The sequence below is a fragment of the Castanea sativa genome, chromosome 2, assembly GCF_040712315.1.
Source record: "Castanea sativa cultivar Marrone di Chiusa Pesio chromosome 2, ASM4071231v1".
NCBI lineage: Eukaryota > Viridiplantae > Streptophyta > Magnoliopsida > Fagales > Fagaceae > Castanea > Castanea sativa.
The window spans coordinates 51,693,102-51,750,994 of NC_134014.1; the positions used below are offsets into that span (position 1 = coordinate 51,693,102).

General features: G+C 35.4%; 1 protein-coding gene and 1 pseudogene across 1 annotated transcript; both read left to right on the top strand.

Moving 5' to 3' along the window:
* The first annotated feature begins 25,080 nt into the window (after positions 1 to 25,080).
* LOC142625496 (putative glucan 1,3-beta-glucosidase A) lies at positions 25,081 to 29,771 on the top strand (annotated as a pseudogene).
* A 17,025-nt stretch (positions 29,772 to 46,796) lies between these two features.
* Positions 46,797 to 56,111, top strand: LOC142623550 (uncharacterized). The gene is made up of 4 exons (XM_075796986.1): positions 46,797 to 47,239; positions 47,352 to 47,412; positions 47,502 to 47,646; positions 55,615 to 56,111. Exons 1-4 carry the CDS (start codon positions 47,038 to 47,040, stop codon positions 55,864 to 55,866), a joined length of 660 nt encoding a protein of 219 aa, XP_075653101.1. The 5' UTR covers positions 46,797 to 47,037; the 3' UTR covers positions 55,867 to 56,111.
* Positions 56,112 to 57,893: the final 1,782 nt, after the last annotated feature.

Here is a 57,893-nt window from a genome sequence, read left to right on the forward strand (position 1 = left end):
AAATCCGGAGGCTAGGTTATGGAATGGGAAGGTGTTAGGCACCCATTCCACCCAGACAGAGTTTGGTCTTCTAGACTCTTATGACCAATGTACCATTTTTATACATGTTATGAATGATATGTTGAACATGTGAAATAAACTAATCCACACAAAACCATTTATGGATGTATCCTCTTTTTGTTTAAAAATTCAGATCTGTTTTAACGATTAGAAAAAATTGATTTTGAAAAATCAGATTTATTTTTGCATGTGTAAAAAGTTGGTTTTTGAAGAGAAAATTCAGATATGTTTTGTGATGATAAAAAAAAGTGGTTTTTTTATAACAAAAAAATCAAATCTGTTTTTATTTTTGAAAAAGATTTTCTATGGAGAGGATCTCACTCATAAAATAATTTCATGCTACATGACTCAAACAAAATACATGATCTCTTTCTTTATTTCAAAAATCTGTATGCATAAAAAAAAAAAATTAGATTTGCATTCAGAGAAGATACAAAATTCGTTTTTGTTTTAAGAAAAATTCAGATCTATATCTAAGGAAGATGTAGATCCATTTTATTTTGAAAAAAAATTCAGATCTACATCTAAGGAAGATGTAGATCCGTTTTGTTTTAGAGAAAAATTCAGATCTACATCTAAGGAAGATGTAGATCCGTTTTGTTTTGAAGAAAAATAGTTAAGTACATGCAGATCTTTAAAATTAAGAAATAGATTATAGTAACAATAAAAGAATCAAGAGCATATTTTGATAATCTAAATTAACAAATCAGAATATGAATATTTAAAACGAGAAATCATGAATCATCATGATAAGAGAAACATAAAACAAAAGGGTTAGAAAGCAACCTCTTGCATGAGCACTCTTCTACTTGAGAGGATGTTTTAGGATTCAAAGAAACTTATGCAGTTATCTTTGAAACCTAAAAACCCTAATTCTTGTAACAAATATCAGAAAGGATTAGCAAAGATCAGCAATTTAAGAGTCTCAAAATGTATGTCTCTTAGAGCGTAAGTCTTGAATTATAAGACCCAAACTCTATTTATAGAGGCCAGAAATCTCTAAAAAATAGGCACGGACGATTAGGATTTGAATTTGGACTTATCCTTTTGCGAAAAGGTCGAAAATGGTGTGCTTCATCGTCACCCGAAAGCCATTGAGCCCAACAAGGTGCAATTCGGCACTTTTAAAGTGCTGTTCGGCACTCCAAAAGTGCCGAATTGGCTCTTGGATGCCAAACGCACTTTCATGTTCAGGTGCCATTTGGACTCTCCTTCTAGGGTTTTTTGACCGGTCCTTGTATCTAGACGGGTTTTCATCCTCCGTCCATGATTTTTTTTATCTCTTTTCTAGATAATTCAGGCTTTTTAAGAACAATTATCTTGTGGATAAATCCCTTAAAATAAAGGGAAAATTACAGTAAACTCACCTGTGGTATGACCCATTTTCACTTTTCCTATTCGTGGTTTAAAACTCTACACTTTTCCCACCTAAACTTCAATCCGTTACCCATCCGTTACCCACCTCTATTAAAATCAGCGGTAAAAATGTATTTTATCTTCAATTTTATGTCTCTCTCTTCTAAAAACAAAAAAAAATAATAGAAAAAACTCAAACAAACAAGATCAAAGAGGGGGGTTTTGTAAAGAAACAAGATGTGTATCAAAACAAGATCAAATGGACAGGCCAACACATTTGGTTCATCATTTCTCTATCTCACTTGCATCTCTCTCTCAATCTCTGATTTCTCTCTCTGTCTCACTCATCCCTTCTTCCCACAACCCATTTCAGATTTTTATATCTCAACCATTCAATCAAACCCCTTTATCAAACCAAAACTTAATTCACAATCCAACACAGGATAAGGCAAAACAACAACGTCTTGAGGAGAAGGAAGATGAGTTTGATTAGAAGACAGCAATGTTGATGGTACGGTGGTTGTGGCGGTGAAGTTTCGGTGACAAAGCCAAGCATTATGATTATATAGTGTGAAATTCGTTGGGGGGGTGGCTTCCTTGTGTTTGTGTTTTTTGATTTTGTAAGACGACGGCATAGCCTACTTGACTTCTCTTAAGACCCATTTGATTCTATGACGCCTCTCACATTTCTAAATTATTCCCATTTCTTCCAAAACTCTCTGTTTGGTTGCTAAGAAAGAAAGTATGCAATTAAGACAAAAAATAAAATACCCATTTGGATAAACACAACAATAGCTAGCTTAACATTATCATCATATATAGGCGGTCGTACAATTATAAAGGTAGCTTTTGGTGAAGCTTTTAGGAAAATACAGAGAAACACCAGTAGTCTTGCTCTTGCACAAGCAAATAAAGCTTTAATCCCACAATCCCAATTCCCAAACCCATAACACAACAACAATAGCAAATAGCCAAATAGTACAGCTAGGAAGTAGGAAGAAAAAGAACACCAGTTACATTAGATTACACATGAGGTCTGAGGAGTGAGGAGAACAGCCCCCATAACCATTAACAAACCCCCAAAACCAAACCCTTGAACTTAACTCTTGAAACATGTGTTGTTGTCTTTGTCCTTGTTGGCTGTTGCCCTATCTTTCTTGCCTTCCTTCTTTCTTGATTTTTTTTCAAAGGAATTTCAGTAGAGGACCAGTTGTTTGCATAGAGACACAAAACCCCATAATCCAAGCTCTTTCAAAAAAAATTCAAACCCTAACTTTTTGATTCGTTTTATGTTATGTTTTGGTTGTAAAAGTTGTTTTCTAATGGAAAAGCCAAAGGTGGGTAACAGAGCCCTAACAGAAGTAACCTCAGGTGGGCAAAGTGTTAAGTTTTGAACCACAGGTAGGCAATGTGAAAATGGGCCAAACCACAGGTGGGTTTACTGTAATTATCCCTAAAATAAATCTTAATAAAGTTTAGATTATCCACAATTTTATTGTTATCCAATAATCCCTTTTATTACTATGCATGCAACCCTACTTTAAACACTAATTATCCACCAATCACAAAATTATTTAATTAATTTTAATTTTTTAACCAATTAGAATTAACTTAAATTAATCGTGTGTGGTCGACTTTTCCTAGACACAATGCATATGGACTGTGCAAACTTGATCATACGATATCTTTCGATTCGATGGTTTGATTTAGAAACCTGACACACCGTTGCGATCGTTAGAATCTCAAGATCATTTTTATGGTATGCAATGAATGAATTGATGCATGCAATGCAAGACCAAATTGATGCATGTGATGCAAAGACAAATGATGCATGTAATGCAAGAATGATTTTTTTGGTACATGGATGGTCACTCCAGTCATCTTCCTTGATTAGATCATGGGTGCAAAATCGAGTGTTTACATATATATCATTGCAATAACTTAGTATCAATTATTTCATAATCTATCGCAATGACAAAATGAAGTAATTATCTATTATAATGAAGATATCTTTGCAATAATTTAATCCGACTTATTTTGGTCAATTATTTGCAATCTATTGCAATAAGTTTTGTGAAGTAATAGCCTATACCTACAAGATATTCAAAATTTTTGTCTTTTTATTGAGTTCGAATTAATTTCTTTGTTTCCATTTTTTTACATTCTTCAGGTTAGTAGTATTCTATTCCAACCAGCAAGTGAATATCTTCCTATGATAGATGAGGTTTTTTTCCTTAGCAATTTTCACATGATTTTATTCATTGGATAAATACATCTAGATGATTTAAAAGTAAGTGCTTGATTTTTAAAGTTAACATGAAATTTCAATTTCAGGTTTTCAAACAATTGGTAGAGATCAAGAACCAAATCAACTACTAGGGCAAAAGTAGGGATGGCAATCCAAGCCTGATCCATAGGTACTCGGCCCGATAAAGAATAGGGTCGGGTATGGGTTTAAAAAAAAACCCAAATGATGTGGCATACTAAACTATTAGACTAGCGTGTGAAAGAAATTAAACTTTATGAGTATGATGTGAATACAGTGAATTTCTCATTTGGCCATTTTGGTCTAATTTTTTTTTTAATAAAAAACAAGTCAGCCCATATGATTTGCAGGTTGACCCAACTTGGAAATTAAATGGGTTGGGTTGACGTATTTTTACCCTGGGTAAAAAATCTCAGGTAAAGTCAAGTATTTTCCTTTACGCTTGAGTTGAGTTAACGTGTCCGGATCCAATAATATTAGGTCTAGTTTTGTTCACGAGGATTTGGGAGTGAATCAACTTTAGCAATAACAAATCAAGTGATCAAATTGAATAGAAATGGGTTCAAGCCGTTAGGTGCTTATATGTAATTTTTAATATAAAAAAGGTTATATCTTCATTACTTAGTTAGACACATAAAATTTTAAAAAATTAATCAAAGGAAAAAAAAAAAAAAAAAAACTGGACAAAACCCATGTACAAGTGCATATGAGCATTTTCGTCAGCTCACGCTACTCAGCTTTTTCCTCCCAGTTTAGGAGTAAACATTTTGGCAGGTGACAGTGACACTACTCAGATTTCTCCCCTCAATTTTCTCTCCAATTTGAGGAGAAAATATTTTGGTGGACCTGGGGAGAAAACTATATATTACACCTCATTACATAATATTTATATATTTTCATGTATCACGTGGATGTGCAACTAGTTTTTTCTTATTTATAAACAAATGAACATAAGCACAAGATTTTTTGGTTTTTTGTTTTCATTTTATCTAGTCAAGCCGGCCCTATGACCCGGAGTTTTGACAAATTACATAGAAGAGGTATAAATCTGAACCATAAGTTGGCATATAGACTCCTAACAAGTAAATAATGACTTTCTAGACTTCCTCTATATAACTTATACGAAGTCTTTAGATTTCTCAACGAGTAGAGCAAATGGCTCACCATTTTCACTTGACCATACATTTGGTTCTTTGTCTTTCCTGTGTTGTAACGCTTTCCCTTGCTCAGAGCTCCAATTTGCCATTTAAAGCTGTGAATTTAGGATGTTGGCTTGTTACAAAGGGATGGATGAAGCCTTCTCTCTTTCAAGGAATACCCAACAAAGATCTTCTGGTATTCAGTCTATTAGAATTACAGCCACCTATGCATTACCGAATCCCATTCTGCCACTTTTTAATCTATCTTTTACTAACAGTTGAAAAAGTTCATATATGTTATACATTATTCATCTTTCTTATTCATTGATGAATAATATAGCTCTTTGTTTGGTTTTTGGTAGGATGGAACTCAAGTTCAGTTGATGTCTACAATGCTGCAAACGTATTTATCAGCAGAAAGTGGGGGTGGAACTATTGTTGTTGCTAATCGAACAATTCCTTCTGGTTGGGAAACTTTCAGGGTTAGTACTTGAGGAAGATTACTTAGCATTTAAGTTTAGCATAAATGATCGCCTCTCTTAGCCATGCAGAAGTGGAAGTTTTGTACACTAGGTACGACATATACAAATTAGCATCTTTCATTACGTAAATACTTATTCCTTAACAACATTACTACTGTGCTTAAAGCTTAACATAATTGGGTATTTCTTCTCTTTCTATATATGCCCATGCATAATATGCTCAAAAGAAAAAAAAATATGCAAAGAAAATCAAAAGCAAAAAGAATCAAAATGCTTTTAAATATGGTTGCAAGCGTGTTTCTAGGAGATGTGGGAGTTATAGGATGTATCTCGAAAGTGATAGTCCCCATCAAGCAGTTATGATTGTGTGTGAGTGAAATTGATTTTCTCATATCTCAAATTGTTATAACATGAGACATTTATGTAATATTGCGATGTTTTCACACACAACATGCAAAATTCTTTGCTACTTTTGATACATGTGTAGGTACAATGTGATTTGGCCATCACAAGGAATACATGTGTTAATATATGCTCACTGTGGGGAGTAAAAATATCTTAATAGGGATATGGGCCATTGGGCCTTGCTAAGGAAGGCCGACCTACTCTTGGGTTTAGGGCTTGTTGATACTCTAGGTCGGCCCATACGCCGAGGATCCGAGGACCGAGCCGAGGATTCTTTTCCCCTCGGACTGACATCAAAGAACCTGAGACTTCATGGTAAAGGTTAGGGAATGACACGGTCAAGACCAATGGTTAAAGGGAGAAAACCCTTGAATGTCCTAGAAGCGCCGATGTTGGAAGAATATCAGAGGTAAAGGCTGCTACCTCCACATTAAAGACCCTGCACCTACCACCCTGGCCGCATTAATGAGGAAGTGACACTTAAACAGTGGAAGGGAAACTTCTAGGTACTGTTCAAAGGCACTAAGAAAAGAAATATCTAGGCTAAGGGAGGAATTGGGGCAACACGTGTATAAAGTATTAAAAAGAGGAGTATTTAAGGAGGGACCTGAAACAGAAACGGGGGAACTTTTGGTAACCTAAAAAGAAAAAAAGACAAAGGGTGAGATATAATATAAGAACAGCTCTCGGCTTACGTCCGAGGAGGCCCAGTTACAATATTCCTTGTTGTTTTCAATTACTTGCGATCTTTAGTTTGTCATTTAATCCTCATATACTTCTAACCTGGGTTTCAAGCCCACACTCTACAAATTCTTATTGTTTAAGGCTCATTGGGCCTGAGCCCATAACTGTTCTTGGGTCCAGGTGCAATTGTGCACTTACAATTGGCGCCGTCTGTGGGAAATCTAGTCTAGAAGTAGTAGGGATATTATGGCAGGCTTAGGCTCTCACCATGCAGAGTCACAAGGATCACAACCGGAAGATCATTTTGAACGTCTTGAACATCGTAGGGATCGTGAGGGAAGCGTCCATACAGAATATCCAGGGGCTAGCCATACTCATGGAGGGGGTAGCACTACCCACGATGAGGGCTCTAAATCCATGCAGAAGGAAATCAATCGTTTGAAGAGGAAGTTACGCCGTGCTAAACGTAAGGTTTCCCCGTCCTCATCTAGTTCTTCCTCAGAGAAGGATGGAGGACATGGCTACGGTTCAAGGTCATATTCCCCCACCAGTGCAACATCCTCTGGTGAGGAGAACGACCAGCCAATCCGCAGACGTAAGAAGCTTCGTCCTAGGGGTTTAGGCAACGATACCATGAGTAGGGCGTTGCACCAACTCTCTAAATCTCCGTTTTCACGTAGGATTGAGAGGGGGAGGCTCCCCAGGAGGTTCACCCAGCCCACGTTTACCATCTATAATGGCCGGACTGATCCGGTGGAGCACGTGAGTCACTTCAACCAAAGGATGGCAGTGCACTCACACAACGAGACTTTGATGTGTAAAGTCTTCCCCTCCAGTTTGGGACCTGTGGCTATGAGATGGTTCAACGGTCTCAAGTCGGGGTCTGTAGGCTCGTTTGGGGAACTAACTAGGGCATTTGCTTCTCGGTTCATTACTTGTAGCAGAGTCCCTCGGCCACTGGACTCATTGCTATCCATGGTCATGAAGGAAGGGGAGACACTGAAAGCATACTCCGACAGATATTGGGAGATGTTTAATGAAATAGACGGCGACTTTGATGAGGTGGCGCTAAATACCTTTAAGGTAGGCCTCCCTACTGATCACGACCTAAGAAAGTCTTTGACGAAAAAGCCCGTCCGCAGCGTACGTCGTCTTATGGATCGTATTGATGAATATAAAAGGGTAGAGGAAGACCAACAATGGGAAAAGGAAAGGAGAAGGTTATCCCGCAGGAGAGAAGGGATTTCAGGTCGGACAGATATCACAACAACAAGCCGAGGAGGGATTATTTCGGACAATCCGGCTCGGCAGCACCCCAAGCTGTAAATACTGTGTTCCGAGAACCAGTACATCAGTTATTAGAAAAAGTTCGTAAAGAGCCCTTCTTTAGATGGCCCGGCAAGATGGCAGGGGACCCTGCGAGAAGAAATCAAAACCTTTTCTGTCAGTACCATCAGGATGTGGGCCACACTACTGAGAACTGCCGGACCCTGTGGAACCATCTAGAGCAGCTCGTCGGAGAGGGAAAGTTGAAGCAGCATTTGTGTCAGCCCATTGGGCAGGTCAGTCAAGTTGGTTCAAACAACCAAAGGAACAGTTCATCTCGGCCAGCATTGGGAACAATTAATGTTATCTTCGCCGCACCTGGTAGGACCGGCTCAGGTCCCACTAGGGTCATGGCGGTTTCCCATCCGCAGGCCGAGGATGTGGGTGGTAGGCCGAAGAGATTAAAGAGCACTTTACCTGTCTTGGGTTTCTCCGAGGAGGATAAAATAGGAACTATCCAGCCCCATGACGATGCTCTTGTGGTTACCCTCAGAATAGGGAATTATGACGTGAAAAGGGTGATGATAGATCAGGGCAGCGGTGCAGATATCATGTACCCTGATCTATTTAAGGGGTTAAGGTTGGAGTTGGAAGATTTAACTCCTTATGACTCACCTCTTATTAGCTTTGAAGGGAGAGCCGTTGTGCCAAAAGGACAGATCCGTTTACCCGTTCAATCCGGCACAGAAACGGTTGAAGTAGATTTCATTGTGGTTGACGCGTACTCTCCATATACAGCCATCCTCGCCAGGCCATGGCTGCACGCCCTGGGAGCCGTCTCCTCTACCTTGCACGTTAAGGTTAAATTCCCCTTGGGGGAACATGTTGAGGAAATCCTCGGCAGTCAGGTAGTGGCCAGGCAGTGCATCTCCGCTGCAGTACTTCGTCAGTCAGAAGTCGAGTTATCAACCTTGCCCATCCAGGAGTCATAGCAATTAATAGCTCCGGAGGCACCTGGAGCGATGACAGAAGATGAGGCTGTTTGCGAGGAGTTAGAGAAGTTTGTAATAGCAGATGATCCAGAGAGGTTCTTCCAAGTTGGCATACTTTTGCCATACCAAGAGAAGATGGAGTTGTTGGAATTTCTGAAGGACAATATAGATGTCTTTGCGTGGGACCCTTATGAGGCTCCAGGCGTAGATCCGAGCTTTATTTGTCATCGTTTAAACGTCAATCCGGCCATCGTTCCGAGGAGGCAGCCACCTCGGCGATCTTCCCGAGAACATTCTGAGGCTGTGAAGGAAGAGGTTCTTAAACTCAAAAGGGCGGGGGCTATCAAAGAAGTTTTCTACCCTGAATGGTTGGCTCATACTGTTGTCGTTAAGAAGAAAAACGGCAGGTGGAGAGTATGTGTGGACTTTACTGATCTAAACAAGGCCTGTCCTAAAGATTCTTTCCCAATGCCACGGATTGATCAACTGGTAGATGCTACTGTCGGACATCCTCGGATGAGTTTCCTGGACGCCTTTCAGGGTTACCACCAAATCCCCTTGGCGTTAGAGGATCAGGAAAAGACTGCTTTCATTACTCCAACGGGGAACTATCATTATAAGGTCATGCCATTTGGGTTAAAAAATGCTGGGGCTACTTATCAAAGAATGATGACCCGAATGTTTGAACAGCAACTAGGGAAAACCATAGAAGTATACGTGGATGATATGGTGGTAAAGAGTAAGACGGTACCTTCGCACATGACAGATTTGGCCGACACCTTCCAAATGCTGAGGAAGTATAAGCTGCGCCTTAACGCCTCCAAGTGTTCTTTTGGCGTGGGATCTGGAAAGTTCTTAGGATATATGATCACTCATAGGGGCATAGAGGTGAACCCAGTGCAGGTTAGGGCTATTCAAAATTTGCAGCCGCCTCGGAACCCAAAGGAGATTCAGAAATTGACCGGAATGATTCTTTGCGTTGAACAGATTTATTTCTCGGTCAGCTGACCGGTGCCGCCCTTTCTTTCAGTTGTTGAACAAGTGGAAAGGGTTTCAGTGGACCGAGGATTGTGAGTCAGCTTTCCAACAGCTTAAGCAATATCTATCTCGGCCACCCATTTTATCTCGCCCTGAGGTGGACGAGGTTTTATTCGCTTATCTGGCCGTGGCTATTCATGCGGTGAGTCTAGTCCTTATAAGGAACGAAGATGGAGTGCAGAGGCCGATCTACTATGTTAGTAAGTCCTTGAATGAAGCCGAGGTGCGCTATTTGCCCTTGGAAAAAGCACTTCTGGCTGTAGTCCACGCCACGCGCAAACTTCCTCATTATTTCCAATCTCATACTGTGGTTGTTTTGACCCAGTTGCCGCTCAAGGCTGTATTGCGTAGTGCTGATTATTCTGGCAGAGTGGCAAAATGGGGAACCATTTTGGGAGCCTTTGATGTTAAGTACAAGCCTCGCACCTCGGTGAAAGGTCAGGTCCTCGCTGATTTGGTGGCAGAGTTTGCTGAACCATTGTTAGAAGAAACTTCAAAGGGAGCGCACATGGGTGAAAAATCAGTTGGTGTGATCACAGCCGTATCGCCCTCGGCTTGGAAAGTTTATGTGGATGGGGCTGCTAATCATAAAGGGTCTGGCGTTGGACTTGTTCTAATGTCCCCTGAAGGAATTGTCTTTGAAAAATCTTTGAGATTGGCTTTCTCGGCTACTAATAATGAGGCCGAGTATGAAGCAGTCTTGGTAGGCATGCGAATGGTACATAAGATGGGTGGCAAGGAAATCCATGTGTTCTCGGACTCTCAATTAGTGGTCGGCCAAGTCATGGGGACCATGGAGGCTAGAGACCCCAGAATGCAAGAATATTTGGCCCAGGTTAAACGTCAGCGAGCTGAATTCGACTCATTTGCCTTAGCTCATGTCTCTAGGAGTGGAAACACTCATGCAGATTCTTTGGCTACATTGGCCACATCCTCGGCTCAAGGTCTACCAAGGGTGATTCTCGTTGAGGATCTGGTAGAACCTTCTCTTATAGCTGCTGACGCACCTCGCATCCATCTAATAAGGCCTAGTCCTAGTTGGATGGATTCGATCATATCTTTTCTCAAAAATGACATCCTTCCCGAAGACAAAGTTGAAGCAGAAAAGGTACGTCGAAAGGCGCCGCGTTTCTGGTTGTCCGAGGACCAGAAGCTATACAAACGATCCTTTTCGGGACCGTATTTGTTGTGTGTACACCCTGAATCAACAGAATCATTACGGAGGAATTGCATGAGGGAATTTGTGGAAGCCACACTTGGAGGAAGGTCCTTAGCTCATAGAGCCACGACTCGGGTTATTGGTGGCCCAATATGCGAGAGGGAGGCTCGGGACTATGCCAGAAAATGTGATCAGTGTCAGAGGTTCGCCCCTAATATCCACCAACCTGGAGGGGTTCTTAATCCTCTCTCCAGCCCTTGGCCTTTCGCGCAATGGGGCTTGGACATTGTAGGGCCCTTTCCGAGAGCTGCTGGAAACAAAAGATGGTTGCTCGTGGGAACAGACTACTTTACTAAGTGGGTCGAGGCTGAGCCTTTGGCCAATATCCGAGATGTTGATTCCAAGAAATTTATCTGGAAAAATATTGTTACTAGATTCGGTATACCACATACACTCGTCTCGGACAATGGCGTTCAATTTGACAGCAAGGCCTTTAGGCAATACTGTGGTGAGATGGGTATTATAAATAGATACTCTACTCCAGCTTATCCTCGAGGAAATGGGCAGGCCGAGGCCGTTAACAAGGTCATAGTCAACGAGCTTAAGAAGAGGTTAGACGATGCGAAAGGCAGGTGGGTAGAAGAGCTCCCTCATGTCCTGTGGACGTATCGGACCACACCGCGTAGGTCCACTGGAGAAACTCCATTCTCTATGACTTATGGGGCCGAGGCGGTGATACCACTGGAATCCGGTTTTCCTACTCTAAAGACAAGTTCTTTTAGTCCAGAGAAAAACGAGGGACTTCTAGAGAAAGATCTTGATTTACTTGAGGAACGGCGTGAGGCAGCTATGGTCCAATTGGCGTATTATCAGCAGAAGCTAAAACGAGGGTATGATGCCCACGTGAAGCTAAGGCCACTTGCACCTGGTGATCTTGTATTAAGGAAAGTTGTAGGCACTTCTAAGAACCCAGTATGGGGTAAGCTAGGACCTAACTGGGAAGGCCCCTACCGCATTGTTTCAATAGCAGGCATAGGGTCATATAGGCTAGCTGACCTAGATGAACGAGTTGTACCACGTCCATGGAATGTAAATAATCTTAGAAGGTATTATTATTAATCAAATAAGCTTTTGTCAATTAATATTTCAAAGTTATGGCTAGCTCTCACGTTTGAAGTTACAATTCTTAAGAATCAAACAGAAACTTGGTTAAGTGTAGTCCTCGGACCACGAACCTTGTGGAAATTGATGTCTTATCATTTGTTAAACAGAACCTTAGTTATGCCGGGTCTTCGGACCTCCTACTTTGGGAAAATTAACATTTGAAGGTACAATTCTTAAGAATCAAACAGAAACTTGGTTAAGTGTAGTCTTCAGACCACAAACCTTGTGGAAATTGATGTCTTATCATTTGTTAAACAGAACCTTAGTTATGCCGGGTCTTCGGACCTCCTACTTTGGGAAAATTAACATTTGAAGTTACAATTTTTGAGAATCAAACAGAAACATGGTTAAGTGTAGTCCTCGGACCACAAACCTTGTGGAAATTGATGTCTTATCATTTGTTAAACAGAACCTTAGTTATGCCGGGTCTTCGGACCTCCTACTTTGGGAAAATTAACATTTGAAGGTACAATTCTTAAGAATCAAACAGAAACTTGGTTAAGTGTAGTCTTCAGACCACAAACCTTGTGGAAATTGATGTCTTATCATTTGTTAAACAGAACCTTAGTTATGCCGGGTCTTCGGACCTCCTACTTTGGGAAAATTAACATTTGAAGTTACAATTTTTGAGAATCAAACAGAAACTTGGTTAAGTGTAGTCCTCGGACCACAAACCTTGTGAAAATTGATGTCTTATCGTTTGTTAAACAGAACCTTAGTTATGTCGGGTCTTCGGACCTCCTACTTTGGGAAAATTAACATTTGAAGTTATTGTTTTAAAGAATCAAACAGAAACATGGTTAAGTGTAGTCCTCAGACCACAAACCTTGTGGAAATTGATGTCTTATCATTTACAGTTACAATTTTGAAGAATTAAACGAAAGATTGCTTAAGATTTATCTTCGGACTATGACTTTGATTGAACTTAACTTCTGATTGTGTCTGGATGTTAATACCTTACTGTTTATTAACTCGGATCTTAAGTTTTATATCTCTACGTATTGAGGAAATTTGTGTAAGGAATGGTCCTCGGATCTTACAACCTACTAAAAACAGTGTTATGCATTATAAGGGCTTAATTGTTATATGAAGTCCTCTTTCCTTTTTTAATCGAGGTATTATTCAAATGAATTAACCATGTCACCTTGTATTAAATCTTTAATAATATACGCATGATGATGTGAAAGTTATGACTATGCAATCCTTGGAGTTAGATTTTGATGCTCTGAGAAACTTCTGATATGACTTAATGGGAAAACTTTTGTAATAAGTACATAAAGAATAAAGAAAAAGCAGACACAATCCAAGTGAAAAGCAAACGAAATTGTTCTTCATTAATCAAGGTGAATATACATTACAATATATAATTCCAAAAAAAAAAAAAAAATGGAAAAAGAGAAGCCCTAAGCTAAGTCCTAAGCTGTCGGAGGAGGATCTTGCTAAGAGGTACTAGTGCCCTCGGTCTTTCTCAACTCCAGCTCAAAAGGAGTCATAACCTGCTTTCCTTTATCCGCTGTCTTTGTTGGAAGGACGTTGGGTTCCACTATCTGGTTCAAGTCCTTCTCTGCATCCACTCCTCCTTCCTTTTCTTTATTGGAACCAGAAGGTTCTGTAGGATCAGGAATTTGCTGTGGGACCATCGGAGGTAGGACAGGAAGAGTTGTCTCAGGGGTAGGAGTAGCAGCAGGAGCCTCTTCAATCTCCTGTATTTCTAGGGGAAGCCAAACGTTCTCGGACTTCCTCAAATCCGAAGACTGGGGAACTCCTGCTACGTTTAAAGCTTCCCCCCATACTTTTTGACAGTATTCGCGGCATAAAGCCGCGAATTCCTCTGTCAGCTGTTCCTCGGTGGTCGCTACCCCTTCGTCAAAACTTGCCTGCTTGGCAGCTTGAAGAGAGAGTTGGAAGGAGCTGGCTTCTTCCTTCATCAGAGCCAGTTGTTTCTTCAGATCCGAGCACTCCTTTTGAGCTTGGGAGAGCTCTTCATCTCTTGCATGAAGGAGCTTGCGCTGTCCTTCTATCTGGGTCTTCATGGTCTTTAAGTTTGACTCGACCCCATTCTTCTCTCTCCTTAGCTCTGCTACCTCCGAGGTCAGCTTCTCGTTCTCGGCAAGGGCTGTACCTAAGGTCTTCTCAGTCTCCACCCTAATTTCGAGCTCAGCCCTGGCTACTTTCCGAGCGTCTTCAATAAACTTTTCAGCTACAAAGACCTCCTGAATAGCCTGTAAAAAAGCATGATGGAGTTAGGAATAACAAAAACTCATTTACTTATAAATATTGTTAAAAGGAGAAACACTTACCAGTGCTAAGTCTCTTTTTAGAGAGAGGAATAGTTGTGGTTGGCCCATCTTTTCCAAGGTCTCCATGTCCTTGGGCAACAGAAGAGGGCGTTCTAGGACCTCGGCCAGGTGGTGGGCGTGGCCTTGTTGAACTGCCCTTATACTGGACTCGGCAGAGATAGGAGCGCCGTCCAGCCTTAGATCGGGGGACCAGGTGGCCGGTGCTCGGTGCACTACAGCCTCATCCCTGATTTCCCCAAGTTCAGCTGAACGTGCTCTACCCTTGCACTTGTCCAGCTTCTGCTGCTGGGCCGGTGGGAGTTGTTGGCGTGGTTTCTTGGGGTCTTTAGTGATCGCCCCGTCATTATCCCCCTTCCTCTTCTTCTTGGGATCCTCGGCTGGCAGTTTTGGCTCAGCTAGAGGAGGAGGAGGAGGTAAAGCTGGGGGAACTTGGGACGTCCCCGTTTTCTTCTTCTCTGCAACTTTGGCAGCCCTATTAGTGAGAAGACCCTCCATTCGTCCCATGTCTTCTACGGATTCGTCCTCGGGAAGGGCAGCTACAAACCCTGCAATTCCAGAGGCCTCGGTGGCTTCTTCCTCCTCGTCGGAAAGTACCACGAACTGGTTTCCGCGAGGTCTCTCGGTGTCTTCGAGATGGAATTGGTCTATCTCGTCGTCAAGAGTGTGTGAAGAAGACACCTCATCTTCTGGAACGACAGTTGTTTGTGAGTGTATGGCGAGGGGGACTGCTGCTATCGGCCGGTTGTACAAAATAGTGTCAGGAGCGTCCGGGAGGTCACGGTCGTCCAAAAAATGGGGCCGAGCTACGTTTATCCTCTTTCGTCTTCGGTCGCCGGCAATAATGGCGTCCTCTATCTCCTGGAAGTCTTTGGAAAGGGGGGTGTATCCTAGAATAAGATGGGCAGCCCGGAGTTGTAGGTCTGCACTAACGAATACCTCGGAGCGAAGTACTCGGTTTAGATCGGCAACGTTACAGTGACTCAGACGAGGACGCATGTGCTGCTTATCTGCAAAAAAGACGTCAAAACAAACAAACCTGGTCAGATTCACACAAATATTTAACGAATTTAAGTAAATACAAATACGCATTTCTGTGTGTGTGTTAGGAGAAGTTGTGTTGTGGGGAGATTAATCCTATGGTGTCGCACCTGGATCCCCCCACTGAACTGGGCAGTGGAGGCCGTCGTGCCAGTTCCCAGACACGATCAGGTAGTCGTCCTTCATGCCTTTGTTTGATTTGGGCAGACAGGAGATTAGCCTAACGGTGCTAGACCGAGATTTCATATAATAGCCTACCTTAGAGAGTTTGTGGGACTCATATAGGAACACGACATCGTGCCATGTGAGGTTTAAACTCATCTGCTCGTTTAGAGCATCTACACTACCTAAAACTCTAAAAACATTTGGAAGGCATTGGTCGGGGCACAACCGGTGGTTGCGAAGATACTCCCTCATTACGGGTTTCATTGGTAGGGTCATCCCACCCTCTATGAAGGCTATCATAGGGATGATAACCTCTCCCTCTTTCCTAGAACCAGCCACGGCTGTTGCCGGGCAGTATTCTAACCCTACGTCGCTGGGAATATGGTATTTGGCTCTAAAGCCTTCCATCCCAGCGGCGGTATCAACTAGACACTTGAATCTTCCCATTACAAAGAGACGATAGACTAAACTTTAAAAGGGAGAGTGATTGTATTGGTAGCCGAGGACTGTATTCGAGGAGAAAAGGTCAAGACTAGAGAGAGCAAGAACTTACAAAGTTGAAGGTACGGGTTTCCACGGTTTTCTGCTGGTGAAGAATGATTGTTGTTGTTTTGATGGGATTGATCCCTGATGACTTAAATGAAGGCGCAGGTTCCCGAAGCGTCACGACGTGCGAAAAGGCGGCCTCGAAAATTATGTCTGTCCCGCCTAAAATTTCGTGGAGTGAGGAGAACCGTTGGATGCCCATCTCACCGTTGAGCGTGGGAGACAAAGAGTAACTTACAGTAATAAATGCGCGCGTTTTCGAAAATGAAACCGCCAAGTGTCATCTTCTGGGACGCGAAACGATTTCCACACGTGCCGTCACTTATAAAGTGTGTAGAGCAGGTTCTCGTCGGATCAAAACCCTATTTTTCTCCTCGGATGTTGAAAATTAGAGTTTTGAGGGGCTATTGTGGGGAGTAAAAATATCTTAATAGGGATATGGGCCATTGGGCCTTGCTAAGGAAGGCCGACCTACTCTTGGGTTTAGGGCTTGTTGATACTCTAGGTCGGCCCATACGCCGAGGATCCGAGGACCGAGCCGAGGATTCTTTTCCCCTCGGACTGACATCAAAGAACCTGAGACTTCATGGTAAAGGTTAGGGAATGACACGGTCAAGACCAATGGTTAAAGGGAGAAAACCCTTGAATGTCCTAGAAGCGCCGATGTTGGAAGAATATCAGAGGTAAAGGCTGCTACCTCCACATTAAAGACCCTGCACCTACCACCCTGGCCGCATTAATGAGGAAGTGACACTTAAACAGTGGAAGGGAAACTTCTAGGTACTGTTCAAAGGCACTAAGAAAAGAAATATCTAGGCTAAGGGAGGAATTGGGGCAACACGTGTATAAAGTATTAAAAAGAGGAGTATTTAAGGAGGGACCTGAAACAGAAACGAAGAACTTTTTGTAACCTAAAAAGAAAAAAAGACAAAGGGTGAGATATAATATAAGAACAGCTCTCGACTTACGTCCGAGGAGGCCCAGTTACAATATTCCTTGTTGTTTTCAATTACTTGCGATCTTTAGTTTGTCATTTAATCCTCATATACTTCTAACCTGGGTTTCAAGCCCACACTCTACAAATTCTTATTGTTTAAGGCTCATTGGGCCTGAGCCCATAACTGTTCTTGGGTCCAGGTGCAATTGTGCAATTAGGGTTTTTAGGTTTCAAAGATAACTGAACAAGTTTCGTTGAACCCTAAAACAGTGTCTCAAGTAAAAGAGTGCTCATGCAAGAGGTTGCTTGTTAACCCTTTTGTTTTTATGTTTCTCTAATCATGATGATGCATGCTTTCTTGTTTTTAAATATTCATATTCACATTTTTTTTAATTTAGATTACCAAAACATGCTCTTGATTCTTTTATTGTTACTATAATTTGTTTCTTAGTTTTAGAAATCTGCATGTACTGAACTAATTTTTCTTCAAAATAAAACAGATCTACATTTTCTTAGATGTAGATCTGAATTTTTTTTCTTCTTCAAAATAAAACGAATCTACATCTTCCTTAGATGTAGATTTGAATTTTTCTTAAAATAAAGACGGATTTTGTATCTTTTTTAGATACAGATCTGATTTTTTATGCATGCAGATTTTTGAAATAAAGAAAGAGATCATGGATTGTTGTTTTGTTGTTTGTCTTGTTTGAGTCATGTAGCATGAAATTATTTTGTGAATGAGACCCTCTACATTAAAAAAACATATCTTTTTCAAATATACAAACAAATTTGATCTTTTACAAAACTTAAAACCATTTTTTTTATCTCTTAAAAAACAGATCTGAATTTTTTTCTTTAAAAACCTTCTTTTTACACATGCAAAAACAGATCTAATTTTTCAAAATCAATTTTTTCTAATTATTAAAACAAATCTGAATTTTTTTAAACAAAAAGAGGATACATTCATAATTGGTTTTGTGTTATTTAGTTTATTTTACATGTTCAGTTTATTTCACATGTTCAACATATCATTCATGACATGCATAAAATGGTACATTGGTCAAAAGAGTTTAGAAGACCGGACTCAATCTGGGCGGAATGGGTGTCTAATACCTTCCCATTCCGTAACCTAGCCTCCGAATTTAGATTTTTGGTTAAGTAGATCTAGCTTTATTTTTGTTTTTATTTTGGGTAGATTGTAACTAGGACAAAAAAGCCATGTATATTTGGTAATTTGTAACTAGGACCCAAAGCCATGTAAAGTTCAAGCTTTCAAATTTGTATTTTCCATTATTCAATCAATGAAACGAAGCAATTCAATCATGTATTTGTATATTAGTTTTTCTTATTTTTTGTACATAAAAAATAAGTAGCGACTCTACACCATTTACCAAAAAAGAGAGGTGCCCTAAAAAGCACACCACAAAAATCACTCTCTCTCTTTTTTGAGGGGCACTGCTCAGGCGAGGTCTCTTACAACAGAAACTATCTTTTCACTTCTCAAACTCTCTCTTTTCACTCTAAACTTCAAACCCTTTTGGATTTTGGCCGAATCCTTTCTTTTTCCCTCTGGTAAGCTTCTCTGATCTCTCATTCTTCATGCATTTCATGCATTTAGACCTAGGTTTTGGGTTTTTGTGAATTTTTTGGGGTTTTTGAAAATTGATGAGTTTTTCATAAAATTTTTGTGGTTTTTGCTTAAATGATGTTATATGCTCATGCATTGCATTACATTTGCATTTTCACAATGTTTCATGCATTATAGATGTGTGTTTCTATGTTGGAACCTTGTGTGTTGGTAGGATTGGATTGGGCTGAGCCCATAATACATTTTTGTTGCACATCACATGCTCATGCATTGTTCATGCATATGTACCTTTTCTTTTCCACTTTTTTGGTACTATATGTTGATGGTGCTTTTTTGCTTGTCTCCCTCTCTCTCTCTCTCTCTCTCTCTCTCTCTTTGATAGTCTGCGCATGGCATCCAATCGCAAAACTACTCCGTCCCGGAACCCTCTTCGTTCTGGGGCATCATCTTTTGATCCTACACCTTTACATGTCAGGTTCCATAATGAGAAGGCCCGTAAGGACTTCTTGGAGAACTTCTCCAAACGTGGCATTTATTCGGAATGCCACGTTATCCTATCGGACTTTCTCGATACTACTCTACCAATTGTCATTCACAAACGAGGTTGGGAATCTCTATGTGAGAAACAAGTGAGTTGTCCTTCCGTGATCATACAAGAGTTCTACTCCAATATGAACGGTTTTGATTAATTTGTACCTCAGTTTGTTACTTATGTATGAGGTACACATATAGTAGTTACTCTGGAGCTTATCTTCGAAGTGTTACATGTTCCGAGGGAATTGCATCTAGATTACCCTAGATGTCCACGCCTAAGGACTGTGTCCAAAGACGAACTTCTGTCTCTTTTTTGTGAGACACCTTCTTCATGGGGTGATCGTCAAAACAACTCATGCTCGAGCTTTACAAAAGGTCCAAGGTTCCTAAATATGGTGATGACATTTGTTCTCCATCCCTTGTCTCACTATAATTCTATTACTGAGCCTCGTGCTAATTTTTTGTTGTCCCTCCTTGAGGATCTTACTATTGACTTTCCCTCTCATTTCATTCTCTCCCTTATAGATGTCTATAAGGATATGACGATCCGTGATAAGCTTATCTTTTCTTCTGCTATCACGATGATCATTCGCCACTCCTCTGTCTCTTATCTTGAGTTTGATCACTCCTCCTTCATGGGTGCCTTGAGCACGGCGTCCGTTAGACAGAGTGAGGCCCATCTTCTACTGAAGCGGCCATGGACCGAGGCGGTGACTTCTCCAGCCTCCTTCATTCCATCGACCTCTACTCCTTCTTCTTCAACGGGTGGTGTGCCTCTTGAGGTGATCATGGCGCAGCTTCAGCACATGGATTCTCGCCTTGACACTCTCACTGATGAGATGAGTCAGGTGACCACCATTGTGGGTCATATTGCACGATGTCAGGCTCGCCTTGGTGGCTTCGTTGCTTCTCCCTTTCCATCTTCATAGGCTTCAGAGGATGAGGACGATGATTATGGCACCGGTGATGATGATGAATATGAGGATAAGGATGCTAGCTCTTCTGGTGATGAGGAGAAGACTGCTTCTCAGTGACTTACCCTTTGTCATTCGTGACAAAAAGGAGAAGTAGTTTTGGGTATGAGAGTAGTCATGTACTTAGAGGGAGAATTAGCATATGACTTTTTTGTTAGGGGGAGTGTTTATGTTTTTGAGGGATGTAGTGGGAACTTATGTATATTTTCTTTTCTTTCTCTTTTAGATACATTATCTTTTTGTATATCAGTCTTGTGACCACTTAGTGATAGCAAACATTGTACTTATCTTTGATATATATATAATGTTGTTATCATGTTCACCTATCTCTTCATGTGTTGTTTCTTTTATCTCTTTATACACATGTTTCTTATGTATGCAATTTTTTATTTTTGTTTCATACTAAGATGCCTTGATGAGTTTTGTTTAAAGTGTTTTAGAAAGATAGGTTGTTAAAATCTATCATGTCATGAACTCTCTTCTTGCAAAATTTTCAAGAGTTTATGTTAGGATTAGATTTTATTGTATTCAACAAATGATTATGAGTTTAGTGATTTATGACTTCTCTCATACTTCATTTGTTTGTTGTGGTTTTGTCACAGATTGCCAAAGGGAGAGATTGTTAGGACATATTTGGAACTTGTTATGAACATATGTAATTTAGAATTGGCTAATCCTTTGACAAAACGTACTTTACTTGTAATTGGGTAGATCTAAGATGGTTTAAATCTTCAAGCAACATATTGTTCAAGTCAAGAGTTAAAGCCATGCAAATCTGTTCAAGAAACAAGTAAAAAAGTGCTGTATTTTAAAGCTCGACAGATTGTATCTATTGAGGTTTAAAAGGGAATTTTAGCCTCGATGCTCGACTGCAGCTCAACAGATAACCTATCTATCGAGAATTACGAAATTCAGATTTTCAGATCCTTTTTTCATGCATATCCAAGCTATTTGTGTAGGGTTTCTTTTCTCACGACCCTAGACATATATAAAGATTATTTTAAGGGCCGTCTAAGGTGATGTAACTTGATGCAAAGTGATTATTCACTCAAATTGTGACCGGAGACAATTGGCCCTAGTTCATCTTTCTCTTGAAGAAGCTACTACGTTTGTACGCTGTAGAGTTTTGTAACTAAGGAGCTTCTTGATCTTCATCGTGTGGATGAACTGAAAAACTTTGCAACCAACATCCTTCTCAAGTTGGTGTGTTAGTCACGTACTGGGAGTGCAAATGAGTAAGCCATGTATTGGGATCCACGCATCGATTGGTTAGTCACGTACTAGGAGCTGTGCATTGAAAGGAGAGATTGTCACTACATTACAAGTCCAATTTTGTATTGGGGTAAGGGTTCAAGTGTAGGTTGGTATAAGGTATTGGGATTCTTTTACTTGTAACCGCTTGTTTTGGTAATAGTGATTTCTCGGGAATGGTGATCTTAAATTCACCCAGTGGGGTTTTGCTTCTATGGTTTTCCCCATCCGTAAACAAATTACTCGGGTCAAATTTATTTTCCCTGCATTTATTTTAGTTGGTGATTTGTTTGTACTACCACGCGTATTGCATGTTAAATTGACTTAATTAATTCACTTGGCTAATTTACCTAAGGGGTCAATACATTCTTGACCTATCAAATTCAAATTAGAACTAGTAAAAATTTACAACCTAGGTTTTGTAGTGAAAGTATTACAAAAATGTTGTGGACGTAGAACTTCTCAAAAATTTCTCAAACAAACAAATTAGCCTAAAAGAACAAATCAAAGTTTAATTATGATTTTTTAAATTCCCTATTTTTTATATAAAAATGGATAATTTTCAAATAGCTAGTTTGCTAGTGCTTGCTTTAGTCTTTAGCCGATTTTGTGAATCAATGTAATACATTTTTTTAAAAAAAGATAATGCATTTAGTTTATATTGTTACGTATTTAGGTAGTATGTTGGTAGTTGAATGAGAGATCAATAGCTTAATGATTGCTTGGTTGTGTGTACATTAAAAAAAATGTAGTTGATAACATTAATAGTGAAACTATCATATCACACAACGATTTAAAAATATGAAAACTTATAAAAGAAAATTTTAAAACTTTATATATTCGCATGTGTTTTTCTTTTGTGATGTTAATATATTCAAGTTTTATTTTTTTGTTTTAATTTAAGTTTTTTGATGAACTCCCCCAAAAAACTTCCTTGAGTTGTTGCTGGCAGTGGTGAACTTTTTAAGCTCCTAATTCTTCCTAAAATAAAAACTTTATATATCAAATTTAGTTGATGGCTCGCCACAATTTTTATTTTTTTTATAAAATTATATTGATATATAATCATCTCTCTCTCTCTCTCTCTCTCTCTCTCTATATATATATATATATAGCCAAAGTTAAGAGAAAATTTAATTAAATTCTAAATTGAAGTCTAATTCTGCGCTATGTGTCTCATCTAATTTTTAACTTTTTGTGTCAAATGAATTATTAGATTCTAAATTGACTTTTAATTGGAATTCAATTTTGTGCCATGTGTCCTATCTAATTTTTAATTTTTATGACAAGTAAATTATTGGATGCAAAAATTGAAGAATCTAGATCCAATTAAATTTTAATATATATATATATATATATATATATATATATATATATATATAATTGTGATAGTTTGTAAATGTATCCGTGTATATGCACAAGGTTACACACTAGTATATATATAAAAATATAGACCTCATGTGAGAAAGTATGAGGTTCTGCAAAGTGGAGCATTTTATGCAAAGAGAATTGAAATATTCTCAAGGTAAGAACAAATTAATTATTGACTTTTTGGTTCAATATTTCAAGACTTTTTATCCCTAACACATACACACAAACCTCTTTGCATTTTAATTCACTATTTTCACCTCTTGCACTTCTACCCTTTATATATACCTACCCATAGCCCTTTATGCCATTCCATGTCAAATACACACAGACAAAAAATGATGTTATTTACCTTCAATCTTTCGACGATACCTACCTAGTTCGGCAGCGATACTCCCTAAGACAATACCGGACCGCTGAGACCTTGTATCCTCGAGCAATCACACTCTCGACGAAGTTAGAGTTGATCGGCAGGGGATCGCTTTTGACGTTCAAGATATGATGGCCCCATTATGGTTTTTGGGGTTTAGACTAGGTTTTGAGGTGCGTTCGGATCGAGATCATAAGTCCAATGGAGATAGGGTCAAGTGTTGTATCTCAAGGCCAGGGCCCAAGGCCCAACAGGCCTAAAGCCCTACCCCGTACAATAATATTTATATATTCTTATCTATCGTGTGGGAATGCAACTAGTTTTTCCTTATTTTAAAACAAATGAACAAGATCACAAGTTTTTTTTGGTTTTTTTGTTTTCATTTTATCTAGTCAAGCCAGCCCTATGATCTAGAGTTTTGACAAATTAGATAGAAGAGGTATAAATTTGGCCCTATGGCCCTAGAAGAAAACTATATATTACACCTCATTACATAATATTTATATATTCTCATGTATTGCGTGAGTATGCAACTAGTTTTTCCTTATTTATAAACAAATGATCAAAATCACAAGTTTCTTTTTTTGGTTTTTTTTGTTTTCATTTTATCTAGTCAAGCCGGCCCTATGATCCGGAGTTTTGACACAAATTAGATAGAAGAGGTATAAATTTGGCCCTATGACCTTGAAAGAAAACAATTTATTACACCTCATTACATAATATTTATATATTCTCATGTATCGCGTGGGTATGCAACTAGTTTTTCCTTATTTAAAAACAAATGAACAAAATCACATGTTTTTTTGGGTTTTTTTTTTTTTTTTTTTTTTTTTTTCATTTTATCTAGTCAAGTCAGCCCCTTTGACCCGAAGTTTTGACAAATTAGGTAGAAGAGGTATAAATTTGGACCATAAGCTGGCATACAGACAGCGGCGGCTCCAAGAATTTTGTTCAAGGTGTTTCTTAGGAAGTATAAATTACACAATCTTATTTCTTATTAGCCTTTAGGTAATTAGGTTTGATTCAATGTTATTAATTTCATTCCGTTCTGGCCGTAACAGTCGGAAAATACCGTGCTGGTAAACAAATCGGAACAGAAACCCACCCTATTCCACTTCGAAAAAAATTTCGGGTCATTTCGGTTTATTTCGGGTGTTTCAGTAAATATTGGCCGAAATTCAAAATTTGGCTGGCATGAAGTTTGTGCTTAAAAAAAATTGTTCTTAAAACCAAAGAAGAAAAGAAAAGAAATGAACAAAGGTCCCTATACAGCTAAAAAAAATCATATTGAGGAATTTGAGATTCAAAACTTGAGAAGAGGCACTGCCGCACTGGTACTAGTAGAAGACACAGAAGTTACGAACAAGGAGAAAGGCAAAACATAGATGTAAAAGTGTAGATGAAGATGTTATAAAATTTAAAAGTATGAAATGTAAAAATCGAGCAGACAGAAGACGTGTGTGGTTAAGAATAAACAAGAAAAAATAATTAAAAATGAGAAGTAAGTAATATATATCTGGTGAGGAAAAGTAATACTGTAATAAAAAAATAATAAAATGTTGAAAATTGTGTTGTATTGGACAGTGTGCTTAGTCGAAGGAATCAAGCTAGTGCCCAGCTTGTAGTAGTTTTATTATAATTTTTTTTTTCCAAATTTTAGTTCAATTTTTTTTGAGTTTTCCTTTTTGCTTGAAAGACCCTAATATATTATTAAGTTGCTCAAATTATGGACCAAAATTTAATTTTATTGACATAAAAAAAAAATTCAAGGTGATCCCAAATTTTTTTTAAAGGTAAATAAATATAAAATTTTAAATTATTATTTTATATATATATATATATATATATATTTTTTTTTTTTCAGGTCTGGGTGATCCTGGGACCACCTTGGCCATAAGGTGGCCACTGCATACAGACCCTAACAAGTAAATAATGACTTGCTAGACTTCCTCTATATAACTTATACGAAGTCTTTAGATTTCTCAACGAGTGGAGCAAATGGCTCACCATTTTCACTTGGCCATACATTTGGTTCTTTGTCTTTCATGTGTTGTAACTCTTTCCCTTGTTCAGAGCTCCAATTTGCCATTTAAAGCTGTGAATTTAGGATGTTGGCTTGTTACAGAGGGATGGATGAAGCTTTCCCTCTTTCAAGGAATACCCAACAAAGATCTTCTGGTATTCAGTCTATTAGAATTACAGCCACCTATGCATTACCGAATCCCATTCTGCCACTTTTTAATCTATCTTTTACTAACAGTTGAAAAAGTTCAAATATGTTATACATTATTCATCTTTCTTATTCATTGATGAATAATATAGCTCTTTGTTTGGTTTTTGGTAGGATGGAACTCAAGTTCAGTTGATGTCTACAATGCTGCAAACGTATTTATCAGCAGAAAGTGGTGGTGGAACTATTGCTGTTGCTAACCGAACAATTCCCTCTGGTTGGGAAACTTTCAGGGTTAGTACTTGAGGAAGATTAATTAGCATATAAGTTTAGCATAAATGATCGCCTCTCTTAGCCCTGCAGAAGTGGAAGTTTTGTACACTTGTTATGACATATACAAATTAGCATCTTTCAGTACTTAAATACATATTCCTTGACAACATTATTATGCTTTCCATAAATATGATGCAGTTGTGGAGGGTTGATGAGACAACTTTCAATTTTAGAGTGTTCAACAAACAGTTTGTGGGGTCGGAAGGTTATCAAAATAGAATAGTAGCAGCTGCGACTGCACCTGGCAACTCAGAAGCATTTCAAATTATAAGGAAAGAGGGTGATCCAAACCGAATTCACATCAAAGCTTCAAACGGAAAATTCCTTCAGGTACCTTCCCTCTTAAAATAGTTGTAGGTTGACATGCATTTCCACACTTATTAAAGTCACGCTTTCTTATTAGGTTATGTTTTTGGGATAAGTGGTAGTTTATTGTGGTATCAAAGCAAATCATTAAATTCATGCTTTTTTTTTTTCATATTATTATTTTAAGATTTCGAGATAAGTGGTAGTGTATCATTAAAATCATTCTGATAGTCATTGCATCCAAGGAATCTGGGTGTTTTTTGATGGCTTGGTAAACCTTAAACCAAATGAAAATTGTAAATTGTTCAATTCATTTGATTGGCCAAGCAAACAATTAATTGATTGGATTAAATCAATCCACTTGCTCAATTCAACTATTTCAGTTAGGGGAACAAATGCTGAAAATGACTTGACTGACATGATTATTGTACTTTCTATGTTCTAATTAGGCACAATCAGATACATTGATTACTGCTGATTATGAAGGCTCAGGTTGGGAAGATAGTAATCCATCTGTCTTTTCGAAATGACCATTGTCAATACCCTACAAGGTGAATACCAAATCACAAATGGCTATGGCCCAGATAAAGCTCCTCAAGTCATGCAGGTGAGGTTTTAGCTTGTGGCACGGATTGGATTGATATTAAGATATTCAAGTTAGCGAGTTCGGCTTAATAACATGGACTTAATTTGTAAAATAAACCTGATCAAAGTAAGCAATCAAATGAATAAATGTATCTTTTCATCCCAGGATCATTGGAACACTTACATAACTGAAGAGGATTTCAGATTCATGTCATCAAATGGTCTGACTGCAGTGAGAATTCCAGTTGGGTGGTGGATTGCACTAGATCCAACACCACCAAAGCCTTTTGTTGGGGGCTCTTTGAAGGCCTTGGACAATGCTTTCACTTGGGCACAGTAAGTAGTAGTGAATCATGCCAGAGCCGTATATTATAATATGTTTATGGTTCTAGACCTTATTAAGAACAAAGTTCGTAACAAATCTCTCTCTCTCTCTCTCTCTCTCTCTCTCTCTCTCTCTCTCTCTCTCTATATATATATATATATATATATATATATATATAGCCAAAGTTGAGACAAAATTCAATTAAATTCTAAATTAAAGTCTAATTTTGCACCAGGTGTTCTATCTAATTTTTAAATTTGTGTGTCAATAATTGGAGTTCAATTTTGTGTTATGTGTCCTATCTAATTTTTTAATTTTTGTGGCAAGTAAATTATTCGATGTAAAAACTGAAGAGTCTAGATCTAATTAGATTCTAAATCATATGTGTGTGTAATTGTAATTGTTTTTAAATGTATCCGTGCATATTAATAGTCAAAACTGAAAGAAAATCCAATTAAATTCTAAATTGAAGTCTAATTTTCTGCCACTTGTCTCATCTAATTTTTAAATTTGTGTGTTAAGTGAATTATTAGGTGCAAAAGTTAAAGAGTCTAAATTCAATTATATTCTAAATTCAATTTTAATTGAAGTTCAATTTTTTGCCATGTATCCCATCAAATTTTTTAATTTTTGTGGCAAGTAAATTATTGGACGCAAAAACCGAAGAGTCTAGATCTAATTAGATTCTAATTATATATATATATATATATATATATATATATATATATATATATTATAAATAATTGTGATTATTTTTAAATATATGTGTGCATATGCATGGGGTTACACATTAGTTACTATAAAATGATGTTTTCTCTAAAAATTTTAGGAAATATGGGATGAAAGTAATTGTTGACCTGCATGCGATTCAAGGATCACAGAATGGAAATGATAACTATCCACTAACACATGTCTTTCAATTGTTAATGGGTTAGTCATTTTTTGCTGACATGTCTTACACTTATTGGATTTTGATACGGATGACATGGTATCATTGATACAAAATACTTTTTCATTTCTTAAATCTGTTAAGAATAATAATAAATGTCGTCATCTTCCAACAATTAACAACTAAGTTTTGATAAAAAAAAATTGTCACAATATTTAAATTTTCGCAATAAATGATGACATATGCTACAATTAAAACTCTACATCAAACTAAATACCTACAACCATTTGCAATGAATATTTTGTTATTTATACTTCCTTTTTTATCATTTTATTTTATGAGTCTAACTACGATACTCATCTTACTTAATTTTTAATGAACACTTTTTAAGAAAGAAAACAAATAAAAAAAGAACAAAATATTGTGAAATTTTTTGTGCCAATATAATATACAAGCACATATAAACATATTTTTTTAAAAGAGCACAAAGCGATGACTAAAAAGAAAAAAAAATACTTTGTCAATTTGTGTTTTATCCATCAAAAATACCTTGCCACATAAAATTTGTTGTGAAATTATTGTGAAAATATTGTGGACATATCATTACTCCTTAAACTTTAAAATCAAGTAATTTTTCCCTTAATATTTTAGAAAATAGCAAATATGTCATATTGTTATTCTCCCAGTTAAACCCTAATAAAAGCTTATGATTCTTAAAATAATTATTGTGTAATGTCTAAAATACTCCCACTAAATTTTAACATCCCATAAATTTTCTTCACTTATTTTGAGTTTTAGATGGTAGTAATTCTCAGTTTCTTATTTTATTTTGAACTTTAAAAAATTGACATCTCAATAATTGTGAAAATATTGTAAAAATGTGTTGTATTAGTGCAACTATGCATGCACATATAAATATTTAAAAGAAAAGACATAATTTGAAAAGAGCACAAGCAAAACCGGCGTACTATAAATTTTTTTTAAAAAGGCCAATGAATAGTGCAATTGTCAAATAATTGTGAAAATATTGTAAGAATTTGTTAAGTCAGTATAATTGTATATGCACATATAAATAATAAATATTTAAAAGAAGAAAACAAAAAAGCACAAACAAAATCGGCGAAGAAAAAAAAGGTCCGAGAAACAGTGTGGGTTGAACAAACCAAATGCACTATACAAAATGACTGTTTGCACATTCACGCTTTTTATATATAGGTAGATATGTTTGATTTACTGCTAATGTTTTTTGATAAAATGGTTTGAGAATGCTCTCTAAGAGTGACAGACCACATATGCAATATAGACCACTCCAATAAGAGCAGCTAATGAATTTTGAATGTTACCTAAATCCTAAATTAGACCTTGTTTTTCTGCAGGTATGCCAACAATCCAAGTCTTGCAGCACTTGAGTTAATGAATGAACCTCTTGCACCAGGAGTCACTCTAGACAACCTTAAAAACTATTACGAATCCGGTTATTATGCTGTGAGAAAGTACACACCAAGTGCTTATGTGATCCTCTCAAACCGGTTGGGGAATGCTGATCCAACGGAGCTACTCTCATTTGCTGGAAACTTCAATTATGTAGTCATTGACGTGCATTTCTACAATCTATATTCGGACGAGTTTAGCAACATGACTGTACAACAAAACATTGATTACATTTTTAATCAGCGAGCTTCAGCACTAAATACTGTGACAACTTCCAATGGCCCTCTTAGTTTTGTTGGTAAGTCCAAAATACGTACCTTTTTATGCTATCAACACTAGTCAACCTTAATCTGCGTAGAACCTTTATTTTAAATTCATCCTAAATTCGCTTATAATTTGATCCTCATCTTAAAATCACATGATCAGCTTTGAGTCATATCCTGCTAAACGTGTTGGCAAACTTTGCAGGAGAATGGACCGCAGAATTTGCTATAAGTGGAGCATCAATGCAAGACTATCACAATTTTGCAAAAGCTCAAATGGATGTCTACGGGTGTGCCACTTTCGGATGGGCATATTGGGCTTACAACTGTTACTATGAACACTGGAGCCTCAAGTGGATGATTGAGAACAATTATATTAAGCTCTAGATCCCTACAATGCCTACTAGTTTTCCCGTATTTTCTTTCACTGCTAAAAATTTAAATAATGCAAGACCTTAGCAAGGTCGTATTGCTTTGTACGCCAAGGGAAGAAATAAGTTTAATGTCATTTTAATTAGACAAAAGGAAAATTGATGCAACCTTTTGCATATGGGGTAACTTATAGTGATAATAAAACTAATATTTGTTAGGATTAGTGCCCTTAAATCTTATTGTATGATGCTATGTATGAAATTATGTATGACTTAATGTTGTTATTAATAGAGTTGTTTTATTATTATCTAAAATAATGGTAATATGAATATTGGACATTATCATATAGTTCATTAGTTGCATAGTATGTGATTTATGTGATCTTAAATATGTTATATTAACCACTCATTCATTTTTATCATTATTTAATGTGAGACTTCACTCACTTGTTACATACCTTGGCTCTCCTAAGCAAAAATTTTGGTTTCATAATTTTTTTGAGGTTTTAGGAATATTTTTGGTCGTTTTAAGGTTTCAAGAGGTACTTTGGCAATTTTAAAGATTTTAGGGTATTTTTTAAAATTATTCTAGAGGTTTCAGAGCTATTTTTAGTCATTTTAGAGGTTTTAGGTTTTATGGGTATTGTAGTCATTTTGGAGGTTTTGTGGGTATTTTGGTCATTTTCAAGTTCTAGAAGTATCTTGATCATTTTAGAGGTTTAGGGGTATTTTGGTTATTTTTAGGGTTTGGGGGTATTTTAGTTATTTTACATGGTTTTGGGGGGTCATTTTAGTAATTTTCTAAATTTTAGGGGTATTTTTGTAATATATAATTACTGATTATTAAGTAATTAGGTGAGTTAGATTTGTTTCTCAAAAAAAAAAAAAGGTGAGTTAGATTTTACCTATAATAATTAAAATCTAGCAGAGCTATTGAAATCAGCCAATTCATATTCTTGATTTAGTTTAGTCCAATTGCAAAACCAAGGTATCATGATTTTATAAATGAAAAAGGAAAACTAATTCTAAATGTATGAAAAGATGACGTGGTATATATGTGTCATCCTCTAAAGCTGGAGGAGGACGATCTGTCACTCAGCCTTGATTTTCACTCTTGATTTGCAAGACATGCAAGGATGAGAAGAGAATAGGGATGGTAGTTTTAACTTTTAATCCTACCCACGGGTACTCAATTGGATCCAATCCAAGTGGGACAGAGTTTACCTGACCCGTAAGTCGAATGGGGCGTGGGCAGAGTTTGCTCGTCCACTCCATACCTGACCCGATTATAATATATATTGAAATTTTAATTTTTAATCTTAGGTATAAATAATTTTTTTTATCCATTCCTCACAAACCCTAGCCTATTTCATCGACACTTGACACACACATGGACATAGCCACTTTCCCAATAAATTAATAAGACCCTCTATTAATATGACATAGCTTATGCCTGATCCAAAAGCGCCATTCTCTTTCCCTTTCCATTTTAACAACCTTAACTTTAATTTTTGCCCACTATTTATATTAGTCTCTCACTCTATTTTGCTCTCTCAGTAACATAAGTTGTTCTTCTCCGATCGCACTGATCATAATTTGTCCTTCTCCGATTGCACAGATCAGATCCAAGAGTTCTCTCTGCTCTCTCTTTTACTTGCACTCTCTCTCTCTCTCTATATACTCTCTTTCACTCTATTTTGCTCTCTTAGTGACATAATTTGTTATTCTCCGAATCGCACTGATCATAATTTGTTCTTCTCCGAGAGTAAATTCCTTTTTAGGAATTATTGATCAAAACTTATTGTTTGTATTGAAAAAGTTATAGGCACTTCTCCAAAAATATTTAAAAATCCTATCAATTTTGTAGGCAAGGAAATGGAAGATTGTGCCTATTTCTTCTCAGTGGCAACTGAGTATGAGATACTAAGAGGATTAGGTAATGCCAATTTTATAATGTTGTATATTTAGATGCAATTGTAAAGTTTTAGACCCCTTAACACAATATGTTTAACTTAATATAAAGCCAAGTTGATTAACAAGTTTGTTAATTAAAACTAGGTTAAACCAATATGTGTAAAAAAAATATAACGTGGAATGATAAAGAACACAAAGATTTGATGACCAGGAAAGTCAAACTGGTAAAAAACCTAAAGAATATATAACCTAGCTATTCTCAAAGTAAAACAGATCTACTATGAAAGAATTGAAGTTTATACAATAGAATTTAAACTACAAACATCCTATTGCTACCTCGAGTAGAAACTTACTACCACGACCACGTAACAACTCTAAGTTCACGGACTACTTCTTTCCTTTGATCCACTGCAACCACAAGTTCTCCTACTTGTGACTTTGAGACTCTACTCAAAGATTTCAAATCTTCGTTAAGTTTTTTATACAGCAACTGAAACGATCACCAAGCTTTTGGTATCAATCTTGATCTTGATAACCCTAAGTATGTATGGAGGTAAACACCTCTAGATCTCACAAAAGATTCCACACATAGCACATTAAAAAGCCTCTGAAACGTAGTTAGGATTTTTCTTTTTATATGAGAAGTAAAACATAAAACCCTACACATCAAACGGGCTTGAGCTAAGTTAGAAATTCTGCACGACTCTCGATCGATCAAGTCTAATTTTCGATTGATCGAGCCTTGCGGATTTAGTCTAATAAATTCTGCAGTCACTCGATTCCAACTTTACAACAAAACATAATTTGAGCAAGCTTAAACCTAGACTTTATATTTTGATCCTAGTTTGCCAACACATTAAACATTGAAATTCCAATACATTAGTCCTTAAGGTCTTAGAACCTAACAACAATTATAATTTATTTTATAACAACAAAAGGCATGGATTAAATGTTTGCAGGACAAGGCGGTCATGGCCAGGTTTTCTTGTGCAGGAATGCGTTAGATTGGAAAGCACGTGTGGGCCTCCAGAGGTGGTGCACGAGCGTCCAACATGCACGGACGTGCCGTGCAACCGTTGACGCGGCTTCACGCTCGCCCGATACACATGGACGCGTCATGCGGCTATTAATTTTGCTGAGTCAAGTAGATTCAATAGATTTGTCCCATGTCGGCAAACGTTTCCCTTCTGTGCCATGACTAGGATTTTTCTTCAAATGTAAATTCCAGTATTTCTTGTTTACTGCAATCTCTGCCTTGAGCTTGTTGGTGTTCTTCCTTCCACAAAAACAATGACAACATGGAGTCTTTTATTCGTCGCTTTTGACGATGATTTAGCAGGAACAATATACCTCTCTCCACTAGAGGTAAGGAGGACATGAGGGTTTGTTCAAGATCAAATAGTTGAGTTTTTTCGGTAAAATTAGCTTATAAGATAGCAGCAAGTGTTGTGTCCAACAACACAAATTGTGATTTAAGAAGCAAGATATGGAAGATAGAACTTTGCCAAAGATCCTCACTGATAAGCAGGGCCGGCTCAAGGCCTAGGCAAGTTAGGCCTAGGCCTAAGGCCCCACTTAAAAACAAAATTTCTTTTAGAGAAAAAGGCCTCACTTTTAATGGTTAAAGGCCTAAACTTTTATAAAATTACATATATATTTTAAAAGTTGTGCATTTTTTTTATTAGTAATGTAAAGAATATTACAAATTTTACTTTTGACTTATAAATTACCATGTTATTAATCATAAAAAAGTGATTTAAACATTCATAGTTAAATTGATGAAGTTCATAAATGAGAGTCAATATCACATTATATTTTGAACATTTTATAGTGCTTTTAGTGCAATTTTCCTTTTCATTTCTATTAAGACTCTCAAAGAATGACTCCAATAGAACCCTAACCCAATTGAAATCCTAAAATGTTTCAAAAAAATGTTGCAAATGTGTTAAATCATCAATTATAGATTAATCTCTCCTAATAGTTTGAGACTGTAATTTTTGTAAATTGATATCCTACAAAGCTATACACCAAATAATATCTATCTCTATCTTTCTCTCTCTTAAAAAAAGATATAAAATTAAAAATTAAATTACAACTTTACTTAACTATACATCATCATATATCCAAAATAAAGTATCTTTTTTAATCGTAATATATTTTTATTAATATTTATGGTTCAAGTTTAATTATGATATTCAATTCTCTATATGAAATTAACATTAGTTTAATTGGTATTGTTCATCAAAGTGTGTATTTAATGTATCAAATAAACCTTGATTTGATTAATATTAAATAATTTTTTTAATTAATATTTACATTAAAGGCCCCGTATAATTTTTTCGCCTTAGGCCCCAAATTATGTTGGGCCGCCCCTGCTGATAAGTCAACCGGGTTCCTAGAAAATGTTAGAATGTAATTTGTAATTGTCAAAGTGGGTCCCTAAGTATCATCTAGATGTCGACAAATGAAGAATCCAGCAGCAGCAGCAAAATTGAACAAGCAAACAAGTTGACACCTGATGAACTAGTGTCAATCAATGAGAAATGAAGCAAACTTCTGCAGTATTCTTGAAGCTTATAGTCATCCTAAACTCCTAACACATCTATATATGGACGTGAGTTGTAAAATGAAGGATGTAACATCCGAATAGAAGAAACAATGAATAAAAATGACAATGAAATAGTTATGCAGCAATACTCTGTTTTTCCTTAACAGTAACATCTCTACAAAATTAAAATACTAAATTCTCCTCCTAGCCATATAATTAAGAACTTGCACCCAACAATTTTGGCATCAGAGCAGGGTTTCCAGCCTTTTTTTTCCTAAAGCTTTAAATTAAACATACACAAACCATAAACCATGGCAACAACTACAAGTACATCCACTTTCAACTATGCCCAAAACATTGTTCCCATCTTCACCGGTAAGAGCTATGATTTTTGGAGCATGCAAATGAAGACACTCTTCATCTCACAAGATTTGTGGGATTTAATTGAGGCTATGAACAGCCAGAAGATCTGTCAACTTTGACAACAGCAAAGCTAAAGGAGTACAAGGAAAAGATGCAAGGGCTCTACTCTTCATCCAGCAAGGGGTAAGTAAAGCTATTTACCCTAGAATTTCAGGTTCAACTAAATCTAAAGAAGCATGGGAAATTTTAAAAAAGCAATTTAGTGGCTGTGATAAAGTAATTTCTATTAAACTACAAAATCTTTGGAGAGAATTAGTTAACTTGCAAATGAAAGAAAATGAACCTGTGCAAGAATTTTTCTCTAAAGTTTCAGCAATAATAAATCAAATTAGAGGCTATGGAGATAATATAAATGATCAAAAAATTGTAGAGAAAATACTAATAAGTTTGTCAATAAAATTTGAACATGTGGTTGCTGCAATTGAAGAAGCTAAAGACTTATCAAAGCTTACACTAGATGAGCTTTGTGGATCTCTTGAAGCACATGAAAAAAAGGATGGGCAGATTTTCTACCCAATCTTTTGAACTAGCATTTCAATCTAAAGTAAAAATTAAAGACAATAAAAATGAAAAAATGAACAAGAAAACAAAGCCAGCAGCTCCTCCCAACAAAGGAAGCAAACTGGAGAAGGACGAGGGAAACAAAATTTTAGAGGTCAAGGCAGAGGAAAAAGAAGTTTTTCAATCCAAAGAAATTCTTCGGCTAACTCTGACTCTCAATGCATAATCTGTAAAACAACTGGACATAAGTCTAAGAATTAAAGATGTTAAAAATGTTAAAGAAGTAAATGAAGCCAACTTCACTAAGGAAGTTGAAAATGCACAAGTGTTTTTCTCATGCACGTCTGTACAACAAGAACCAAAAAGTACATGGTATCTAGATAGTGCTTGCAGTAATCATATGACAAGAAGCAAAGAAATCTTCATGAGTCTTGATGAAGGCTACACATCCAAAGTGAGGCTTGGAGATGGCAAATTTTATGACATCAAAGGAAAAGGTGTAGTTGCTTTTGAATCAAAAGGAGGTAACTCAAAACTTATCTATGATGTGCATTATGTTCCTGGTTTAGCAGCAAATCTTTTAAGTCTTGGACAACTATTAAGGAAAGGCCACAAAATAAATTTTGATAATGGTGAAGAAACAATCATAGATAAGAAGAATAATTCTATAGTGGAAAAAGTAAAAATGAATTCTAAAATTTTTTTTCCACTCACTATGCCACTAGATGAGAATTTTGCTTTTAAAACTGAAAAAATATATGAAGCATATTTGTGGCATTTAAGATATGGACATTTAAATTATAACGGCCTTAAATTACTAAAGGATAAAAATATGATCCTAGGATTGCCTCTTATTGCCAAGCTAAATCAAGTTTGTGAAGGCTGTATTTATGGAAAAATGCATAGGCTCCCGTTTCCAAAAACTGCATGGAGAGCCCAAGCACCACTTGAATTGGTGCATGCTGATATTTGTGGACCAACAAGAACCCCGTCACTCAATGATAATAGATACTTTCTCTTATTTGTTGATGACTACACTAGAATGATGTGTGTCTATTTTCTTAAACAATAATCAGAGGCTTTTAATGTTTTTCTTCAGTTTAAAGCTTTTGCAGAGAAACAAAGCGGCAGAAAAATGAACCTTTCGAAAAATATTGCAAAGAGCAAGGCATTCAAAGACAATTCACATTCCGTCACACTCCACAACAAAATGGCGTGGCAGAAAGCAAAACCGTACAATTGTGGAAATGGCACGAAGCATGTTAAAATGGAAAGGGCTATCAACTAATTTTTGGGCTGAAGCAGTTAACACTGCTGTTTATATCTTAAACAGATCTTCTACAAAGGCCGTTCTGAACAAGACTCCTTATCAAGCTTGGCATGGACAAAAACCTCAAGTCCATTAACTGAAAGTGTTTGGATGTGTTACTTATGCTCATATTCCAAAACAAGAAAGAGAAAAGTTCGATGAAAAAGGAGAAAAGAACATCTTTGTCGGCTACAACAATGAATCAAAAGGCTACCGCCTTTACAATCCCAAAACAAACAAGATGGTGATTTCTCGTTATGTTATTTTCGATGAATCAGCAACATGGAATTAGGAAAGCGACTCCAAACAAGGGCCTAAGATGTTAGAGATTATTGAACCAGTGACAAATCAAGAAGGTTCAAGCTCTCAATCAACTCCAAGTTCAAGTCCAAGTCACAGCCCATCAGCAAGAACAGGTCCATCAATTGGCACATCTTCAGAGTTTGAACTCCACCAAGAAGAGTACGTTCTCTCAAAGAAATTTATGAATCCTGTGATGTAGCATTTTTTGCATGTGAGCCACAAAATTTGAAAAAGTAGCTAAAGAAGAAGTCTGGATAAAAGCAATGAATAATAAAATTGCAACCATTGAAAAGAACAACACATGGGAACTTGTTGAAAAACCTGAAGACAAAGAAATAATCGGGCTAAAATGTGTCTATAGGATTAAGTACAAAGAAGATGGTTCAATTTAGAAGCACAAGGCGTGATTAGTGGCAAAAGGTTAGCTAGTCACAACAACCAGGTGTGGATTAGAGCATGGGTTGATGCGAATGTTCTTAAACATAATAGAGAATGTTTCATGGCCATGGAAAAGAATAAATATATATAAACAACCACAACAGAATATATAGAGAAATTCATGAGATAATGACTATTTATTGCACAAACAAATACTTCAATGATCCGTTAGCAAAAACAAAACAAAAACTTCAATCAAGAAAAGAAAAATTACTACAAAGGTTTTACTCTGAGTAAAACCATTTAATTCTTCTAACTGAAGTACTGTACATCTACTTCTTTATATTTTTTCAAAGTAAGGAGTTGGATTTGATTTGGACCCCTCCTCTCGATGTACTCCTTTTGTTACTCATGAACATCTACTTCGCCCACACATGAAAACAGATCGAAGCTTGAAAACGCAATCAAGGAAAGAACAAGAGGAGGCAGTACCAGACTTATGCTTTGATTCCACCTTCACCTTCTGATTATTCTCCATCAACCACTTCTTTGTTTTCTCAGCAACAGTCTCTTTCTTGCTAAAGGTGTAGCTTCTGAGGTACCTCTGCCTCCTGGAAACATAGCTCTCAAGGTAGACACAACTCTCAGAGTTTACCAAAGAAGAAAGACTACCCTTCTCTTTCTCTTTATCATTCATGCTTACTTTTCTTTTTAAGAACTCTGAGTCTGATTCAGGCCATTGGTAAAGCTCCACAAAGCTTGTTTTTATTTGGGTTTGGGCATCTAAACAGCTTGTGGCAATGCAGTTTGAGTTCATCAACCTCTTCTTCAACTTCTTACTCCTTCAGTTCACTATTATTCTTATGCGCTAATGCCTTCTTCAAAGAGGGTCTAGGGTCTAGGCTCTAGTCCGTGCCTTGATATATATGAGAATTGAGAGTTCCTTGGCTATTCTTGCTCTCTATTTATTGTGCATGGACGACAACACCAATTAGATTAGGTTTCAAATATCCTATTCCTAGTTGGAATAGAAAAGTTATACACACTAGGCGTTCGGTAAAACAATTTCAGTTTTATGTTGGGAAAAAAAAAGTTGTGTTTAGGGTGTGTTTGACAAAAATTATTTTTGCTAATTTATTTTACTATTTAATTTAATTTTTGCTATTATTTATGGGTTTCATTGTACTTTTTGGTATTATTAAGGGTTTCATTAAATTATTTTAGTTAACTTTTACCTTTATTTATAGTATTTTCAGCAGAAAAATTTTAATTTTAACCAAATAAGCAGATCCCAAACAAACTTTTAATTGGCAACTTTTGCACAAAATAGTATTCCACCATCAATGGAGAACTTTCCACACAAAAAAAAAAAAACACATTTACACAATTATACTCCGTAGTCCCTAAAACAAACAAACAAAAAATTACCACCCTTGCAATAATATTTTATATTTTTGTATTGGTATTTGTATTTTGTACAACTACAAAATGATAATATAGTAATAATAGAATATTTGTTATTACACTCTATTTCTAGTGTTTGAAGTTTGAACCACATTTCTCCCTCCTCCATCATCTATCTATAAAATTTGTAAAAAAAAATTAAACGACTTTGAAGTTTAAATTGTTATAAAATTTCATTATAAATTTTTTATGTAACATTTTCTTTTTGTATGGTACATTATTTTTAAGAAATAAAGTACTGGGTAAATTTTCTTTTTCATATTTTTTTTTCTTTTGTGAATTTTATATTATTAGGTAGATTATAAATATTTAAGATAATAATTAATATTTAAAGTTTGGACTATAAAGTAATTTATCTTTATCTTTTTTCTTTTTGTATGGTACTTTAATTTCAATAAATCAAATACTAGGTGAATTTTTTTTTCACTTTTTTTCTTTTATAAATTTTATATTATTAAGTAGATTACAAATATTTAAGATAGTAATTAGTATTTATAGAGTGGACTGTGCAATGATTTATTTTTATTCTTTTTTCTTTTTGCATAGTACTTTACATTCAAGACTATGGAGTAATTTATTTTTATCTTTTTTTTATCTTTTTGTATGGTACTTTACTTTAAAGAAATCAAGTACTAGGTAAATTTTTTTTTTCACTTTTTTTTTCTTTTGTAAATTTTATATTATTAAATGAATTATAAATATTTAAGATAGTATTTAATATTTAGAATTTGGACTGTGGAGTGATTTATCTTTTTCTTTTTGTATGGTACTTTACTTTCAAGAAATCAAGTACTGATTAATTTTTTTTTCACTTTTTTTGTTGTTGTAAATTTTGTATTATTAAGTGGATCATAAATATTTAAGATAGTAATTAGTATTTAAAATGTAAACTATGAAATAATTTTTCTTTATTTTTTTTATATGGTACTTTACTTTCAAGAAATAAAATACAGGAAATTTTTTTCTTTTGTAAATTTTATATTATTAAGTGGATTATAAATATTTAAGATAGTTATTAGTATTTAAAGTGTGGACTGTAGAATAATTTATCTTTATCTTTTCTTTATCTTTTTCTTTTGTATGGTACTTTATTTACAAGAAATCAAGTATTGGGTAAAAAAAATTTTCACTTTTTTTTTGTGTGTAAATTTTATATTATTTAGTGGATTATGAATATTTAAGATAGTTATTAGTATTTAGAGTGTGGAATGTGAAATAATTTATCTTTATCTTTTTTTTTGTACGGTACTTTATTTTCAAGAAATCAAGTACTAGGTAAATTTTTTTTTCACTTTTTTTTTAATTTTATATTATTAAGTGGATTATAAATATTTAAGATAGTAATTAGTATTTAGAGTATGGACTGTGAAGTGATTTATCTTTATTTCTTTTTCTTTTTCTTTTTGTATAGTACTTTACTTTCAAAAAATCAAGTATTAGGTAAATTGTTTTTTTTTTTTTTCACTTTTTTCTTTTGAAAATTTATATTATTAAGTGGATTATAAATATGTAAGATAGTAATTAGTTTTAAGAGTGTGGACTGTAATGTGATTTATCTTTATCTTTTTATTTTCTTTTTCTTTTTGTATGGTACTTTATTTTCAGAAATCAAGTATTGGCTTTTTTTTTTTACATTTTCGTTTCTTTTGTAAATTTTATATTATTAAGTAGATTATAAATATTTAATATAGTAATTAGATTTTAGAGTGTGGGCCGTGGAGTGATTGATCTTTCTATTTCTTTTTCTTTTTGTATGATACTTTACTTTCAAGAAATCAAGTACTGAGTAAACTTTTTTTTTTTCATTTTTTTTCTTTTGTAAATTTTATATTATTAAGTGGATTATAAATATTTAAGATAGTAATTAATATTTAGAGTGTGGACTGTGGAGTGATTTATCTTTTTTTTTTTTTTTCTTTTTGTATGGTACTTTACTTTCAAGAAATAAAGTACTAGGTAATTTTTTTTCTTTTGTAAATTTTATATTTTTAAGTGGATAATAAATATTTAAGATAGTAATTAGTATTTAGAAGGTGGACTGTGAAGTGATTTATTTTTATCTTTCTTTTTATTTTTGTATGGTACTTTACGTTCAAGAAATTAAGTACTAAGTATGAATTTTTTTTCACTTTTTTTTATTTGTAAATTTTATATTATTAAATAGATTATAAATATATAAGATAACAATTATTATTTAGAGTGTGTACATTACAAAAAACTTGATTTTTAGTAGCGGTTGTAACTATTACTTAAACTATTAAAAGTTGCTACTCAAAGTCAGATAGGTTTGTATGACGACTAAATTTCTTAGTTTGAAATAAAGTCAAACAAGTAAAATAGTTTTACAAATGTAAATTTGTATTGATGAATGTGTGGTACAATTCTCTGTTATTACAAAAGAATGATCATCTTATTTGATTTCCTTGTAAGATTTGTTGATTGGAATTATGGTAATGCAATTTTGACTTGAACACCAAATATACTTCAATTTGGTTAAAGAACGGATCGAAGATCTCTGAAACAGAATTACAATGAATCTCTGGCTATGAACTTGTTAGAAATCATTTGTCCTTCATGTTCTTCATGTGTTCTTTGTCTTCAAAGGTTTGTGGTGGAAGTTCTTCGGGGCTTTAGAGGATTGAATCCGTAGAACTTCACTAATCTGTGGTTTCTTGAAGTTTCTGAAGGCTTTTGAGCTTGATTTTGGTGAACTTTGTGATCTAGGAAGATGATTTGGATGATTTCTCTTCGAATATTCTTCGTATTCAAGATTTGTGGCGGAAGTTCTTTGGGGCTTTTGGGACTTAATCCGTAGAGCTTTGCTGATTTGTAGTTTGTTGAAATTTTTGGAGGCTTTTGAGCTTGATTCCAAAAAACTTTAAGATCTAGGCAAGTAGTTTGATGATTCTGCTTCGAATGTTCTTCGTATTCAAAGTTGAAGTTCTTGAAGTTCCTGGAGGCTTCAGGGCTTGATTCCAGCAGAGTTTCTGTACTTTTGAATCTTCTTTGATGTTACTTGTGCTTTAGATGTCTTGATCTCTCCCAAGATGTTTTTGTGTGTAGAAATGCCTCAAGAAGGCTTCTATTTATAGGAGTTTGGGGGTGGGTGAGCGATACGTGGTAAAATTTGATTGGTGACATGTGTCATAGTCTGATTGAAGGAGTTTTAAGACTTTTTCTCTAAGACACATGGCATCTTTTGAATGGCCAAAATGTTTTGATTTTCAAGGTGACACATGTCAGCACCTAATTGGACTGCCTATGTCATTGCTTACACGCGTTGGCCTGCTTATGTCATTGCTTACATGCGTTGGGCTGTTTATGTCATTGCTTACACGCGTCGATGTGTAATTGGTTTTTTTGCATGCATTTTATGTCCATATTTCAATGACACTTGGCAAATTTTTGTTGGTTTCTAAATAGTGATAGCAAAATCTAGTAGCAGCACATAGTACTTTGTAATTGGTTGTACTATGTGGACTTAGTAGCATGATGTGTCAACTTGTGATAGGTCGGGAATTTTCCCCCTTTACAAGATCTATACCAACGGTTTTCTAAACAGCTACTACAACTTGAATAACTGCTGTTAAGTTCCTGTCGCTATAGGTCACTATAGGTTTCAGTAGCAGTTTTAGGAATTGCTAGTATAGAAAACATCTATAGTAGCAATTCATAGAACTGCTGCTTAGAGAATTAAAAACTACTGGTACACATGGCCCTTCCTTTTGGAATTAATTATTTGTACCAACGGTTATATAACTGCTACTATAGATTATTTAGCAGTAATTCATAGAGTTGCTGCTAGAGAATTAAAAAACCGCTAGTACATAGGACCTTCCTTTTGGAATTAATTATTTATACCAACGGTTATGTAACTGTTGCTATAGATTCTTTATTAGTAGTTCTATAAACCACTACTAAACAAAATTAAAAATGTTAGTATTCCTTTCCCTTATTTCTAGCATGAATTATTTTTAACAACGGTTTTGTGAATTACTACTAGATATTCCTTAACAACAGTTTTATACAACACTGCTATAAAATTACTAAAAACTGCTAGTATAAGTTCCATGCAAGAGCAGTTATAAAAACCGTTGTCGAAGGTATAAACATTATTGAATATTACAAAAAAAAAATTAATTAAAATTTTCCCTGAAAATTAGTATTATAACATGTTTGGAACGTTATTTAAGTACACAGTTTCAAAACTTAAAGTAATTAAATAATTGTATCTTATAGATGATTTAAAATTAAACGATGGTAAAATATGGTTTTACATTGCGCACCAAATATTCTCTCTATTTATATACCCAAAAAAAAAACTATCCAACCAAATTATCTAAACCTAAATAATATTTAAGCCCTTAATTTTAAAAAGAAAAAAGAAAAAAAAATTACCTGTAGGGGTTTTGGCGTCTTGATAGTAGTGGGAGACTTGTATAACAAAGGTAGTGACCCCTTGGATTCATCTTTCTCTCTCTTTCAAATGTTTTATCAGTCTCAAGTCTTTTATTTTGGTAATTTATAGTGAAACAGTGTTTTATTTAACAATTTACAACATTTTTGTGTCTCTTTATCTCTCTTCAAGGCCTTATCTAGTTAGTTATTACTAATAGTCCTTAATTATTATTTTTTCTTTTTATTAAAATACTAAAACGGTGGGTATGCTAAAAGATATGAAGAATAGAGAAATGCCTGATGTAAGCTTAGTCAATTAATGAAATATTCTCTCTACTTATATGCTCAAAACAAAAATTATCTAACCAAATTACCTAAACTTAAATCATATTTAAGCCCCTAATTTAAAAAAAAAAAAAAAATTACTCATAGGGGTTTCGGCGTCTTGATGGTGGTGGGAAGCTAGTATAACGAAGGTGGTGACCCTTGAGATTCCTCTTTCTCTCTCTTTCAAATGTTTTGTTGGTCTTAGGTTTTTTATTTATCTGATTAGTTATTACTACTAGTCCTTACTTTTTTTTTATTATTTAAAATACTAAAACAGTGGGTGTGCTAAAAGACATGAAAAATAGAGAACAATGCGATGTAAGCTTAAGTAATTAATGAGATATTAATGAGATAACAGTAAAATAAGTTAATGAGAACTTTTGGGTAACAGTAAAAAAAATCTTAATGAAAGAGGTAAAAAAAGGCTAGATGCAAAATTAGAGCACCACTTGGCAGGATTTCATGCACTACTGTATGAGGTCTAAACTACTAAAACAATGGATATGCTAAAAGACATGAAGAATAGAGAAATGTGTGGTTTAAGATTAGACAATTAATGGGGGAAATTACACTTTACCCCCCTGAACTATACCTCATGTTACACTTAGCATCTTAAACTACGCGGATGCACACTTATCCCCCTAAACTATTACCCTTGGCACACTTTGCACCCCATTGTTAAGTTAGCTGTTAATTTGGATAGAATTTAAACTCATGTGCAAGTCATGTGACAACTACAAAGATGGCATATAATTAAAAGACCAAATTACCCCTTTCAATCTCTTAAAACAACTCAACTCTCCCTCTCAGTCTCAGTTCTCGGCATTCCCTCTCTCATTCAGTTCCAGTCCTATCTTTCTCCTTTGTTTCTTTTTCTTATTTCATTTTAATTTGTTTTAAAAAAGCACAAGCTCTCCTTTATATTGGGTAAATACATCTATTGATTTTCTACGATGGTGAAAGACTAATTTATATTGGGTTAATACATATATTGATTGATAACATGCTCTCCTTTGATATACGAATACAATTGGCATTCTTTTATATATGTAGCCATGGGTTGCAGTAATGTTTGAAAATTTGTATAATCCAAATTCAATTTCTGCTTAACATCAATACATTATCTTCTTAATCCCTAACCTTTGTAATAAGAACATGGTTTAAGGAATCAAACTTGGACCTTTATGAAGCACTCAAAAATTAAAATGAAATAAGAAAAAGAATAGAGGAGAAAGAAAGAACTGAAACTGAACTTGAGAAAACACAAAATACTTGCTACACACAAACTAAAACTGAGGGAGAGACTAAATTCAGGTTTTCAATTTGGGGTAATTTCATTCTTGGGTTATTTGGGGTTGGGGCTAGGATGATGGAGTGAAGCGAGAGATTGAGAGGAAACAAGAGACCTGTAATGTTGAATGGATTAAGAAGGCGAGGACTGAAGTTTAAAGGCCAAAAAAAAGAAAAAAGAAAGAAAGAAAGAGAGCCATCTAGAGAGAACACATGAGAGGGGGATGTGTTGTTTTAAGAGATTCAAACATGGTAATTTGGTCTTTTATTTATATGCCACCTTTGTATATGTCACATGACTTGCACATGAGTTTAAATTCCATCCAAATTAACAGCCAACTTAACAGTGGGGTGCAAAGTGTGTAACTAGTAATAGTTTAGGGGGATAAGTGTGCATCCGCATAGTTTAGGGTGCTAAGTGTAATATGAGGTATAGTTTAGGGGGGTAAAGTATAATTTCCCCCAATTAATAAGATATTAATGAGATAACAGTAAAATAAGTTAATGTGAATTTTTGGATAACAGTAAAAAAAACTTAATGAAAGAGGTAACAAATGCTAAATGCAAAATTAAAGCGCCACTTGGCAGGACCTCATGTACTTCCGCATGAGGTCTTTGCTTTTATATATAATATTGATTGATTGGTTGGTTGATTTTGAATATAAAGACTTGAAATTTAATATTTTGTCAATGACATAGTTAATGATCTCTAAACATCTTGAAATTTTGCAAGCATCTAGAGTATAAGAAGAAAATATAATCAAATGTGGATTTGTTAAAAATTGTATCCAATATAAAAAAAACTATTAAGTGATGTAACATAATTTAGAGTTACCCTAGGTATAACTTGAACCTAATATATACATACACACACATACGAAATACTTGAAATTTAACCCAAAATATGTGTTCTTGCCCCCGCCTTCCTCCAATACATTTACAAATTTACCCTTGGAAAAAATTTGCTATCCTTTTTGCCCAGTTGCCCCAAGAATAACAAGAATAACAACAAAATAAAGTGTGTGTGGGTGTGTGTGCATATATATGGTCTAAATGAATCCAATTTCCCCAAGAATAACAAGAAAAATCTCTAGACAAACTAAATTTAATAACAAAATAAAGTACAAATCTTGTCTAAACAAATCAAACTACTCCAAGAATAACAAAAATAACCTTTAGACAAACCAAAATTTCGGTCTGAAAAAACAATTAAACACAAAACAATCTCAAATTTGAAATCATAAAATTATTTGAGTTGTTATATGATTTAGGATAGTCAACCTTTAGTATTGATGTCCTAATACTTGAAAATCCTCAAATAAAATTTTGAAAAATTGCAATCAATGAAATTGATATTAGTTCATTAATGTGTAGGGGTGAAAACGGCTCGGTTTAGTCTAGTTTTTGCATTTTTTTAGGACCATACTAGTTTGTTCAGTTTGTCAAAGGCCTGGACCAAAATGACTAGACAAGTGACCAGTCTAAACCAATTTGGGACTATTTGGTCTTGGTTAGTCCGGCCCTTATTTGTAATTGATAATAAAAAGTCCAAATATATGTTCAACTATATTTGAATTTAATGAGAGGAAAGAACAGGAGAGTTGGGTTATTAGGGTTTTGTGAATATACATTTGGTATATTTTTTTGCAAAATCAAGATTGAGATCAAGACTAGTACTGAAACTTGAATTTCTTTTTTAAAAATGGATGATTGTGATTGACCGAATCTCCCTGAAATTCAAACCAAACTTGATTTTCAATTTGTTTCGATCAAACTAAACTTTTTTTTTTTTTGTTGTTTTGTGTGTGTGTGTGTGTTTAAGCTTGGTCCATACAAGCAATCAACTTTTTTTTTTTGGGATTATGATCCCCTTTTCCCCCAATTTTCGAATTTTGGTTCCCTAATTAATAGAGAAACTCTTGTGAAACTGTTTTGAAAGACATCTCTTATGGATTGAAATTTGGTGCAATTATTAAATGAAACTAAATCGTGCAATTCACCCAAGTCTCTCACAATTTTTTTTTTTTACTTTTTCTCATTTTTCTATATTTAATAGTTGAGATTTAAAATTACTTTTTACAACTTTAAATCTCACTTTAAATCTCAACCACCTGTACCAATCGCATCATGTGCAATTCCTAAGTAAATCCCTCTCTCATTAAAAGCATGGTAGGCATGGTAGTATCATAACTGAAAGTACCTTTATTTTTGAATGATATGACATGCGACACGTTTTGTTTTTCTTTTGGTTGGGCCTCCATCAGGACATGTTAGTTGCAAGTAGTTCAACAAGTTATTGAATTTGTACTACCAACCCCAACCTCACTCAAAACACTCTTCCTCTCTCTCTGTCTCTGTCTCTGTCTCTCTCTCACTCCCTTGCACTTCGAGTCTCCGCTCTCATCTCCTCTCTCTCGCTGAAAAGAAATGGCAACCACATCCAATTCCCTACTCTCTCTCACTCTTTCTCAGTCTCTCATCAAACCCAGAACCAGAGGACTCTCACTCTCACAGTCCCCAACCTCTCTTTCTCTCTCGCTTCAGTCTATCCACCGTTCCAATTCCATCACATGCTGTTCTCTAAATGGACCAAACAACACCAACAACCAAGACATACCCATTGAAAAGAGTATGTTTTCTTTCACATTTCTGAATTCAAGTTCTCTCCTTTTTGCACAAAACTTCAAAAAAAAAAAAAAAATCTTTGTTTTCAAAATTTAATTCTTGATCGTTTTCTGCAGAATACCCAGCATTTCCTACGGTCATGGATATCAATCAGATACGTGAAATTCTACCCCACAGGTGGGTCTTTGTCAAAGTTTTTGTTTTTGTTTTATGTGTTTTCTGTGTTTTTCTTATGAATTCGTTTTTTTGGTGGTGTGGTGTTGTAGGTTTCCATTTCTGTTAGTGGATAGAGTGATTGAATACAATCCAGGGGTTTCAGCTGTTGCTATCAAGAATGTGACTATAAATGATAATTTCTTTCCTGGGCATTTCCCTGAAAGGCCTATTATGCCTGGTGTTCTCATGGTTGAGGTACTCATCATTTTCCCAACCATTCTTTTTTTACTTTGTGATAGAGAAAAGAGAGAGATAAGGCATGTCATGATAGTTTTATGTAGTTTAGCCAAACGAAAAAGAGCCCAAAGGGCTACATGTTCTTCATTCACTTAAATGATGATACATTACTATAGAACTCATTTTTATAATGAGAATTACATTCACAAATCAATCACATTTTTTAATTTTGAATTGATTGCTTCAATCCCACAATGTTGTCTCTCAATCAGTTTCTTGATCTATTCCAATTGCATGATTTTCTAGTATAATCAATGACATGATTTGGTCTTCAATAATATGGAAACTATATACTTTCCTACCTCATCTAATCTACTTTCATCACTTTTTACTGTGGTATACTTCTGCAGTTTAAAGAATGTTGCATTTTTTGTTCTAGGATAATACCCTTTTTTTGGATAACTCTCTGCCTGTTGGGATTATTTTAACTTCCCTGGTTTCTCATGGTTGTATGTGGTAGCTTTCATGGCTTCATGTCAATTTTGAATGTTGGTTTTATGGGGGTTAGTCTTTAAGTATTCATATTGCGTAAATGAGCATCACCTACAAACATAATAGAGGATGTTGCATGTGGAATTTGACTTGGGTGGTTAAATTAAAGAAGTGATGTTTGCTTATTGTTTACTAGATATTATATGAATGGGGGAAGTTGATAAAATTTGCATTGAAATTGAGAAGCAGGCTAGCTATGCTTTATGATACCATAACACCCAAAAGTTGGGTCCCATAAAATCGTGTACTCATCCTAATTAGACTTGGGAAATTGGCATGGATGAGAAGTAATGGTTTAAAAAATAAATAAGGGGAAATGATTGGATGCATATCAAGCTAGAGTTAGCAGCAAGAGGGGGCAAGACAAGACAAATTTGTGTAAAGTATTTTTAGAAGTCAATGAAGACCAATGATTGCTCAAAGTAATCTTTAAAGGTTTAAAATGGCATGTTCTGGTGAAGAGCCATAATATTTATAGTTCAGTGGAAATTTTGGCCTTGACTAGGTTGGAGAGGATAGAGGAAAGAGGATTCCGTTGACTGAACTCAAGTGTTGGATATAAGCTTCTATACTAAGTTCAGGTGTGTAGATTTCTCTTTCTTTCCCTATAGGAAGACAGACATTTCATGTTCTAGAACATGTCCTTTCAATTGAGTTTAGAATCTTGATTTATATGTTTACAATTTTTTCTTGATAAGTAAAAAATATTTAAAGTAAAAATTGTGTTTACAATTATGTGAGGAGTATTGATGACAGTGAATCTGTAGGAAGATTGATGGTAAGTGTAGAGTGGGATAAAGGGAAACATAGATTTGGTGGAGTTTGCCATGTTAGATGACATAGGACATATTGGAAATCTATCTACATGTGCTTCTAGTGGGCTTCGGACCTATTTGTGATCCACTTATTTTGCTGAAATTGAAAATTTTTTGCTAAAAATATTATAGATAAAAGTAAAAGTTAGTTGAAATAGTACAGTGAGACCCGTAAATAGTACTAAAAAGTGCAATGAGACTCATGTATAGTAGCAAAAATAAGTTGAATAATAAAATAAGTTGGTAAAAATAATTTTTTCCAAAGGACACTTTGAGTTGAAACTGATTTAGAATATAGAACTTTAGAAAAAGGTTAGGGTTCAAGCAATAATGACTAGGGTTTTTAATTATCAAAATAATAATAATAATAATAATAATAATAATAATAATAATAATAATGACTAGGCTATTTTTTAATAAAACTTCTTACATTACCTATCAAAATAATAATAATAATAATAATAATAATAATAATGACGGGTTTTTGATAGGAAAGGAAAAAGATTTGATTTAGGGTTGCAAGAGGTGTGAAGAAACAGAGATTAAATTTGTTCATAAGCTGTGAATAGTGGTGTGAACAGTGCATGTGAATAGTACTATGAACAAGGCATGTGAATTGAATAGCAGCAGAATGTCAAAGGAGAAAAGAAAGAGAGAAAGAACACACTAGGTCAGCATGCCTCAATACTCCAGGAGCAATTTGTTTATGGATCAAAACTATTCTTATTTGAGTATTATGACACACTTGTATGAACTCTAAATCTTAACAATTCTTAATAGATTACAATTCCTACTTTGATTAGTTAAAAAAAAAAACTTATAATTGAATTGGGCCAAAACTCAAACATAGAAGCCCATAAACTACATTAGGCATACCTATTAATAAAACCAGAAGCCCACAACTTGATCCACAATTAGTAATCACAGAATTATGAAATTACCTGACTAATTAATGATCTAATTAACTACCATGAACAGTTTTTTTGTCCCCTAGCCACTCAATGGTTGTGCCATTGTTGGGCTTGCTATGCAACGTGCTAGCTTATTATTCAACATATGCAGAAACATGAATTCTTAGTGTGCCAAACCACCAATTTCACTTGTTTTGAATTTAAACACAAGGTACTTACAAAATAATAAAATCAAATGTTTGGTGAATACAGTACTTAAAAATGCCTTACAGTAGAAAACTTTCTTGATGATTTCCAGTATTGTAAATTCATCTCTTCCTTGATGCTGGATCCAGACCTGTGGTCTTGTTGATGCAAATGGTGGGAAAATCTGAAAATTTTTTATTGCACCTAATAATCAATTGTTACTCTATAGATGGAATGGTTAGCATGACCAGTGGGTAAATGCATAGTTTGAGACTCTACTCACTATTTTCCATTGTCTTCCTTCCTATGCTTTGGTTACTTTGATGTTAAAAGAATTGCACTTTGGGTGGTTGTGTGCTTGGAATGGTACTTAATCACTATCAGTGTATGCGCTTGCATAATCTGAGAGAAACTTATAGCCAATGGAAAGTGTTATTACATCAAAATCTAATGTGGGCAAGTAGAGTGAGAAATCTATTAATTATAGTAGCTACATAATTTATACATAGAAGGCATTTCATCAGTCTATAAATATCTCAGAAGAAATTGAACACAACATTGAAAAATTGAGCTGTAATTTAGACTATCTGACTAATTTGAAGGTCATTTTGAGCAGATACTTGCTTGATTATATAAACTAATTTAGAAATCAGAATTATCCTCTGTAAATTTGCAATGACATTGTTCTCTGTTTCTTTTTTGAAGCTAGATCTTCACATTGTTAGGAACCTCTTTTTGGATGTCTGTACATTATCCCTTTTTATAATTTTTTTTTTTCCTTTTGCTTTAGATTTTAGGTTTGTCGTTTATAAACTTACATAATGGTCATTGTTTGTTTCTTAGTAAAGGAACAGGCATAGCATCTATCCTCTTTACCTTAAGTGTCTTTTTTTGGTATTATTGAGCAAAGAGTTTACAATCCTCTTAAAATTTATTAGCTGTAGAACAGTAACCTTTCCTTCTTCCTCTATTCCATCTGTCCTAGCTTTTCTATACTTTCGCCATTGCATCTCTTCTTCCAATATTGTTCATATGCAAGTGTGGTATGTTTGATGTTTGATAGTTTTGACTTTTGGCACGGATAGAGGGTGTCTGATAGGTAGACCTCACCATAAGCTAAAATGCGATTCCTATGAAGCCAGTCATGTTGCTATCACTTGGAATGAGGTCTCTGATACATGGTTCATTTTTAGCTGTAAATTGTTTAAAAGGATTATCTTATTGATTGGTAAACATGGTCTTATTAAGCCCTGCTTTATTATTCTAAGAAATTTGATTGGTCTTAGACATTAAACCTATCTCAATTGCAATTGAAAAATATGAAGCTTTAGACACTTGATTTTTGATAAGTAGTGTGTTAGAAACTTGTGGATATGATACCCATGTTAACCTGTGTCCTGCAATCGTTTGGACATTAATTTTTTTTTTTTTTGATAGGTAATCAGAAAGCTTTTATAAATGATAGAAAAAAAAATGACATACAAGAACTTCATGATGATGAACAACAAGAAATAAAAGGAATAAACAGAACAATAAACCGAGGGGATTTAGGAAACTAAGCTAAGGGAGGACAAATTTCAGAGAGAGAAGAGCAATTAGTAAAACCCCAACAACGAGACCACTCCAAAAGACTACGCTAGCATAAAAGTTTTAACTCAACCAACGTCTTCTCTTTGTCCTCAAAGGATCGACGATTTCGTTCCAACCCCACAATCCACATTAAGCACCCTAGAACCAAGAATTATATGTGTCAAGAAACTTATACATGGTATTAGTTCCATATCTGTTTTGCTATATGTGGTTGCTATACATTCAAACTAAAAGTCAAACATAGATAACAATGAATGCTTAATATTTTAGATTCCTAAAAATATATGGTCGCTGTGTACCTAAGTCTAAAATTTTGAGAGTTTCTGTTAAACTCATTTAGAGCTTCTTGAACAATCTTGATGGAACCTACATCAGCCCCTGAAAAGTGAAAAGGCTGTTAACTGTTAAGTTGTCTGCAAAGCATAAATAAGTAAGCTTCAAATTTGCACACTTAGGATTCTCTAGCTTCTTGGACCCTGTTTTGAAGTATTCTTGAGAAGACTTCCATGCCTAAGACAAAAAGGTATGGTGATAGGTGGTTCCCCTACCTTAAACCCTTCCTCTGAAAAAACCCAGCTATACTTCCATTAAGGGCTATAAAGAAGGTAGGGGTTGTTATACATTCCTTCACCCAATCCACAAACCTACAAGAGCTCCAATGGCAGAGAGACAGTGCAAGATAAAGTCCCACTGTATCGAATCGTAGTCCTTCATGTGATCAACCTTAATGGCACACCATGCAAGAGCCTTTTCTCTATGATAACTCTTTACCAGCTCTTAAGCTAGAAGGAAATTTTCTGTAATGCTTCTGCCTGGGATGAAAGCAGATTGATTCTTACTAATCAGATCATCCAAGCATACCCTTGATCTATTTGAAAGGATTTTTGTGATGCACTTTTAGATGATGTTGCAGCAGGATATAGGTCTAAACTCCCCCATCTTAGCAGGAGTAAGGACTTTCGGAACCAAAGTTATGATATTTGCATGAACTTCCCTTTTGTGGAAGTTCACAGCCAGCTCTTTGAGAAACTCAGGATCCTTTACTTTCTCTCCATCATTGGGTAAACATCTGATACCGTTTTTGGCCTTTCTTATGCTAACGACCTAATAGAAAAAGACCGTGTTTTGATATCCAAGATTAAGCCAAGCATTCCTTGACTTCTGCTTCATGAAAGACTCCTCAGCATTACTAATTGAAAAAAAAAATGATGAAGGAATCCTTTTCCTTTCTAATAAAATCAGTTTGCCTTGGATTCAACAGTATTCACTTCTGCACTAGTTCCAATTCAAGTCTTGTTTTCAGGACTTTTTGAGTGATGCTGCTAAATTTCTCAATAGTCATCCTCCTTAGATTTAACTGCTTTGAGCTTAAAATATAATTGGAACATAGGAGAACTGAACCAGTATACCAAGCTTCATTAACCCAATCAAGGAAATTACTATGCTCAGCATAATAATTGAAAATTTTAAAGGGATTATGGCCAAAATAGGTTTATCCCCAAATGATATAATTGTCGTACTATGATCTAGAACCCTAGAGTAGGGAAATTGTGGCTTGATTATAATTCTCAAACCAAAAAGTATTCCCCAAAACTGTATTTTTCTGGCTATAAAAGCCGCATTATATCTTTTGTTGCTCCAAGTTAAAATAGGGTCATCGATGTTATGATCTAATTCCTTGATGGTGTACAAAAACTCTACAAATTGATGGGTCCCAAAATATTGTCCGCATTTGTGGATGTTTGGGGCGACTGAAAATGTTGGTCAACTGGAAATTTTTTTGCAATTGACCATAAAATAAAGGCACTTTTGGTGGAAATTGGTTTATACTTTCATTTTCTGCCTCATCCAAAACTCATCAATTGAACCTCCAGCCCTACTGTCAGCCACCAATGTCCCTGGTCTCTGGCCATTGCCACCATCGGCTAACCACTGCCGGTCGCCACTGATCTTCATCACCACCAATATTTCATAGCATTTTTAGGAATGAAACCAAACACTAGAAAATATTTTCATCTGAAATTATTTTACGGTCAGAAGATATTTTCCGTTAAACCAAACACAATGTCACTGGCAGACAACCAAAGGTATTCAAGAGAAACATCCAGGTATACCCCATCACACATATCAACAGCTAACTCTGATGAAAATCTGCATTAGCATCAACTTCGACAAACACTGGAGTATAATGAACCCTTTTTGGATCCTCTGTGACAGAATCTGTAAATAGACACTTGCCCGTTTTACTCGAAATGTGGCTTAAACAAATTGGGTTCCAGTATTCTATGGGAAGAAGGAAGATGCAAGATCTTGACCCAAATAGGAATTTGTGATAAAGAACGTTTAAGAACTTGCATACTTGGAGTCCATTTGAGTAAAAAAAGGGGTTTATTAGCAATGTACCATACTCTGTCCTCCAAGATCGCATCTCTAGCAACCTCATGTTTAAGCTTGAACAGGAACATCCCATTTTCTATTGAGAACACTTGAACCTGTCCATAATTGCTCCATAAAGACACAGTTGATCTCTTGAGTCTTGAATAAATGAAAAGGGAAGGACTTGCCAGAAACTGTCCTACTAAGCTCAATGATGACTTTGCTATCCCTTGAATGCAGTAATTTAAGGCTTCCTGTTTGCTTTTTCTCAGGAGCATGGAATTGTAGCCAGGTTATTTCGTTTTTTTCTTCTTGAAACAGAGCTCTTCAGTCCAGTTGGTGCCTGTATTTCCTTTGCTGTAAAACCTTGATCTTGGGCTTGACCATTGCAAGGATGCCAATTATTTGAACCATTAGTAACTTCTTGTTCCATCTCATCAACAACTGACTTATTTGCCATCTCAGACTAAATTTCCATACCTAACTTTCTTGTGCAACCAGAGCTTTTAACTAACCCCATTTCAACTGTGTTTACAAAATCATCTCCTACATTGAAATCCCTGCCATGCTGCCACATGCTTGAGGTTTGTGGACTGACATGCGCTCCAAGAACCTGAACCCACTCTAGGGTTTCTTGTTCTTATCCTTGGTTTCTATGGTGGCCACAGAGTTCTGGTCATTGATAGAGATCTCATCGATTCCTTTACTGGTGCTATTAATTTTGATTGACAAAGCATCCTTCTCTAGTTGCACTCCCCCACTGCACTGCATCATCCTCTGCCTTCATTGATTTATTGTCTCTTGGACCACCTTATGAACCTCTCTTCCTTTACCTCTACCTCCCCCTCGCCCTTGTCCTCGTACTTGCCAATGTTGTTTCAACATGACTTGCAACAAAGTCGTAAAAGGATCTCTCTAGGAAGAACGCCCACCCAAACGTTGAACACAATCATTCTAGAGAGAAGATCCACTGAGTTCTCTTTCATTGCACCTAAGATAGACTTTCTAATGTATAAGTTGTCTAAATCACTGATTTGATGTGATGTGGAAGCCATTGTGATAATTTTGATACAAAAGTATCTAGAACAAAGACATTTTCTTTTCTTTTCTTTTTTTACAATACTTCTTGGAGTCTCCATCTGCCGTCCACTAGGACTTTCTAACATATTTCCAGTTTTTGCCTCTCATTTTTTAAGACATTAATTTTTCATGCTTGCTTAGTGAAAAACTTAGCATCCAAAGGAACAAAGACACCGTGACATGATGATTTGCTAGTTCTAGTATGGTCATTTGCCATGGGCTGATGTCTAAAGGTTAATGCATTAGAATAAAGAAAACTAAGACAAAATATTATTTTCCTGGTTCTCAATGAATGATGCCTTGATTCTCCCCAATCTGTCTCCACTAGCTCCTTTATGTGAGACAGGTTACACCTGTTTTTTAATCATGAGAATGTATGCACCTTCAAGAATGTGCATCTATTTCTTGAAGTTTTCTTTAACCATTATTCTAACACTTTAGCTTACTACTGATGAAAATGTGGTTGCTGCGGACAGGCATTGGCCCAGGTTGGGGGTTTGGTTATGCTGCAGCCAGAAGTGGGAGGCTCCCGGGAAAATTTCTTCTTTGCAGGAATTGACAAAGTGAGATTCCGTAAACCGGTGATTGCAGGAGACACTTTGGTTATGAGAATGACACTTGTTAAGCTGCAAAAGCGGTTTGGCATAGCAAAGATGGAAGGGAAAGCATATGTTGGAGGTGAGGTGGTATGTGAGGGGGAGTTCTTAATGGCTACTGGGAGTGAATGATGTGCTCAGTTGGTAATGTCTCTGTTTTTCTGTTACCTCCCAATATGTTGTTTTCTGGTTTCCTTTACTTCTTTTTTTTGGTTTTAAGTTCAATGCTCCTCTTCTGATGTTAAACTCAATGGCTTCCAAAATTTTGTAGTTCTTGGACTTGATTATTGTTACATTTGAATTTCATTTAGATTTGTAATTTCTTTTGGTGCTAAAGATATTGTTGAATTCATCAATTAGAAAGATGATTTATAAAACTGACCCACATAGGAATTTTGCTTGGCTGGTTAAGAGTGGCTATTTTTTTTTTTTTAATGAAATCATATCTCCTTCCAAGATGTACATAATTTAAGTCACTCTTTCTCCCCTCATTGTTTGAATTATAAAAAATTAAAAACCATCTTTATCATGTACTAAGAAACAAGAAACATAAACAATTACAGTCCAACAATAATTTTATCTTTTAAAACACCACAAAAAACTCAATTCAAATGGAGCAATTTTGGGCTCTGGAGGAGTAATGCAGGTCTATAAGGTTCTCTGACATTTATTGATCTCTTACATTTATTTGTTAGGACATATAGCTAAGGGTTATTGTTATTGTCATTTTCCATTCCTCAACAAAGATATGGTTCATATGGATCCTCCCATCCACCAAACCCAATAATAGGAAGGAACCTACCCTCCCTATTATTATGTAAAATGGAAAAATGATATTTCTACATCACATTCCTTTGTTTGGACATTGGACATACAGCATAGGCTCATATAGGAACCTACCTTCAGCAGATTTAAATGCAGAATAATCGTTAAAATGGAAAAATAATATTTCTTCATCACATTTCCTTGTTTGGACATAAAGCTAAGGGTTATTGTTATTATCATAGGTTCACAGCAGTCTTTTCCATTTACCAAACTCAATAGTTATAAGAATCTACCCTTAGAAGATTTAAATGCAGAATAATTGTTAAAATGGAAAAATGATATTTCTTCATCACATTTCCTTGTTTGGACATACAGCTTAGAGTTATTGCTATTATCATGGGCTTATAGCAGCCTTCTCCATTTACCAAACCTAATAATTATAGGAACCTACCCTTAGCATATTTAAATGCAGAATAATTTTTTTTTTTTATAGGAATGCAGAATAATCGTTAAAATGGAAAAATGATATTTCTTCATCACATTTCCTTGTTTGGACATACAGCTAAGGGTTATTGTTATTATCATAGGCTCATAGCAGCCTTCTCTATTTCCCAAACCCAAAATTGTAGGAATCTACCCTCAGCATAGTAATTGTTACAATGGGAAAATAATATTTCTACATCAAAACTAGTTTTTTTTTTCTTTTTCAAATATAATCTACTTTTCATAGGTTGAGTTTCAATATAATCTACTTGTGGGTTTTACTTTACTATAAAACCCTCAATTAGTTGTTGGGGGGGGGGGGGGGGGGGAATGAAGTAAATGGAAAAATGATATTTCTACATCACATTTATTTGTTTGGACTTTGGACATACATCTAAGGGTTATTGTTATTATCATTGGCTCATAGCAGCCTTCTCCATTTACCAAACCCAATAATTATAGGAACCTACCCTACCAGATTTAAATGCAGAATAGTTCTTGAAATGGAAAAAATGATATTTCTTCATCACATTTCCTTGTTTGGACATACAACTAAGGGTTATTGTTATTATCATAGGCTCATAGCAGCCTTCTCCATTGACCAAGCCCTGTAATTTTAGGGACCTACCCTCAGTAGATTTACAAAAAATTAAAAACCATCTTTGTCATGTACTAAGAAACAAGAAACATAAACAATTACAGTCCAACAATAATTTTATCTTTTAAAACATCACACACAAAAATCAATTCAAATGGAGCAATTTTAGGCCTTGGAGGAGTAATGCATGTCAATAAAGTTCTCTGACATTTATTTGTTAGGACATATAGTTAAGGGTTATTATTATTGTCATTTTCCATTCTTGAACAAGGATATGGTCTAGATCCTGCCATCCACCAAACCCAATAATAGG

Coding starts and splice junctions, on each gene's coding strand:
- LOC142623550 (XM_075796986.1), top strand. CDS start 47,038: ATGGCAACCACATCCAATTCCCTACTCTCTCTCACTCTTTCTCAGTCT. Junction 47,240..47,351: donor AGACATACCCATTGAAAAGA/GTATGTTTTCTT, acceptor CGTTTTCTGCAG/AATACCCAGCATTTCCTACG. Junction 47,413..47,501: donor CGTGAAATTCTACCCCACAG/GTGGGTCTTTGT, acceptor GTGGTGTTGTAG/GTTTCCATTTCTGTTAGTGG.